This window comes from Gigantopelta aegis, chromosome 9, assembly GCF_016097555.1.
Source record: "Gigantopelta aegis isolate Gae_Host chromosome 9, Gae_host_genome, whole genome shotgun sequence".
Taxonomy (NCBI): domain Eukaryota; kingdom Metazoa; phylum Mollusca; class Gastropoda; order Neomphalida; family Peltospiridae; genus Gigantopelta; species Gigantopelta aegis.
In genome coordinates, this window is record NC_054707.1 from 69968892 (window position 1) to 70040980 (window position 72089).

General features: G+C 37.9%; 3 protein-coding genes across 4 annotated transcripts in view; all 3 read left to right on the top strand.

Annotated features, from left to right (window-relative positions):
* Window positions 1-10177, top strand: part of LOC121380412 — a 26177-nt gene extending 16000 nt beyond the window's left edge. For both annotated transcript variants that reach the window (XM_041509214.1, XM_041509215.1), the window contains exons 10-15: window positions 1813-1884; window positions 2122-2220; window positions 3180-3338; window positions 4637-4732; window positions 8420-8582; window positions 9051-10177. In XM_041509214.1, the coding sequence (XP_041365148.1) occupies window positions 1813-1884; window positions 2122-2220; window positions 3180-3338; window positions 4637-4732; window positions 8420-8582; window positions 9051-9061 (600 nt within the window). In that variant the 3' untranslated portion in view covers window positions 9062-10177. The remainder of the gene's footprint in view (window positions 1-1812; window positions 1885-2121; window positions 2221-3179; window positions 3339-4636; window positions 4733-8419; window positions 8583-9050) is intronic.
* Window positions 10178-25725: 15548 nt separating this feature from the next.
* Window positions 25726-40998, top strand: LOC121381260. Its single transcript, XM_041510502.1, has 6 exons — window positions 25726-26983; window positions 34700-34843; window positions 35755-35808; window positions 36346-36407; window positions 37377-37569; window positions 39117-40998. Exons 1-6 carry the CDS (start codon window positions 26090-26092, stop codon window positions 39300-39302), a joined length of 1533 nt encoding a protein of 510 aa, XP_041366436.1. The 5' UTR covers window positions 25726-26089; the 3' UTR covers window positions 39303-40998.
* A 16617-nt stretch (window positions 40999-57615) lies between these two features.
* Window positions 57616-72089, top strand: part of LOC121381726 — a 23963-nt gene continuing 9489 nt past the window's right edge. The window contains exons 1-10 of the mRNA XM_041511072.1: window positions 57616-57879; window positions 60539-60686; window positions 61123-61259; window positions 63789-63924; window positions 65297-65392; window positions 67781-67911; window positions 68637-68734; window positions 69663-69747; window positions 70077-70148; window positions 70390-70488. Of these exons, the coding sequence (XP_041367006.1) occupies window positions 57616-57879; window positions 60539-60686; window positions 61123-61259; window positions 63789-63924; window positions 65297-65392; window positions 67781-67911; window positions 68637-68734; window positions 69663-69747; window positions 70077-70148; window positions 70390-70488 (1266 nt within the window). The remainder of the gene's footprint in view (window positions 57880-60538; window positions 60687-61122; window positions 61260-63788; window positions 63925-65296; window positions 65393-67780; window positions 67912-68636; window positions 68735-69662; window positions 69748-70076; window positions 70149-70389; window positions 70489-72089) is intronic.

Consider the following 72089-nt stretch of genomic DNA (forward strand, 5'->3'; position numbering starts at 1 on the left):
ACCTTGCTAGCCCACCGTTGGAGGAAACTGGTGTCACAGTTCAACGCCAAGCACTTCATCTCGTCCCCGTAGTCGCCAACCGTTCCAAGGGCTTAGTTGGACTTTAATGTTTTATTTTTTTATTACTTTTTTTTTTGGTAAACAGTCCGACGCACTTTATTTTGGCAGCCCGTCTAAATTGCTCAAATCACTTTAAAACCCTTTCGGTCGAGCAGTCTAATTTTGTTCTTTGGACAAAATTCCGCCCACCTTAATTTCGAATTTTGACCTTCTTTGGACCAAATTCCGCCCACCTTAAACTCGCACGCCTCCCCCCCCCCCCCCCCCCCCCGGACCGGACCATTTAGATCGGACTTTAAACTTTTAGACCTCCGTTCAAAATTATATGTCGAAATTATTCTCTTTTTTTAAATATTATTAAATAGTCCGATCGTCTTTTCTTTCTCTTATTTATTTTTGGACTGTCCATCTAAAATGCTCCAAATTATATAAATATTCGGCCGAGCAGTCAATTCTTTTTATTTTTGGCTTGTAACTTTTTATTTATTTTTATTTTTTTAATTCTATTAACTTTTTTACTAATAGTTATTTTCAAAATTCTGCCCATTTTCAACTCTATCCTCCCCTCATCCCGAGTCAGGCCACCGATATTATCGGAGGTCGGACTCTGGATGGGCGTGTTCGAAACCCTAGTGGTATATGGACACGTTAAATTGTTATCTATCTACATTGTATCTATCAGATAGTGTTAACTCCAATATATACTAAATATACACACAAATATAACATATAATGTCATTCTCCATGAATTACAAATTCTCTTTCTATGGATATATATTGCTACTTTATTTATTTATATATTATTTTTCTTTTAACTGTACATAAACGTAGATATTGTTTCTGGTTTATAAAACACGCTTCCTTTTTTTTTTTAAAGGCGCAGACCCTAGTTTCAACTCGTAAAAATGGACAATAAGTTTAGTTAATGCACAAACCTGCAACACATTTGAATAAAGTTACAACTGAGTGAAGCAAGTGTCTGTGACGTTAAAACCGGAAAATATCGTAAAAAAAACAATAGACTAGAACCCGAATCAATAATCGCTACATCTCAGACGCACGTGCGTTTTTAAAAATATGATAAATGCATTTTGTGATATTACAAACATGATGACCAGAAGCACTTCGGTCTTACAGAAATGAATAATTTAAACAAAATCTAAGTAATGTTTGATTTCAGTGATAATAAACGGCTCTAATAGTGAAAAATATGCTGTAGTGTTTAACAACTAGGGTATGTCCCTTTAAGTCAAATCAACTTAAAATTACTGACAAAAACTCTGTGGATACGAAGTCATTTAAATGCTATTAGTAAGACACCAAACAGATGTACAATAGTTAATATTTCTGATGTGATGATAAACAAATATTAAAGGCGCAGACCCTAGTTTTAACCCGTAAAGTAATGGAAACTAAGTTTAGTTAATTTACAAACCTGTTACTCTTTTGAATAAAGTTACACTACGGTGAAAGGAGAGTCTGTGACGTTAACACAAGAAATATCCTTAATATAGACTAGAACTCGAATCAATAAACCGCTACTTCTCAGACGCACGTGCGTTTTTACGAATATAAAAATTGCAATTGTTCGTACTACTAACACCAGGATGGCCAGAAACACTTCGGTTCTACGAAAATATAAGTAATATTTGATTTCAGTGATCATAAACGGCTCTAATACTGAAAAATATGCTGTAGTGTTTAAAAACTAGGGTATGTCCCTTTAATCTATTTTATTTTCTGTTGCTGCAGGTACTGTTGAAGCATAACCTCGACAGGAATAACGTCATTGACCGCAGCGAGCTGGAAAACGCTTTCAAAGACGTATGTGTGACATTGGTTTTAATTCTTCAGTATTTCGTTAATATTGTGTCTGCGTGCAGGAGTGTACACCTATATGGTGCTTGCACTTTTAATGTAGCGATAAAATATTAGTACTAGCTAGACTATGCTATTGCACGTTTGATGTCAGTTTACTGTTACAATACGAGACTAATGACTAAGAACTAAAATCATGTATCCGCCCGTAGTTATTAAATTGAATTGTTCTTTATTCTCCAGGAAACGGAGTTTTCGAGGGAGCAGGCGGAGCTGCTGTTTGGGAAGGACGTCACGGTGGACAAAGCGTTTGCGATCCTCGATCAGGATGGAAACGGAAAGGTAATTGTTGGTTTAACACTGGACTCGACAACCATGACATAATTCCACATCACTGATAATGGCAGTTCTACAAACAAAGTTTGTTTTGTTTAAAGACACCACTCGAGCACATTGATTTGTTAATCATCGGCTATTGGATGCCAAACATTTGGTAATTTTGACATATATAGTCTTAGAGAGGGAACCCGCTATATTTGTCCATTAGTAGCAAGGGACCTTTTATATGCACCATCCTACATACAGAATATCACATACCACGGCCTTTGATATACCAATCGTGGTGCACTGGCTGGAACGAGAAGGCAGTTGTACATTAATAGTATTATATATAGCATATATAAGTAGCTAATTCATTTGTTTTAAACTTAATCCCCGAAAATCTGTTTCTAGCTAGGGATTTTCGGAGCTAGTATCTTAGCGCTACGAAATCGTATAACCATTTTAGGCTATGACTTCACCATAGCACACGCCATAGTGACATCATAACGTACGATGGTTTTACGATTTCGTAGCGTTAAGGTAGCTTCGAAAATATATTAAACACGTTATGAATTCTAGTACCAAAAAGGTACCTTTTCTGAACAGACCTATTCCTATATATATGTATATACGACTGCTAGCATTCTTTCATTTCTCTGTACGTCACGTTCTCTACAGTGTTCCACAACTGGTATATCAATGGCGTATTCAGCCCTTTCTTTTGTCTAATGCATACACGGCAACTACCATTAATCTATAGAAATAGTCCATCACGTAATGTAGGCGCACCATCTTACCTAACAATATAATATAATAAATGTTTAGACACAATTCTGAGTGTAATAAAAATGCCAATGATTAAAATCTTAGATAAGAAATGACGTCTTTAACATGATCTGAAAGACCCCAGATTGAACTTTGCAGTTGATCTGGAAAAATAATAAATTGAAAGATAAAAAAAAATCCATTCCTTTCCACAGATTATTCACAACGAGTTGGTGCGTTTCGTGGAAGAAACAGGAATCTGTCTGCAGTCTCGGTTTCTTGGTTACCAGAGAAAAGAAGTGAACAGTTTATTCACGTTTCTCAAATCCTTGCGGAATTCACTCTTAACTAACGTAAAGAAAATCTTCGTCGAGGTACGTAAAAACACCTGTGTGTGTAATAGGATTCAATAAACAGAATGCACTTCAGCGGTAACGAGTAAAGCGAAAACACAGATCTTGGCCAATAACCTCTGGCGTAGTGTAATATATCTCATAATATACTGCTTAAAACACAGACACTGATATATAACGTCTGGCGCAGTATAAAATCTCTCGCATATACTGCTTAAAACAATTTAATGATGCATTAGCATAATGGCAAGAGACATATATTTTTTTGAAATGCGTTTCGAAAGTATCCGCTACCCATCTCTCCAAGCGAATTGTCTTTATATTTTTTTGGAGATCATCCCGAACCCACAAGAAACGTCACTCACCAGTCTAGACCTATCCCCCTGCACACTTTTCTGCTCTCGCGCCCTGTCAATTTGTACATTTATTTTAAATAACTATAAATGAATCTATCCCATATGGGCGTCCGCAGTGGGGGATGGGGGTGGGGATGGGGGCAAGGGGGTACCTACCCCCTCCTAGATCTAGACCTGACATTTATTGACGTGTATTCGCTAGAAAGTATACATGTTAACTTTTCATATTTGAAATATTGGCATTTATCGACATTTGCCTTAAAGAATTTTATTTGTAGAAAGCAGAACATTGTATTTTAGAACATCAAGTGTTCAAACTGTTCCGCAGGAGTATGGTCCCGAACCACTCGGAAATGAATATCGTAAATACGCTTCCAAAGGAGTCAAACCAGAGTTCAGTTAAACGTTTAATACAAAGTCACTCATAGTAATTGTATTGTTGGTTATTTATGATACAATATTTTACTGTTTGTTGTAATTGTACGTGTACATACACGTGTATACAAATGTTATTCATCTTCAAAAATGCATTTAAAAAGGGTTCCATTTGTCACCATTTGTAATGATGAATTTTACTTGTAGAATACACACACAAATGCATTTCAGAACATCTAGTTTTCCGGGAGAGCATGCGCCCTCGATCTCAATCAGTTGGGCATCTACACAAATATTCACTTAGTTTTCCCAGACTTGCATGTGAATGACCATCCTTATACTTTAATATTATACGCCAACATGTTTTGCCTCCATCTATAACAGTTTTGCGGTCGCCTATGCATACTCAACTTAAGAATATCAAAAGTGTAACGTAAATAGAAAGCCGTAGATACAGAATTTTGAAAACAATTAGATACACTATTAGAGTAGTTCATTTATATTAATTACTTTAAGTTAGCTTCAAGACTGCCGGTTCAATTGAAGAAACATTACAGTTTTAAAGTGTTATCTTTGTTTCGTTTTCAGACCAGTGATCTGCAGAGAACTGTGGGTATTAACACAGGTCACGTGGGTACGATAGACCTCAAGCTGGAAGACGCTGATCGAGAGTTTGTTGTCGAGGTACAGAACGACGGACGGATTGTCGTATTTAATGACGGAACGGGACGTAGCCCAGTGGTAAAGCGCTCGCTTGATGCGCGGTCGGTAGGCCCACTGGGCTATTTTTACTTCCAGTCAGTGAACCACGAATGGTAATACAAAGGCCGTGGTATGTGCTATCATGTCTGTGGGATGGTGCATATATAAGATCCCTTGTTACTAATGGAAACATGTAGCACGTTTTCTCTCTAAGACTATATGTAAAAATTACCAAATGTTTGACATCCAATAGTCGATTATTAATATGTCAATCTGCTCTAGTGGTGTCATCCTCAGCACATGGTTATGGTTTAGGATCACATAGACAATGAGAGAGAAAACCCGCTACAACCATTCCAAGTGTTACAATATTTGATTAGCAGCAAGGAATATTTTATATGCACCATCGACCCACAAACAGGATAGTACATATAACAGCCTTTATTACATCAGTTGTGGAGCACTGGCTGGAACGAGAAATAATCCAATGGGTCCACCAATGGGGATTGATCCTAGAAGGATTGCCAATCAGGCGAGTGGTGTACCACTGGACTACGTCCCGTACGTGCCCCCACCCCACCCCCCCCCGCAATCCTAGCAAAATTAGGGGTGATCAGTGGCATACTCAATATCATTGTTTCCTTGGCTGCCAGGGTGCCCCCTCCCTCCCCAATACAAAATCCTACCTACGCCACTGTATATAGAAACGATGCCCTTTTGCCTGAGTTGTTTTTAGCACGACCGGCTTCGGTGGCGTCGTGGTTAGGCCATCGGTCTACAGGCTGGTAGGTTATGGGTTCAGATCCCAGTTGAGGCATGGGATTTTTAATCCAGATACCGACTCCAAACCCTGAGTGAGTGCTCCGCAAGGCCCAATGGGTAGGTGTAAAACCACTTGCACCGACCAGTGATCCATAACTGGTTCAACAAAGTCCATGGTTTGTGCTATCCTGCCTGTGGGAAGCGCAAACAAAAGATCCCTTGCTGCCTGTCGTAAAAAGAGTAGCCTACGTGGCGACAGAGGGTTTCCTCTAAAAAAAACCCAGTGTCAGAATGACCATATGTTTGACGTCCAATAGCCGATGATAAGATAAAAAAAATCTTATATAAAACAAACTTTACTTTTTAGCACGACTGTATAATTAGATCCACCCCTTTACCATGTTCGTGGCGAATGAACAACAAAGCGCCTGAGATATATAGAGGATAATAAACAAGATACCAGTTATTATCAAAATTATGTCCCAAAATCAAATCATTTTTAGTTGTCGTGCGCTTTAGCGAGTGACAATTGAACAGTATTTCACTCGGGACATACATTGATAATAACTGGTACTGAGTTTGCTATTCTATTTATTACCCCAGCTATGTTTTCTCTAAACGTCTTTATTTTAGGCGCACATGTACGTACATGTAGGCTATAGAAACAATGTAAACCACTTTACACACTGTTCTGGGTGTTGCTATAACTTTGCATTTTAATCACGTTCACAGATCATTTTCAAAAACAAAAGTTATCGTTATTCTGCTAAAAATATAAATAATGATTTGCGTTAAAATTACATTTTGTTATAAATTTAATATGAAAAATGTCGTGAACGCATACTCATTAAAATACATGACGTCATTTTGTGTGTTTGCCAAATCGCGATGATGTTATATTTAGTACCGACAAAGTCATTGGCTTGTAAGCGTCAAATTATCCAGTAATATTGTATGTCACAACACTGCATAATATTTCTCATTGAGAAAATACGAAAAATATTTTCCCTGTTATGAGTGGTCACTGGGGGTAATAAATATAGTTATTTATTAAATTAGTAAAAATTAAATTTTCTTCATGGTGTATGAACTGCACGAAAACAGGAAGTACTAGTGTTTGTCTTGTCTTAATAAAAGGGGAACAAGGCGGTACAGGCCCACAGTTTTGAAAATTTGATCATACATTATATCGGTGCCCTCAGGCGTACGCGTCCCATCTTTTGTTGTTTTATTATTATGTTAGAATTAAAGGGAAATGCCAATAACAAAACGTTTATTCATATTTGCATTATTACCAAAAGCTATGTAGGGTTCCGTAAGCATTTGACATGGATTGTAACTAATATTGTGAGTAAAATGATGAAAATACATGGTGAAATGTTTTCAGGCCAGCTCATTTTCCCAAATATGTCCATCATTTTTGACAGAATGTGAAGGTTTGCTCCACATTTGGGGGGGGGGGGGGGGGGGGGGGGGGGGGGGGGGGGGGGGGAGGAAGTAGCTAATCCTCCATCTCGAACGCGAATGCTAATAATACACCGGTAACGAGTTTCAACTACAAAGTGATGAAGTGTAAGCTATTCCTCACTTATGTCCCTTTCCAAATCTGCAGGTAACCCATGTAAAAAGCGTGGTTTTGTAAACACGGGTAAAACACACACATGTGAAATACACCACGGGTGTATGTCTTGGTCAGGTTTTTCAGCGTTTTACGTAAACCATTGTTAAACCTAGGTTTTGATATAACCCGGTGTTTCGAAACCCAGACATATGAAATCGGCCCTAAAAGTTTTATAAGCACGAGCCCTGGAGACTTCAGCGCAAGAATTGTATTTGTTGGTAATCCGCATTCCGGTTTATGTGTACGTATATGCATACGCATTACGCTTAAATATAATTTACGATTTCGGACGCCTTCCTCTAATCATTTAAAAATTTAAAACATGCAACATAAATGTACGTCGTAGGTAAACATATAATTGTTTTCACTTCATAAACCTGTTTCCATATTAAATGCGCAGACCCTAATTTTAACCCGTAAAAAAATAGGCACTAAGTTTAGTTAATTTACAATAACAGAGTGAAAGAAGAGTATGTGACGTTAAAATAGAAAATATCCTTAAAAATAGACTAGAATTCGAATCAATAAATCGTTACTTCTCAGACGCACGTGCGTTTTTAAAAATATGACAAATGCAGTTTGTGGTACTACAAACACCAGGATGACCAGAAACACTTCGGTGGAACGGAAATGAATAATCTAAAGAATAAAATATAAGTAATGTTTGATTTCAGTGATCATAAACGGCTCTAATAGTGAAAAATATGTTGTAGTGTTTAAAAACTAGGGTCTATCCCTTGAAAGGGGCTATCATGAGTTTGCTGCATTGTACGATGTTTTCGACTAATTAAATGTAACGACCTATCACATATTAAATCTATTTCTTATTTAGAATATCAATGTCTGTACATTCAATGTGTTTCTGATCGTCCTAATATTTGTGAGTAGCCCAAACTGGATTTGGTATTCCAATAATTTTGTACGTACGGAAGACTATATATTAAGAATTAAAATGAAGTTTGACCTAGTGAAAATAAAAAAGAAGAACAGAAATACGTTAAATATATAACCACAAACATTTTATTTAGAAAAAATATATTTAAAGTCTTATTACAGTCGTCAAAACATCTATTGGTCGTCATCATCTTAATAGTTGCCGAGAAATGAATGTAAATTATACCAAAGTAAATGTGTTTCACAAGGACCCGTTTTACGAAGCGATTTTAGCGCTAAGATCACCGTAATGTATACAGTAGCTACCGTACTGTAATAAGCAATTCAAGCGATCTTAGCGTTAGGATCACTTCGTAAAACGGGTTACTAGACGTTAATATTTTATCTTTCAGCGGGGATACAACAGTACACGAGCGTTTCTTCAGTATTACGTTGTCGAGAATTGTTTGCAGAAACGCCAGACGGAACCACACGAGAGCGAGGTAGCACCGAACACTGACATAAGTCAAGAAACAGATTTAGCAGACAGTGAGGCAACGGAAAAAAGTCCACTCGGTAAAAAACCCACTAACATTAAAAAAAACCCCGAAAATTATTGGTAAATACTAAGAAAGTTAACAGTATCAAGAATGTATGTAGTGCTGTATGATTATCTCTATATATTGGTATGTATGTCGGGTTTGACTATGTATGTACTGATGTACGAATATCTATATATCGTATGTATGTCGAGGTTGACTGTTACATACATATATATTAACGCACAGGCGCATGGAATAATTAAATCCTTTCTGGCCTCACAAATTGTCCCATGCCATTGCTGGGGCGCGAACCTATGGCACCGAATCGCCTGCAAATTACAGATTTGCCATAATACCTTCTGAGCTATTGAGGCATCCATGTATGTATGTATGTATGTGTGTGTGTGTGTGTGTGTGTGTGTGACATTCGTGTGTGCGTGGTTGTGTGCATTCATATATACATGTACGTGCGTTCATTTATTTATTTGTTCTTTTCTTGTAGTGGAGTCGTAGCAAGAATCTCAATGTAAAGCCAATGCTTGAAGACATTTTGGACATATTATGACAAGTACACTGAAGTATCGACACGGTTACTCGTCAAACCAGTGTTCAGGCGTTTATGGTGTTCATTATTGCGCTTTCATGGACTCCTGGACTTTTGCCCCAAAAGATGTACCTTGTGAAGCAGATATCATTTCTTCAAGTTGTCTAATTCTCATCCTGACTGACAGCGATTTCCTCTATGGTTTTACTCATGTTATTCTCTGTTGGACGTAAACACATCGTAATAATTATAGTGAATGCCATCTTCGCACGCCAAGGTACCATTTTGTAACGTAGTATACTAGCCGGAATATATCTTGGTTTGTGAACATGAGTGAATGAAAAACAAAACCCATATAAACTAGAATTTGACTCTTAAAATAAAATTATTTGGAAAATTAATAAAGCTTAACAACAAAATAGAACTCAAGCTATTGGTTTCAATGGGTATTAAAGAGTCATCGTATTTTGAATTAAGGTTGTATTAGAGGCTCTTGTATGAAATTTCATCATAAATATATCTGGTTAGTTATTTTGTCTTACATATATATGCTTCTAGCGTTCTTTCTTTTTTGAAAATGCCTTTTATGCATGTAGTGTTGGGCCTAATGCAATAATGTTTCTTTGCCGCCTCCTATGGACTCCCTGTTACTATGCTAGGTCCAGCCTTGGGAGACCACATATTATTTACTAAACTTATATATTTTCATCACTAATTGGTTCATTCGATCACACACTCACTCTGAACCCACCAAAAAGCACCCAAGCCAACTCACACAGAACCCACCGGAAAACAAACCAACTCACTCACTCACTCAGAACCCACCAAAAAAACACCCAAGCCAACTCATTCAGAATCTACCAAAAAACAAGCCAACTCACTCATTCAGAACCCACCGAAAACAAACCAACTCACTCAAATCACACCGAAAACCAAAACCAACTCACTCAATCTGAACCCACCTAAAAACAAGCCAACTCACTTTATATTGTTTGATCCACGTTTGCTGCTCTTGTTTATGTCTGTATAACTAGTGCTACATCATTGTGTTTATTACCATAATAAAAAAACCCATCTTCAATTAATTTGTCTTTGACTGTATTATCATGTTTTTATTTTGTTCCTGTGCTCTTTTAAAGATGCACTTTCGGGTTTTAAAACGTCGGATATAAGGATCATACAAATAATGAGAGAGGAAACCAGCTACTGCCACTCAATGGGCTATTCTTCGATTAGCAGCGACAAATCTTTATAAGCACCACCCCATTGACAGGATACAGGATAGTATGTGCCATGACCTTTGTTACACGATGATGAGAAATAGCCCAATGGGCTCGCAGACAGGGATCTCTAGACCGTATTAGCCGAGCGCTTTACCACTTAGTGGGCATGCCCTACGTACTCCCCTTTCCTCTCCCAGTACAACTTGATTCATTAATGTATACTTTACCACTTAGTGGGCATGCGCTACGTACTCCGCTCTCCTCTCCCAGTACAACTTAATTCATTAATGTATACTTTACCACTTAGTGGACATGCTCTACGTACTCCCCTCTCCTCTCCCAGTACAACTTGATTCATTAATGTATACTTTACCACTTACTGGGCATGCGCTACGTACTCCCCTCTCCTCTCCCAGTACAACTTGATTCATTACTGTATATGTCACGGGGATCCTATAATACCCGTAACTGAATAAAACACGATTATCCAAATATCTCTCCTAACTGTATATCTATTAGATCTCTCTGTATCGGGCAGTCCAATACCCGAGTGGCTCGGCTCTAGGTATTTCAGAGATAAGATCTTATATAAAGTATATATATATATAGCACGTTTAGTTCACTAGAAAACACAACACTTTGGAATCTGTATTAACCTTACGCTGAGACATATACTTGCCGCAGTAGTTAATTAACAACAACAAATATAACAAACCAGAACTAATCACTTAATTAGTTAATCACTAGGTGTCTAGTTTACACAATATTCTAATCACTTCACCGTGATACAACACCCACACACACGTGTGATAATTGAGAAACGCTGCCAGGGGAACTTAATTAATAAAGGAATTACAACTCTATTCCTAACTGGTTAATTTTTAATTAACCCTTGACTACTCATTCAGTAACCTTGTAATACAGAATTAATACTGGTACCTATCACAATAAAGACAATAACCTACAGTTTACCTAGGTCCTCTAGGATGACCGGCTAAGCTTTAATATTTTGGACAGTGAAGCCTACAATTTACTTCGTCAGATTACCGGAAACACTGTCTAAATAATATTGGTATAATACAGTATTAAAATATTTAAAGTCACATCAATCACATCAAGGTTATTACAACAGAGCAGAAAAATATATTTACCACGTCCGGACTGAACTTACATATTTCGTTCAGTGGACAACGTCCTTTCACCAGCAGCCTTCCAAAGTTTTCCCCCGATATATCTAAAATCCTAGCTATTTATTACAAAACCGAATATCGCCTGGGGGCACATCGCGGTACTCCCCCTATCATGTGATATTTCCACAGCGACCAAGACGGAATATTTTCTAGATGGTCAGACTAGCTGTCGCCATTCCGATAGGAATACAAGGTCGTAAAACAGAACTCGCGGAGGTATTACGTAACTACTGGCCACATGGCCTCCACACCTGATCTGGGTGTGTATTACGACGCAGCTCTACCACTGTCGCGCGGGGGTATTACGTAACCACTCTCCACATGGCCTCCACATCTGGTCTCGGTGTGTATTAGGGGGTACGGTCGCGCGGAGGTATTACGTAACCAAGCTGCACACAGCCCTCTAAAACAATTAACATCGCCACAGGCGAAAAGATAAGAGCATGTTCCGTCACACACCCCCACCCCAAAAAGGATATTTCCTCTACCCTAGGATTAGGGAAATATACTACATTAAAACAAAATGTGCGTTAACCGACGCATCCGGGCATTCATAACACATAGTAATAAGGTGACTACCAGTAATCACACTGAGTCTCTGAGTCCCTGGTATACAATAAAATATATAAAAACAAAACAGAAAACAAGAACGTCAACAAATTATCATAAAGTTCAACTTCGGGACAGGGCATCAGCGATTACATTGGATGTGCCCTTGATATGTTCAATGGTAATTGGGAATTCCTGCAGAAGAAGACTCCATCTCAAAACTCTGGTTGGTGGCTTTCATTCTGTGAATGAAAGTAAGCGGATTATAGTCCGTAAAGACAACCACTTGATGCAATGCCGATTACACGAATATCTGAAAATGCTTCAGAGCTTGTACCATGGCCAAAGCTTCCTTCTCTATAGTGGAATAGTTCACCTGGTGTTTGTCAAACGTTTTGGAGAAGAAACTTACAGGATGGTCCAGTCCATTTTCGTCTTCCTGGAACAGCACAGCTCCAGCTCCCACGTCACTGGCATCCACAGCCAGCTTGAAAGGCATTCGGTAGTCTGGTGCTGCCATCACGGGAGACGAGGCGAGCATCTTCTTAGGACGGTTGAATGACTTCTCGCATTCATCTGACCACTGGAACTTCGTTTCCTTCTTTTTCAGTGTCGCACGTTTTCCAGGTTTTCTCCGATAGACATGCTGTCGAATCGGTGTAGCGTTGGGTTCCAAGCGCACATCCTGGATTAGGGTGTTGGTAACCGTTGGAAGGTCCTGACAAATGGAAACATTGTCTTGTATCAATGTAGCCAGCTCTGCGCGCTGGGGGCTCAACTCTGCTAGAATCTGGCTGTTGGTTAATTTGATCTCTGCAGTCTTCACGTCATCACATGAAATTGAGTGACTCTCAATTTGGACAGGTAACACTGGAACTATCTGGCAGTCTGTCAAAATAACCTTTTAGCAAATTGATGTGACAATACCTTCTTTTCCTAAGCCTTGCAGGAGTGTTTATCACATACCCTGTCTCATTAACTCGTTTGTGCACAACATAGGGACCGAAATACCGGTTCTGTAATGAACCCCGTTTAATGGCAAGGTACAGCAGCACCTTATCACCTGGTTTAAATTCCCGACTCCTAGCCTTCCTATCAAACACTGATTTTATTTTGCTCTGAGCATGGCTCAGCTGCTTCCTAGCTGGTTCGGTCGCCTGCCACCTCCTATCTCTAACTTTCTTATTCATTAATACTCCCTTGTCCATATAATAACCTGACATCTGATCCTCCATCTCACCCTCAGTTAACAAAGTAGTGCGAGCTGCCAACAAATTTGGATCAGCCCCCTGCTCTAGAATTAACTCTTGTCTATTACAAGGTAAGGCCCCTCTATCAAACACCACTGGTTCATTTCCACTCTGCGGGAGATCAACAGGTTCCACCACATTTAGTTCCTCAGTTGACTTATCTACCATTTTACTGATAACCTCATCCACTTCAATTTCATGGCTCACAAACGTATCAGACAAATCACAATTTTCCTCTGGGTCTCGTGCTACCCTTCTGGCCATAGCCCTAATCATTACACCCGCAGGATATTTAATCTCATCAACCTCACACTCTTCTATGGGTAAAGGGCTGTCTTCAATTAACACTGGGTCACGTTGCGGCTGGCAACACTGACTAGTCAAATCGTTACCCAACAAAACTCCAATGTTTTCAACAGGCAAGTCCTTCACAACACCCATAATGACTGGTCCCGTCACAAACTTCGAACACAAGAAAACGTTATGTAACCGGACAACCATATTTTCTCCAGTAACCGAGGTTAAGGCCAAACTACGTCCTGTATCTGAATTCTCTATACCAGCTAAACAATCTGACGTGATAAGTGACTGGCTACACCCTGTATCTCGATAGACTGATATTGCCTTAGGACACAACTCTTGTTTGACATCACAAATCATACCAGTGGACACATACGGGTTTACTTTCTCTGCCATGGGACTAACCATTAACTCGCTCGCTAACGGAGCTGACTTCACTAAACCGACCACTTGCGCATTATCGCGTTTCCTTTTAAAACAGTCCCCGACAAGATGGTTATCCTTTTCACAATAACTGCAATGTGGACGAAAAGTTCGTGCATTGGCTGATAATGCAGGCTTATCCTTACTTTGCCCACCAGGTGCATTCCTTGCCTGACTAGCTGACCAACTAGATGACTCTCCCCGATAGTTACTTTCCCGGGAAAAACCTGGCTGAAATTTCTTGTTATCACCCTGTTGTATAGAGTTACCCTGTACTGCCTGAGCTTTGTGTATTAACACGTAATCATCTGCCACTATGCCTGCCTCCTCTATTTTTTTTATATCACGATCCTCTAAATGAATACGTAAGCTAACTGGTAATCCATTTTTAATGTCCTGTAAGATCAACAACTCCCGTAACTCGGTATATGACTCTACCTGATGAGAAACCACCCATTTATCAAACATCCCTGCCTTCTTAGCCACGAACTCACTATAAGACTGACCCTGCGTTTTCCTCAACTCGCTATACCGTAAACGATAATCCTCAGGTCGTAACTCATAAGCCCTCAACACTGCAGCCTTAACTAGGTCGTACTGACTTGCTCGCTCATCACTCATTGAATTATAAGCTACGCTAGCCTTCCCCTTAAACTTAGACATGGCTAACAATGTCCACTTAGACTGAGGCCAATTTAGCTGCTTGGTGGCCCGTTCAAAAAGTTGGAAGAACAAATCTACCTCCTGGTCGTCAAATACAGGCACTGATCTATAAACCTCCGACATGTTAAACCCATTTCCTGCTTCTCGTCTAACTTCTTCAGTATTCAATTTTAACTCATGTTCCACTTTTAATTTTGCTAACTGGAATTCTCTATCCCTCTCTTCTCTTTCTCTCTCTCTCTCTCTCTATCCCTCTCTTCTCTTTCTCTATCTCTATCTTCTCATTCTCTATCTTCTTTCTCTCTATCCCTCTCTTCTCTCTCTCTCTCTCTCTCTCTGTCTCTCTCTCTCTCTCTATCTTCTTTCTCTCTATCCCTCTCTTCTCTCTCTCTCTCTCTCTCTCTCTCTCTCTCTTCTCTCTCTCTTCTCTTTCTTTCTCTCTCTCTCTATCTAATGCACGTTCTTCTCTTTCGTACTCAAGTTTTTTAAAAGCTAATTGTTGTTCCACACTTAACTCATTTATCTCTATCTCTGGAACAATCTCACTGTCTTCCATAACAGGCCTATCACCAAAAACCTCCTGGATAATAATTGTCTTTATATCACCTAATGTTTTACCTGATGTTAAATCAATTTCTCGCTCACCCGCGATTTCAACTAATTCGGCCTTACGTGCTCGCTTAATCTACACTACACTGAGCGTAGGCCTATCCAGCAAATTCTTATCCATGTTTAGATATGACGTACTTATTATTAATTAATTTTCTAGTGAACAACGTTGCTACTTCTGGTAAATGGTAAAAATAATTGATAAAGCCCCCATTTACAAACAATACCTTTTAAATATGCATGTCCCCTTTCAGATCCCGGACGAGCTCCCAATTTTTACTCCTGTCACGGGGATCCTATAATACTCGTAACTGAATAAAACACGATTTTCCAAATATCTCTCCTAACTGTATATCTATTAGATCTCTCTGTATCGGGCAATCCAATACCCGAGTGGCTCGGCTCTAGGTATATCAGAGATAAGATCTTATATAAAGTATATATATATATATATATATATATATATATATATATATATATATATATACTCTTCAAAAGAAGAAACGCAAAAACCACATTGTCGTAACATTTGGAGAATTGATTTAATTATTGAATGGTGAGTCCGATAATTACCAAATGTTGCAGGATTGTTCACAATTCACTCTAGTCCATTGTGAGTAAGTGATAGGACACACCACCAAGGTCAAGGTCATCTGGAGTCAATACCGGGTGTGGCCTCCGCGTGTGTTGACAACTGCCTGGCACCGCCTGCCCATTGAAGCAACCAGAGTACGGATGACGTCCGGGGGATGGTTACTCGGCCTGCAAGGCTGCTGCCAGCTCGGGCAGGGTCTGGGGCTGTGGTTGTCGCTGTCGGAGGCGTCGGTCCAACTCGTCCCATAGATGCTCAATTGGGTTCAAATCCGGTGATATCGATGGCCAAGGAAGGACATTAATGTTGTTGTTCTGTAGGAAAGCCGTTGTGAGACGTGCTGTGTGAGGCCTGGCGTTGTCATGTTGGAACACTGCGTTGGCGTTGGCCATAACTGGAACGATGTGTGGCCGGAGGATCTGGTCAATGTAGCCCTGTGCATTCAGGTTGCCCTGCACGTGGACCAGGTCAGTTCTGCCAGTGTGTGAGATGGCTGCCCACACCATGACACTACCCCCGCCGAATCTGTCCACTTCCTGCATGCAGTTTGCCGCATAACGTTCACCACGACGCCTATACACGCGACATCTTCCATCATGACGTCGGAGCAGAAATCGGGACTCGTCACTGAACCACACCTGTCTCCATCGCAGTTGAGGCCATTGTCGATGAATCTGGCACCACTGCAGTCGGAGTCGACGGTGTTTTGGTGTTAAGATGACACCTCGAACTGGACGTAAACGAATTCCTACCTCCGTAGGCGGTTCCGTACGGTCTGGTCGGATATCCTGCGCAAACCTGGTATTGCTGCGGCTGTGGAGGTGGCAGTAGTCAATCGTTTCCCGAAGGTGGCGTACCCGGATGTAGCGGTCCTGCCCGGGGGTAGTGACCCGTGGTCGACCGGATCTAGGGAGGTCACGTGTTGATCCATGTTGCTGGTAACGGTCCCACAGTCTGGAGATGGTGCTTGGGGACACATGGAATGCCCTGGCAACGGCCGTTCTGGATTCGCCTGCGTATAGTCGGCCGATGGCATTGTTTCTCTGCGGTTCACTGAGACGTGGCATGTTCTGGATTGTCAACTGTCGGCCAGATACAGAGGCCAGGCAAGCGAACACCCTGCACTTTTATACTGTCGGTGTTCATGTTGCACGTGCAGACAACGCACGTGCAGTGGTATGGTTTGCACGTGGCTGCGTTTTTGCGAATATTCACATTTTTGGAACTTTATTGTACAGTAGCTGCGTTTTATCGAATGTAACCGTGGGAATGTGTTTGGGACATGCAATGACCTTATATTCACAAAGCATGAACCGGTAGGAAACATAAAATCGGAGTTATAACCCATTTGTGTACCCTTTTGCGTTTCTTTTTTTGAAGAGTATATATATATATATATATATATATATATATATATATATATATATATATATATATATATATATATAGCACGTTTAGTTCACTAGAAAACACAACAAAACACAATACACTTTGGAATCTGTATTAACCTTACGCTGAAAAATATACTTGCCGCAGTAGTTAATTAACAACAACAAATATAACAAACCAGAACTAATCACTTAATTAGTTAATCACTAGGTGTCTAGTTTACACAATATTCTAATCACTTCACCGTGATACAACACACACACACACGTGTGATGATTGAGAAACGCTGCCAGGGGAACTTAATTAATAAAGGAATTACAACTCTATTCCTAACTGGTTAATTGTTAATTAATCCTTAACTACTCATTCAGTAACCTTGTAATACAGAATTAATACTGGTACCTATCACAATAAAGACAATAACCTACAGTTTACCTAGGTCCTCTAGGATGACCGGCTAAGCTTTAATATTTTGGACAGTGAAGCCTACAATTTACTTCGTCAGATTACCGGAAACACTGTCTAAATAATATTGGTATAATACAGTATTAAAATATTTAAAGTCACATCAATCACATCAAGGTTATTACAACAGAGCAGAAAAATATATTTACCACGTCCGGACTGAACTTACATATTTCGTTCAATGGACGACGTCCTTTCACCAGCAGCCTTCCAAAGTTTTCCCCCGATATATCTAAAACCTAGCTATTTATTACAAAACCGAATATCGCCTGGGGGCACATCGCGGTACTCCCCCTATCATGTAATATTTCCACAGCGACCAAGACGGAATATTTTCTAGATGGTCAGACTAGCTGTCGCCATTCCGCTAGGAATACAAGGTCGTAAAACAGAACTCGCGGAGGTATTACGTAACTACTGGCCACATGGCCTCCACACCTGATCTGGGTGTGTATTACGACGCAGCTCTACCACCGTCGCGCGGGGGATATTACGTTACCACTCTCCACATGGCCTCCACACCTGGTCTCGGTGTGTATTAGGGGGTACGGTCGCGCGGAGGTATTACGTAACCAAGCTACACACAGCCCTCTAAAACAATTAACATCGCCACAGGCGAACAGATAAGAGCATTTTCCGTCACAGTATACTTTACCACTTATTGGGCATGCGCTACGTACTCCCCTCTCCTCTCCCAGTACAACTTGATTCATTAATGTATACTTTACCACATAGTGGGCATGCGCTACGTACGTACTCCGCTCTCCTCTCCCAGTACAACTTAATTCATTAATGTATACTTTACCACTTAGTGGACATGCGCTACGTACTCCCCTCTCCTCTCCCAGTACAACTTGATTCATTAATGTATACTTTACCACTTACTGGGCATGCGCTACGTACTCCCCTCTCCTCTCCCAGTACAACTTAATTCATTAATGTATACTTTACCACTTAGTGGACATGCGCTACGTACTCCCCTCTCCTCTCCCAGTACAACTTGATTCATTAATGTATACTTTACCACTTACTGGGCATGCGCTACGTACTCCCCTCTCCTCTCCCAGTACAACTTGATTCATTAATGTATACTTTCGTGCATATATCAAATTAAGGTTCAACCTCGCTGTCCTGGGAACACACCTCAACTTTCTGGGCTTTCTGTTCAGGACAGAGGGCTAGTGGTTAGTTGTTAGTTAGATAGAAATTAGTGTAGTGGCCTTACACCTACTCAACGAGTCGTTAAAACTCGCTCTGAGTGGGAGCCGGTACCAGGCTGCGAAACCAGTACCTACCGGCCTTAAGTCCGATGGCTTAACCACCTGGTCCCCGATTTTTGAAGCCATCTTAACATTACCACAATCGTACAACGGTCGTAGGCTATAAAATGCGTTGTAATGACATAGCTTAAGACAGTTTTGTTACGAACAGCCGTATGTGAAGGTTTTGATCTAGGGCAGTCGGTAAAGCGCTCACATGAAGTGTTTGGTCGAGGGATCGAATCACTTCAGTGGACGTCTTCTTCAGTTTGGCTAAGTTTCAAGGAAGCAGATTTTGTGTAAAACTGAACAGCTAAACCTTTATTCAAATGAGTATTTTTGTAAGGTTTGATGAGCAAAGTAATCCATAAATATATGCGTCATATCCGCCAACTCCCGCTTGGGTGTGGTTTGTATGGGTATGAACATTGTCAAATATGCACCCAAAATAATTCATTTTGGGGGCACATTTTGGAATGCAACATAACAAGTTAACTAAAAATATTTACAATAAGTCCTCTTTGAGACTACAAATATCCGTATATCTCTTTATTTTTAAACCATAAGTGGTAATTTAGGATGCCAAGAAGGAAGGGATAAAATGTTTTATTTAACGACGCACTCATATTTTATATACGGTTAATTGGCGTCGGACATACGGTTAAGGACCACACAGATATGAGAGAGGAAACGCGCTATCGCCACTTCATGGGCTACTCTTTTCGATTAGCAGCCAGGGATCTTTTATATGCAACATCCCACAGACAGGATAGTATATACCACGGCCTTTGTTACACCAGTTGGGGAGCACTGGCTGGAACCAGACATAGCGCAGTGGGCCCACCGACGGGAATCGATCTTAGATCGATCGCGCATCAAGCGAGCGATGTACCACTGAACTACGTCCCGCCCCCTTTAGGATGCCAGAGGCTGGCATGCATAAATATCAGTGGAAGATTTACAAATAAGTGTTCTAATGAAAAATGTAGCGGACTTCTTTGAAGACTATGTGTCAGAATTACCAAAATGTGCGACATCCAATAGACGATGCAGGGTGTGTGTTGGTGGGTGGGGGAGCTGAAACACATTTTCTTATTTTGTTCAATATATTGAAGCATGACTCTACCCCTTATAAACTTTGCTTGTTATAATATAGATGTCCCCACCCCTCGCCCCCGGCATACATTCCTGCACACGCGCATGCGATGATTAATTAATCAATGTTTTCGTTAACCAAAACAAACTTTAATATGTGTGATATATGTTCCGGGCACACACTATTCCGTATGTCATAGTAAACCGAGTCCTAGCGCTTACTTACTGTTTACTAGTATCAACAAGGACTCGTCAGGCGGCATATTATGCAATGCACGTTCTCACAGGATAGGTCAAATGGTTAAAGTCTGAGGCATATGCAGTGTACGTTCCCACAAGATTGCATATATACTACGACCACTCAGGCGTGGAACATCTAGCACAAGTACAAAATAGAATATGCCAGCAGCGAGTTTCTTTTCTTAAGCTCTCGAGATCATAACACTGGTAATGAGGCCAGAAACACCGATTCACTGAGTACAGCTTCTGGTTTGTACGTGAGATAAAAAAAACAAAATGCACCAGAATGTCTTTTAAATGTGTTTTGATAAAGTTGCAATAATTGGGTTACCGGCAAATATATATATTTATTTTTGCTTTGAAACATAAAGTTTATACCTTTAGCTATATGCCTATAAAATGTATAACTAAATAATTCCATTCACACACATTAAGTAGTTACGTCACTTTTATGCGTACACATTCAACCCACTACGTTTACCCAAAATTCTTTGCGGACAATCGACAAAACAAACAAATTATTCGGGAAACCCTTCATGTCGGCCAGTGCAAGATTAATATATATATATACTAAGGAAACAAAAGATACGCGAGGTGCGACATTATCATCAAACATGCCCAATTTTAAACGGATATTTCTCATTATCACAGAAAAAACCCCCAATGTGAATACGAATTGTTTCAATTAACAAACGTCGTTATCCGGCCAGGATTAATTAAAAGTCGCTTATGAATGGGTCCGAAAAGTTAGCAATGGGTATGTATGTATGTATGTATGTATGTATTGATGTATGAATATCTATATATTGTATATATGTCGAGGTTGACTGTTACATACATAGATATTAACGCACTGGCGCAGGGGATAATTAACTCCTTTCTGGCCTCACAAATTGTCCCATGCCGTTGCTGGGACTCGAACCTGTGGCACCGAATCGCCCGCAAATTGCAAGATGCGCTCTGAGCTACTGAGGCATCCATAAAAAGTATGCTCTTTAACTCAACCACATGCATGGGGCCTACAATCTAAGCGGTCGACCCCGCTTACGTGCATGAAACAGTGGGCAGATCTGGCACTGGCTAGTATGTATTGATGTATGAATATCTATATATTGTATATATGTCGAGGTTGACTGTTACATACATAGATATTAACGCACTGGCGCAGGGGATAATTAAATCCTTTCTGGCCTCACAAATTGTCCCATGCCGTTGCTGGGACTCGAACCTGTGGCACCGAATCGCCCGCAAATTGCAAGACTAACCACGATGCGCTCTGAGCTATTGAGGCATCCATAAAAAGGATGCTCTTTAACTCAACCACATGCATGGGGCCTACAATCTACGCGGTCGACCCCGCTTACGTGCATGAAACAGTGGGCAGATGTATGTATGTATGTATATATGTATATATGTATATATATATATATATATATATATATATATATCTATATATATATATCTATATCTATATCTATCTATCTATCTATCTATCTATCTATATATATATATATATATATTTATATATATATATATATATATTCTAATGTTAATTATGGATATATTTTGCGTGCGATTGATTAATTTGTAGTTATTTATTAGAAATAAATGTGAAAATAACTAAATATTGTAATTTCGTCTCAGACATAGGACATTTAAGGCTCCAGAATTACACAGCTAATAGTTCGAGACTAACAGTGTACTTACCCTATATTTCCACACGTTTATGCATAAGGCGTAAATTCCCATTGTTCGTAACCCGTATGCAATCACTTTCTGTACAAATAGGTTGAGTCGATTCCCTTTATGCCTCTCCGAACATGTGAGCGTATCTATGCATATAGATTACACACAAATGGAATTTGCACCTAAGAGTCGCTGAATATGTACAAACAACACAGTCAAATACCAAACTGATGGATCAAAAAAAAAAATAGTTACAATGAACAGCGATACGTTCCAATCAAATAATTACAGTTGCAAATATCATGGATATGAGTAACAGAAATAAATTATTTTAGTATTCATTATTTACAAGTGACAATGCAGGACTATGTATTTTCAAATTTGGCTGACCTGGCTTAACTCCCTCAGTAACGCGTGTACGTAAATTCTAAAGGCTTTCTGTAGCATGATTCCGTAAGACATTTCAAAACTAGATGTCCTAAAACGGAAGTGTCTGCATTCTACAAGTGACATTTTTCATGTTTCATGCAGGTATAAGCTCCTTATACACACTCACTCACACACACACACACACACACACACACACACACACACACACACAGAAACAGACACACATACACATACACACACACAAACACAGACACACACACATACACACACACACAGACACACACATACACACACACACATACACACACATACACACACATACATACACACATACATACAAACACAGACACACACACACAGAGACACACATACACTCTTTCACACACACACACACACACACACACACACACACACACATACACACAGACACACACACACACAAATACACACACACACACACACACATAAACACACACACACACACACAGATACACACACACACACATACACATACAGACACACACACACACACACACACACACACAGACAGACAGACACACAGACATAGACACACACAACATCGTGCACTGTTATTTGTAAATACTTCTAAACCGAATAATAATAATGAACCTGCCTATAACACTTATGAGCATGATATACAGGATGCAAATTATTTAATTGTGTAAGGTTTCTAACTTTACACTTACCATGATTTAGAAAACCTTTCAAGGTGCAGCCCAAAGTCTCACTCAGTGAACATGAAACCTAACTTTGGTTAATCTACAAACCTGTAACACAGTCCGTACAAAGTTAAGCTAGAGTAAAACAAGAGTCTGAAACGTTAAAACGGAGAAATTCTCTGAAAAATTACCAGAACTCGTCTCCACAAACGTTACTCCTCAGAGGTACATACGTTTTTATAACTATGAAAAATGCATGCGGTATTACAAACATCAGGATGACCAGAAACACTTCGAGTGGGGCGAGACGTAGCGCTCACTTGATGCGCGGTCAGTTTGGGATCAATCCCTGTCAGTGAGCCCATTGGGCTATTTCTCGCTCCAGCCAGTGCTCCACGACTGGTACATCAAAGGCCGTGGTATGCGCTATCCTGTCTCTGAGATGGTGCATATAGTCTGTTTGCCAGGGCAGTTAACCTTGCATCTCGGTAACCACAATTGTTCTTTGCGATTTTCACATCTTGAAAAGGTGCTGATTGAGGATTCGAGGTGAGCAAAGTTTGCACCCTTCAGCATTTTGAAATATTCAAGATGGCTGCAAAAACATTGAACTGGCAGTATCTCGGATACTACATCACCTAGAATATAATTTTTGAGATCTGTGACTGGGATTTAGGGATCAAGGAATTTAGTTATAACTATCACTTGGTAATCAAGGCATTACATCATCATTTAAGTCCAAGATGGCCACCACTATAGCTGCCAAAACATGAAAATGGTAATTTCTCACGTAAGCCAAAACTTTGGATGTCTCTCATTGGGCTTTAGTGGTAATAACATTAATTGATAACAACCTATTCTTAACTAGGACATTCCCTAAAAAAAAACTATGTTACGGTTGATTTAGAAAGTAATATATGGTTATTTTTTGTCACGGTTACAATTTTGGTGGCCATCTTGGATTTAAATGATTGTGTAATGTCCTATTTAGCACAATGTTGTTATAAATTAATATTATGACACATATTGTCCAATCATTGACATTATTGTTTTGGCTATTTCCAATATTTCCAAGGAAGTACATGTAACTATTTTCATGTTTAACAGTCATATTGGTGGCCATCTGGATTTAGATAATGATGCAATGCTTTGATTAGCAAAGGGCATTTAAAAAACTGAATTCCTTGGCCCCTAAAATCCAGTCATAGGCCTCAAAATATTTATTCTAGGTGATGTAGTATTCGAGATATTGCAATTTATATGTTTTGGTAGCCATCTCGGACGCCACCTCGGATATTTTAAAATGCTCAAGGGTGCAAAGTTTACACCCCCTGGATTCTCAATCAGTACCCATCAAAGGTGCAAAAACCACAAAGAACAATTGTGGGTACCGAACTGCAAGGTTCAGCTAAAAATGAGGGTTTGGCAAACAGACTAATATAAAAAAATCCTTTGATGCTAATCGAAAAGAGTAGACCATGAAGTGGCCACAGCGGGTTTTCTCCCTTAAATATCTGTGTGGTCCTTAACCAAATGTCCGACGCCATATAACCGCATATAAAATGTGTTGAGTGCGTCGTTAAATAAAACATTTCCTTCTTCTTCTTCACTTCGGGTGTTCGGAAATGGATATTCTAAACAATAAATGTGAGTAATGCCTGATTTCAAACGGCTCTAATAGTGAAAAATACGTCGTAGCGTTTAAAAACTAGGGTCTGTGACTTTAATATTAACAATTATCTAATTCTTGTTTAACAAATGTTACCAGTTGTTATTACACACCAGTGTAAGATATATATATATATATATATATACTATATATATATATATATTATATATATAATACTAAACGGGCTTGCCTGTCATACCAATTTTATGAAACTCGTGAACAGTGTTGGTATCTGACTCGCTTTCGCTCGTTAGATTACAAAACTGTCCACTCCATTCATAAAAATTGTATGACAGGCAAGCCCGTTTAGTATTATATATATATATATATATATATATATATTATATATATATATATATATTATATATATATATATATATATATATATAGTTTAGAGAGAGAGAGAGAGAGAGAGAGAGAGAGAGAGAGAGAGAGAGAGAGAGAGACTGTGTTAGTCAAATGTTAATTACATATAGTATTATCAAATGGCAGCCACAAATAATAAATATTGCATAATGTCCACTTTTTTTCAAAATTAAGGAAACCATTTTGATAAATAATAACAGTATTGACTTACATGACGAAACTCCTAGCAAGTCGACCTCATCTAAATTATAGTGCAATTGACATATGCTTGTTATTCAATAGTTGCTAATTACTCAATGTACCGTAGAATCGCTAAACATCTAACATACACATCAATAATTTAAAATTCTACTCCATTTAACATGGATGTCTAACATCCCTTTCGTCGAACCAGGTCATCTCTCACTGAAAACGACAACCATATAAATAAATATAATGGAATCCAATGTTTTATTTAATAACATCTAATACGTATCTTTACCAAAACGAAACATCTGTTGAAGTCAATAGCTTTAAATTCTACTTCATTTAACGTCTATGTATTCACGTCGGTGAAAATCAATCTTGACCATATGTTGCACGGAGTTTCTAGACATCGGTAGAAAGCATGATGATGTGTGTTAGACATTGCTTAATCGCTGCACCCGAGTAAATACCACTTCACCGAAGCTAACGGCACCTGTGTAAATACTACTTCAGTGAACTTTACATTTTTGAAACTTTTTATGCATATATTTATTCCCAGTTTACGTTACAAGGTTTAACTCTACCCACAACTTGTCTTCTGTCGTTATGAATCATACATGACTGCTATGGATTTATTGTATGCTTGAGTCAACGATGTGATACACCTAGAACCATATACGGATCAAAGGTTCTACCAACCAGCCTAGAAAAATAATCGGAAATATATACCAAGTATTTGTTTGTTACATTAATACAATACAAACATCCTGACCATGAGGACTACCTGTTTGTCTATTGTTATCTTGACTATCATGCTAATTGGTGTAACGGTAGCAGACACCAGAATTCAGCGAAGAGGTGATAGCACGGCCAAGACTAAGAGTTGGCTGAAGGGTCTCCTGTCAAGTATTTTTGGCAGTAGTGAGAAAAAGGGGCCACCTCCTGCTGAGAATAATTCGACGTCTAACACAGACCAGTCGACAGTATCTGGGAACCAGACGCAACAAAATAACAACGAAACCCTGAACGGAGATCAAAACTCCGCGAATAATAGTGCAGGAAATACCACGACTCCTTCTACAAATCTAACTATCACAACAGCCCCTTCTCAATCATCGGGCAACTCTACGACGACGCCTCAGTCTGGCAATTTGACCACGACGCCCCATTCTGGCAATGTGACCACGACGCCCCAGTCTGGCAATGTGACCACGACGCTTCAGTCTGCCCAGGTGACTTCAACACCATCGCCAGCTAACACCACGGCAAATGCAGTCACTGGAGGACAAAACCCACCTACGTCATCTTCCGGATCAGCTGCAACAACCGCAAACGCTAACCCTAGCTCTGACAATAGGAACAAAACGAAGCAAAACTGTTTCACGAGCATATCGTTAGACAAGTTTTGTATTCTTCCGGAAGCATTTCAAGTCTATCTGAACGGCAACAAGTCGGTGGAGATGGTGTATTCTAAAATGTTCTCAAATGGCGTCATCACTCGACTCGCCGATCAATGTCCCGTGGCAGAATGGTGTTTACCGGAAGATCCGCCATCTTTGTTTTCTAAAAAAATGACCGATTTTTACAACAGTCCTTTTTGCGATGATGGATTCGTGCAGTGTCTGACTCTAATAGCAGAACAATACAAGGAATGTCCTGTTAGAAAGGTATGTTCACATATTTATTTTTGTTTTATTGTATTGCACATCCTGTAGCTTACAATAGGGGATAGGGAGAAAGAGGAATTGTATTGCACCTCCTGTAGCTTACAATAGGGGATGGGGAGAAGGAGGAATTGTATTGCACCTCCTGTAGCTTACAATAGGGGATGGGGAGAAAGAGGAATTGTATTGCACATCCTGTAGCTTACAATAGGGGATGGGGAGAAGGAGGAATTGTATTACACATCCTGTAGCTTACAATAGGGGATAGGGAGAAGGAGGAATTGTATTGCACATCCTGTAGCTTACAATAGGGGATGGGGAGAAGGAGGAATTGTATTACACATCCTGTAGCTTACAATAGGGGATGGGGAGAAGGAAGAATTGTACTGCACATCCTGTAGCTTACAATAGGGGGTGGGGAGGAGGAATCATATCCCTTGTCACAACCCTTTTCCATTAACAAATCTTATCTTTCCTTGCAAAAAAATGTATCCGTTATACTTGATTAGGCCATAAATACTCACTTTCTCGTTCGTTTCCAGACACGTTAACTGGGTAACAGTATGACTAAAGTGATGTGCTTAATGATAAGTATATGTCCGTTAACAGACATTAAATGTAAATACTGACATGTCATGATGATACATACCCTTTTAAATTATATTAATTAAAACAAGTATATATAGATCCACTAATTAAAGTTGTTTTATTTTATTTTCTGTCATTAAAAATATAAAATGTAGACACAGTTTAGACACAGTGATTGTGTGTGATTACAGATAACGATTTACTCTCTCCATCCACCCCGCCAACCCCCGCCACCCCCCAAATCACCCCCACCCACACACAAAGAAGATATTAATAACATTAAAATACATGTAAATAAATACAAATAACATTATATATATATATATATATATATATATATATATATATATATATATATATATATATATGCGTAACTTACAAAAACTGACAGTGATTTATTGGAGCAGTTATGTTATTATTAAGACATCCTTTTGACTCTTGCTTGTGCAGAAATACGGTTCTGAAAATATTAATGGTTTTACAGTTCAGATTATGTTTTACTATTTTCTGTTATTTATTATGTGGTTGGTGGGTCTGTTTGTTGTTGTTGCTGTTTTTGTTTTGTTTTTTGGGGGGTTAGCTTATTTAAACTGTGAATAGTAATTGGTAAGCCCCAATGAATCAGTCGACACAACGTACTTTGCATTTAAACTGTGAATAGTAATTGGTAAGCCCCAATGAATCAGTCGACACAACGTACTTTGCATTTAAACTGTGAATAGTAATTGGTAAGCCCCAATGAATCACTCGACACAGCGTACTTTGCATTTAAACTGTGAATAGTAATTGGTAAGCCCCAATGAATCACTCGACACAACGTACTTTGCATTTAAACTGTGAAATGATGTACGGTCGGTCTGGGATCGATCCCCGTCGGTGGGCCCATTGGTCTATTTCTCGCTGTAGCCAGTGCACCACGACTGGTATGTCAAAGACCGTGGTTTATGTTATCCTGTCTGTGGGATGATGCATATAAAATATCCCTTGCTGCTAACCAAAAAGAGTAGCTCATGAAGTGGCGACAGCAGGTTTCCTCTCTCAACATCTGTGTGGTCATCATCCATAGATCCGACGCCATATAACCGTGAATAAAATGTGTTGAGTGCGTCGTTAAATAAAACATTTCCTTCCTTCCTTAAACTGTGAAACTTACTTGTGCGTATCCGTTAATTCATACGGGATAATTTCACATAATAAGATTAACAAATGACACTGACTGGAAACTATCAAACGGAATTTGGCCAAAGTTGAAAAGAAGAATCACCCCCTTTTAAAAACTTTAACGAACAAAACCACAGAAACATACATTATCTTGCGTATTATTCAGTCATCCACAAATGATTAATAACTATCTGTGCGTATTTGTTTTCTGATATATATATAATGTAATCCGCCCAGTCAACCCACATTTAAAAGCAAACCAAAACCAAGAATATTTGTATGGCCTTAATGTTGTGTTTGTTGTTTGGTCTTTTTTCTTCGTTTTCTTTATTTATTTTTGTTTTATTTTAGGAACTCTTTTTACTTAAATCTTAGATGCAACTTCCCAATATAAAAATAATACATTAATAGTAGTAATAATAATAATAATAATAATAATAATAATAATAATAATAAATAAATAAATAAATTATGATAACAATATTAATAATGAAGAAAGAAAGAAATAAAGAAATAAAGAAATAACTACGCATTTATTTTAAAACCCAACAAATCTAATGTCGTAGGTCATGCACTGGCATTTTCATATGCATAAACATTACGGCTGTGTGTTCACATAATCGATTTTCTAAGACGCCTATCTTGTAGCAGTGACAGCTTGTGTACACACAATGGCATTATTGATGTCAGTCTTATATTAGCTTCACATGGCTCAGCCTCAATGGGTGGTTTTCCTATATATACATATCGTTATGTGGAGTTGAACTATCAATATAATACTGGCCAGTGACCATGCTTGTTATTTGTTCACATTATTTTTAATACTACTAGTATATAAATAACACGATCAGTTATAAAAGAACAATTTGTCAAAATGCGGAATTTAATAATTCGAAATACCATACGAGTATGAGTGTCAGTAACATTAAAAGTAGCTAACAATACATTTAAATGTTTTTTGGTTTTTTAAATTATTTATATGCATTTGTTTATTTATTTTTTATTTCACCACACGATATACATTATACAAAATAAAACTAATACATATCGATAAAATAAACATATAAGAAAGTTTGTTTTGTTTAACGACACCAGTAGAGCACATTGATTTATTAATCATCGGCTATTGGATGTCAAATTTGTGGTAATTTTGAATACAATAGATGATGTATTATAAAAAGGTCTCATACGTATTAATATTATAAATATTAACATAATACATTTGTAAATCAATTCTATATATTCTGCAATATAATGTACCGATAAATAATTCTGAAACATAAACTAGTTTTGTCCAATAATTCCACTTTTCTTCAACTTTCAAAGTGTCAAATTGTTGTTTACGATATTAACCATCTAACTGACCAAGTTCATACTTCAAAGTTCTAACTTAAAAGAACGCCAATACTAACATGTCTTGAAACTGTACAGGTATAACTTATAGTAATGACCCTCCATCGATCTATCTATACACATCTGCTTAATATATTTTACTTGCAAGTTGCCTGCACTTAGCTTGCCCCCTACAAACACATAGCCAGTGTCTGCTTCCTACTCGCCTGCCTGTGTATTTCCTAATTAGTTGTGATGAAAAAAGAAAAGAAAACAGAGAATGGATCTTGTGACGGGGTTCGATCCTACGCCCACCGTACACAAGGCGAACCTTCTACAGACAAACCTAGATCACACACCTTCCTTCGTTTTAACGTTTTTGATATGTATTTTAAATGCAAATATAAGACAAAAATATAATTTGAATGCAAATATATAAATAAATTAAACTGGACACGCTCAGGACCAATTAATATGTCCGGTTTTAAGAGGTATCCAGTTTAGAGAGGTTAAATTATGTACTTTTTTGTAAAAAGGGACTGTAAAAATGTCCGGTTTTGAGGAAACTCCAGTATACAGAGGGTTCGGTTTTGAGGGAAATCCAGTATACAGAGGGGCCGGTTTTGGGGGAACTCCAGTATACAGAGGGTCCGGTTTTGAGAGATTTCAGTGTAATAGCTAAAGTCAATGGGCCGAATTTACGAAGCCTATTTGTTTCTTTTACACGCGTGCAACTACACCTGCGTTTAAGAAAAACAGGCTTTGTAAATTCGGCACAATGTTTTGATACTGATGTAGAAGCTGGAATTTCTGGCCAACTCTCAGAGTATGTTATGCGGGATGAAAAATAAAGTAAAGTTTATTTTATTTAACGACGCCACTAGAGTACATTGATTTTTAATCTTATCATCGGCTATTGGACGTCAAACATATGGTCATTCTGACACTGTTTTTTTTAGAGGAAACCCGCTGTCGCCACAGGCAGCAAGGGATCTTTTATTTGCGCTTCCCACAGGCAGGACAGCACAAACCATGGCCTTTGTTGAACCAGTTATGGATCACTGGCCGGTGCAAGTGGTTTACACCTACCCATTGAGCCTTGCGGAGCACTCCCTCAGGGTTTGGAGTCGATATCTGGTTTAAAAATTCCATGCCTCGACTGGGATCCGAACCGATGGCCTAACCACGACGTCACCGAGGCCGGTAGTTATTATGCGGGATGAAGATAACAATAACTAGAGTCAATATGTTTTGATACTGTTGTAGAAGCTGGTGTTTCTGGCCAACTCTCTGAGTATGTTATGAGATGAAGATAACAATAACTAGAGTCAATATGTTTTGATGCTGTTATAGAAGCTGGTGTTTCTGGGCAACTCTCTGGGTATGTTATGCGGGATGAAGATAACAATAACTAGAGTCAATATGTTTTGATACTGTTATAGAAGCTGTTTTTTTATCAACTCTCTGGGTATGTTATGCGGGATGAAAATAACAATAACTAGAGTCAATATGTTTTGATGCTGTTATAGAAGCTGGTGTTTCTGGCAAACTCTCTGAGTATGTTATGAGATGAAGATAACAATAACTAGAGTCAATATGTTTTGATACTGTTGTAGAAGCTGGTGTTTCTGGCCAACTCTCTGAGTATGTTATGCGGGATGAAGATGACAATAACTAGAGTCAATGTGTTTTGATACTGTTGTAGAAGCTGATAACAATAACTAGAGTCAATATGTTTTGATACTGTTGTAGAAGCTGGTGTTTCTAACTCTCTGAGTATGTTATGAGATGAAGATAACAATAACTAGAGTCAATATGTTTTGATACTGTTGTAGAAGCTGGTGTTTCTGGCCAACTCTCTGAGTATGTTATGCGGGATGAAGATGACAATAACTAGAGTCAATGTGTTTTGATACTGTTGTAGAAGCTGGTGTTTCTAACTCTCTGAGTATGTTATGCGGGATGAAGATAACAATAACTAGAGTCAATATGTTTTGATACTGTTATAGAAGCTGGTGTTTGTAACTCTCTGAGTATGTTATGCGGGATGAAGATGACAATAACTAGAGTCAATGTGTTTTGATACTGTTGTAGAAGCTGGTGTTTCTAACTCTCTGAGTATATTATGAGATGAAGATAACAATAACTAGAGTCAATATGTTTTGATACTGTTGTAGAAGCTGGTGTTTCTGGCCAACTCTCTGAGTATGTTATGAGATGAAGATAACAATAACTAGAGTCAATATGTTTTGATGCTGTTATAGAAGCTGGTGTTTCTGGGCAACTCTCTGGGTATGTTATGCGGGATGAAGATAACAATAACTAGAGTCAATATGTTTTGATACTGTTATAGAAGCTGTTTTTTATCAACTCTCTGGGTATGTTATGCGGGATGAAAATAACAATAACTAGAGTCAATATGATTTGATGCTGTTATAGAAGCTGGTGTTTCTGGCAAACTCTCTGAGTATGTTATGAGATGAAGATAACAATAACTAGAGTCAATATGTTTTGATACTGTTATAAAAGCTGGTGTTTCTGGCCAACTCTCAGAGTATGTTATGCGAGATGAAGATAACAATAACTAGAGTCAATATGTTTTGATACTGTTGTAGAAGCTGGCGTTTCTGGCCAACACTCTGAGTATGTTATGCGGGATGAAGATGACAATAACTAGAGTCAATGTGTTTTGATGCTGTTATAGAAGCTGGTGTTTCTGGTTGTAGCTGGCGTTTCTGGCCAACTCTCTGCAACTCTCTGGGTATGTTATGCGGGATGAAGATAACAATAACTAGAGTCAATATGTTTTGATACTGTTATAGAAGCTGTTTTTTATCAACTCTCTGGGTATGTTATGCGGGATGAAAATAACAATAACTAGAGTCAATATGTTTTGATGCTGTTATAGAAGCTGGTGTTTCTGGCAAACTCTCTGAGTATGTTATGAGATGAAGATAACAATAACTAGAGTCAATATGTTTTGATACTGTTATAAAAGCTGGTGTTTCTGGCCAACTCTCAGAGTATGTTATGCGAGATGAAGATAACAATAACTAGAGTCAATATGTTTTGATACTGTTGTAGAAGCTGGCGTTTCTGGCCAACACTCTGAGTATGTTATGCGGGATGAAGATGACAATAACTAGAGTCAATGTGTTTTGATACTGTTGTAGAAGCTGGTGTTTCTAACTCTCTGAGTATGTTATGCGGGATGAAGATAACAATAACTAGAGTCAATATGTTTTGATACTGTTGTAGAAGCTGGCGTTTCTGGCCAACACTCTGAGTATGTTATGCGGGATGAAGATGACAATAACTAGAGTCAATGTGTTTTGATACTGTTGTAGAAGCTGGTGTTTGTAACTCTCTGAGTATGTTATGAGATGAAGATAACAATAACTAGAGTTAATATGTTTTGATACTGTTGTAGAAGCTGGTGTTTCTGGCCAACTCTCTGAGTATGTTATGCGGGATGAAGATGACAATAACTAGAGTCAATGTGTTTTGATACTGTTGTAGAAGCTGGTGTTTCTAACTCTCTGAGTATGTTATGAGATGAAGATGACAATAACTAGAGTCAATATGTTTTGATACTGTTGTAGAAGCTGGTGTTTCTGGCCAACTCTCTGAGTATGTTATGCGGGATGAAGATAACAATAACTAGAGTCAATATGTTTTGATACTGTTATAGAAGCTGGTGTTTCTAACTCTCTGAGTATGTTATGCGGGATGAAGATGACAATAACTAGAGTCAATGTGTTTTGATACTGTTGTAGAAGCTGGTGTTTCTAACTCTCTGAGTATATTATGAGATGAAGATAACAATAACTAGAGTCAATATGTTTTGATACTGTTGTAAAAGCTGGTGTTTCTGGCCAACTCTCTGAGTATGTTATGCGGGATGAAGATGACAATAACTAGAGTCAATGTGTTTTGATACTGTTGTAGAAGCTGGTGTTTCTAACTCTCTGAATATGTTATGAGATGAAGATAACAATAACTAGAGTCAATATGTTTTGATACTGTTGTAGAAGCTGGTGTTTCTGGCCAACTCTCAGAGTATGTTATGCGAGATGAAGATAACAATAACTAGAGTCAATATGTTTTGATACTGTTGTAGAAGCTGGTGTTTCTGGCCAACACTCTGAGTATGTTATGCGGGATGAAGATGACAATAACTAGAGTCAATGTGTTTTGATACTGTTGTAGAAGCTGGTGTTTCTAACTCTCTGAGTATGTTATGAGATGAAGATAACAATAACTAGAGTCAATATGTTTTGATACTGTTGTAGAAGCTGGTGTTTCTGGCCAACTCTCTGAGTATGTTATGCGGGATGAAGATGACAATAACTAGAGTCAATGTGTTTTGATACTGTTGTAGAAGCTGGTGTTTCTAACTCTCTGAGTATGTTATGCGGGATGAAGATAACAATAACTAGAGTCAATATGTTTTGATACTGTTATAGAAGCTGGTGTTTCTAACTCTCTGAGTATGTTATGCGGGATGAAGATGACAATAACTGGAGTCAATGTGTTTTGATACTGTTATAGAAGCTGGTGTTTCGAGCCAACTCTCTGAGTATGTTATGAGATGAAGATAACACTAACTAGAGTCAATATGTTTTGATACTGTTGTAGAAGCTGGTGTTTCTGGCCAACTCACTGAGTATGCTATGCGGGATGAAGGTTATGAAATCACAGATTAGTGCCCTGTGCTTCGGTCAGACGTTGGCAACATTGCACCTCACCATCGCGACTGAAATCCACATAGAACGCAACCCGGTAAGTAACGATTATAAAATAGCTCCAACGGCACAATAACACACAAAATGTTACAGGTGCCAAATATACTAATGTGAACTACATAATGGTATTGTAATTATTGAAAAATGGACTATGTTTAAAAAAAATAAAAACCTAGAAACACCCCACAGATGGTAGATCATGACCATAGTCGACATCACCGCACAAATGATGGATGGATGGGCGGATGAATGGATGGATGGGTGAATAAATGGATAGGTAGATGAATGGATGAATAGATGAATGGATGGATAGATGAATGGACAGATAAATGAATATATGAATAGATGGACGGATGGATGTTTGGGTACATGGGTGCATGGATATAAATTAATTATGGATGGATGGATGGACGGACGGTGGGAATGTTAGATTCATGAATGATTGGTTAACATCAATTAATTATGGATATATTGGATATCAATGCATTATGGATGGAAGGATGGATGGATGGATAGATGGACAGATGGAATAATAGATGCATGAATGATTCGTGAACATCAATGAATTATGGATGGATAAATAAATAGATCGATGGATGGATGAATGTTTGGGGGTGGGAGGGGTGAAGGAAGAGACAGAAAGATAAATGAATGGAAGCCTAAAAGTATACATATTTATCCGCATTGATCAGTCAAATCTCATAAACACTGGGTGTAATTCTTAACGTTATGTTTAAGACAATTGCGTTTATACTTACTTTAGATTCAGCGTGGTTATTATTTAACATACTAAACGTTAAAACTCTTTCTTTGCACAAACTAGATTCAGATTCAGCATGATTATTATTTAACATATGTAATGTTGAAACTCTTTCTTTGCAGAAACTAGATTCAGATTCAGCATGATTATTATTTATCATATCAAACGTTGAAACTCTTTCTTTGCAGAAACTAGACACGGATTTCAGCATAACGGATTTCTGCAACTCTCCCAAATCGAAGGTAAGTACCAGTAGTAGCTCTTTGCTGGCAGACATTTAAAACAGTTTACACTAATGCCATGTAGCAACATTACGCCAGTTGAATGAAACATTAAACAAAACGTTTTTAAGTTAGCACAATAAAACACGCTAAAATCGCTGAAATAACTAAATGTCTGGATTAGTGTTCAACAGCAAGTTATATTTGACGTTTTAGAAAACCCTCACGGAAAAACAAACAAAACAAAACAAAACAAAACAAAACAAAACAAAAAACATACACCAAAACACCAAACAAATCAGAAACAAAACACCAAACAAACAAAACAAAAGAGTAAACAACAAACACCATTTTGAAGGAAGTGCGGGAAAAAGTAGCTTAGTTAAAACGAAAATTACACTGGTACGTACCTTAAAAAAGGTGGATACTCAGATGGTTTTACAGATAGTAAATGTAGGGAACGGTAAGAATCACTTATCCGAAAGTATTTAACTGTCGGCTTTGGCGAGTCGAACTCTTTTTAAAAAATACACTTGTATATTTACTACTCTTTTTCAGATGTCCAAATACTATCTGTGTAACTTAGAGCGGTGTCCAGATCTTCATCTAATGCTAAACAGGTGAAGTCATTTTGTTTATAAATGTTTTTAAATTTAATAAAAACAAAGATTCCTAGAATCCATAGACATATAGGGTTTATTTTAGGGTGTGGGTGTGGGGTGGGGTGGAGGCTAATATTTGCCCGAATTAAAAATTCATTAACATAGCATTACTGCCAAACGGATATATATATATATATATATATATATATATATATATATATATATATATATATATATATATACATCGATTTTGATGTAACGTATAACGTTGTCACCGTTGTAACAGCTGCTTGTTTATGAAGACGCCGTATATAACGTAATATGGAGTTTAATTTTAATTTAATCCACACATGTCAAATATAACAGAAATGGTTATGAATTAACTTAACAGCGATCACACATACGTTTTCCATAGCTTGCCATGTGAAAACTGTTTGTGTTTTTTTGTCTGCCGGTCTCTTTGCATGAACTTTTTCTAAACGTTTTTGACTTTTGTTTATCTATTGATAAATCGAGCCGGTAGTTTTCTAATTTTACAAAATGGCCTTTATGGAAAGCATAAAGTGATTATATATAGAAATATATTAATCATAATATTGTCATTACAATTTCCTGTCAATATATGGCGTGGAAATGGGAGTAGTTCAACGATTTTATTTATTTTTCCTCTAAATTAAAAGCAATTAGAGAAACAGATGAAAAAACTAAATAATTATGAATAAAGAAACGAAAAAAGATCCCCAACCAACAACAAAAAAATTTAAAAAAGAAATAAAGAAAGAAAGAGAGGAAAGAAACAACAGCAAACATAACAAACTGCAAGCAGAAAACAACAACAAGTTAAAAAAATACCCTACCCCCCACACACATACCTCCACTAAACAACAACAACAAAACAAAGAACAACAACAATAAAAACAACAACAAAGTAAAAACATCTCGTTTGCTTTCTATAATATTTATATTATGGCTTACTATTTCATACAGTTTTTATCCATGGGCGTGGTTTCTACACACTCGGCCCTCCCCGTTTGATCTCTGTAACTACCCACAGCCCTGCGGTGCTGGCAAGACAAATACGACTACCGGGACGTCGCCACCAGTGACTAAGTCTGTAACTACAATCACGATGTCCACATCAGCACCAGGAGAGGCGTCGACACCGAATAATGACGGACACGTAAGCCTAATGCTAGTATCAGACTGTCAACTGTCACAACGAAGTTGGCCAACACCGACAATTTTGCGTTGTAATTTCTCGACGGATTTTCTCAGACCATACGTTGGGTGTTCTCAGATTTACAACTAATTGGACAGTCGTAAAGTCGTGAGAGTAGAAAGTTGGCCAACTTTGTGCTGTCAGTTGGTAGTCTGAGCCTAGCATAATGCTTATGTCACGTTTTAAATTCATATCCGAATTTTGTATTATGTGTTTTTGTTTTCTTTTAGTTTATTTGTTCATTTCTACAGTTTACCAAATGTTTGACATCCAATAGATGATGATTAATGTGCTCAAGTGGCGTCGTTAAAAAACAAAAACAACTTTTTAAAACTCAAACTGCTTACCACTTACTCGCCACTAAATATCAAATAGATTGCTGCAGTTGTTAAGTTGTTGTCCGACTAACAGACTTTTTAACGACTGCAATTACATTTTATTTTTCTGCACAACATATTAGTGGCTGTATAGAAAATGTGTGTCTGATCGTCATAGAGTTCGTATTAGGTCAAACCTCATTTTATTTACTGATATATGTTTTTCTGTACGTGTATGTACGAAATTATTTGGAGACCAAATCCAGTTTGGGCTACTTATAATTATAAATATGAAGACGATCAGAAACGCATTGAATATACAGACACTGACAAGATAATATATTTACTATGTAATTTTAGTTTTTAAACGATTTTATTCGTCGGAAATATTTTACAATGCAGCGATAGTCCTTTAAAACCAGCATACAAAATTGTATATTAACGATATGTGTGTAAACATATGTATAATCATACATTATTACCCATATGGTTAAAAATATCCTGGTTCATATCAAAATGATGGTGCATATAAAAAAAAAAACTTGTTGCTAATCGAAAAGATTAGCCCATGAAGTGATGACAGCGGGTTTCCTCTCTCAATATCTGTGTGGTCCTTAACCATATATCCGACGCCATATAACCTTAAATAAAATGTGTTGAGTGCGTCGTTAAATAAAACATTTCCTTCCTTCATATCAATATGTTGCGCTCCACTAGAACATTATGTGGGACATAACACCTCGACGTCACACGAGTGGCGCACTACGACCTTACTGGAACGTCGGTCAGTTGGAATCAATTATGGGTAATAAATGGGATAATAAATTCGCTACCATTACGTATCTTGTTTATATCCCGAGTGAAATAATGTTCAATTCTCAGAAGCTTTAGCGAGTGACAATAAAGATTATTTCATGAGGGACAAAAAACATAATACGAAATGAAAGCTTGTTTAATAGCCTATAATTATGTCTTCAAGGGCCATTGGGCCTAACGCAATAAAATAGGTATTCATTTCAATTATTTTCGTGGTTATATCCAATTAAGGTTCAAGCACGCTGTCCTGGGCACACACCTCAGCTATCAGGGCTGTATGTCCAGAACAGTGGGTTAGCCTTATGTCCAAGGGCTTAACCACGACGCCACCGAGGCCGGTTAATAATTAATTATTATAATTGATCTATTTTGCAGACCTTCTTTTACGTCGTGACTGGAGACGATTCCACAAGCCTGCTGGTTGGCGTTGCGACTGGTACCGCTGTGGCCCTCGTTGGAATGACAATTCTTATCTGCGCATGTCACAAACGTGCCCGTAGAGTCAATGGCGCCATTTATCGGAGTGGATACAAAAAGCTTCCAAATGACGACGACCCATAATGGATATCACATCATGAACAGGGGGTTATGGGAAGGGGCGATTGTGGGATGGGGTGTGGGGGGTCTACGTGAACGAAATATGATTCATGTCAGTGGATACAAGTTGCAGGTGTAAAAAGGTAATTTACTGCTTAGTTTGAATACGAACAGCTGAGTAGTGTCTCCAGAAAATTAATGCAAAGCGAAGTTCATAAACCAAATCGTAACTTATTTTAAGTGCAACAAGGTGCGTTTATATAACTATGGATAACAAAATAACAAAAATAAAGATGCTTTGTCAAACAGGAAATGAAATTAATGGAAGCAAAGGTATTGTCATATGACTAACAACTTTGTAAATTTTATTTTAATGTTGCATTAACAAATTTTAAATAGAATAATCTCTTTCAAAACTTCAGCTAAGAAAGATAAAATAAATACTATACCCCATCAATATTCAAATTGTACTTGTTATGTGAATTGTACTTAACAATAACATTAAATCTAAAACACAATTGCTTGCTTTTCAAAGCAGTTTTATACAAAGGACCTAACTCTACACCCACTATATTAATTGCCTTTAAATGCAACAGAGGCCCGTAGCAACCGAATCGGAGGAGGTCACAGCCCCCACTTGAAGATAAAAATGTATGTGTTTTTTCCCTACTCTATTTAATAAAGATAAAACTATTGCTTGTATTGCGCCTTCCCTAGAGGCTGTCCCCACTTCTGATAGCTTACCTACAGCCCTGCAACAGGTTTGGTTTCCTTTATACTATTTAATAAAGATAAAACTATTGCTTGTATTGCGCCTTCCCTAGAGACTGTCCCCACTTCTGATAGCTTACCTACAGCCCTGCAACAGGTTTGGTTTCCTTTATACTATTTAATAAAGATAAAACTATTGCTTGTATTGCGCCTTCCCTAGAGACTGTTCCCACTTCTGATAGCTTACCTACAGCCCTGCAACAGGTTTGGTTTCCTTTATACTATTTAATAAAGATAAAACTATTGCTTGTATTGCGCCTTCCCTAGAGACTGTCCCCACTTCTGATAGCTTACCTACAGCCCTGCAACAGGTTTGGTTTCCTTTATACTATTTTTATTTCGTGAACTCAGATCATATACATAGTTGAATTACACACATATTCATTTCAATCTGTACACGAATAAAATAAAATAAAACAAAAAATAAAATAAAAACAAAACAAAACAAATAAAATAAAATAAAATAAAATAATAAATAAATAAATAATAAAATAAAACAAAACATGTACTTCAGTATTTCTATATCACTTGAACAAAAACACACTTTTGCTGCAATACCATATTAAGTTACTTCAAGGCGGAAGGATATGGTAGTACGAAGGTCTTAGAGTGTCACAGTACTGAATATTGATGATGAACTGTGCACGAAACATTTACTACTTACATTACCTACTGGTGGGAAATAATTACGTGACATCACAATACCGTTATCAAGTTTGACACCCTTATAAAATATTTTATTGGTTTCTGATAATTTCTTTCTCTATTTTATTAATATATTTTTTAATTTATTGATTACACATGTTAGGCAGTAACTTGAGTGTCCTCTAGCCCTGCCCTGTTTATACACAAGACAGACCAGAGCTACAGAACACTCGAGCTAACCAGACAGAAGAAAAATGTTTTTCGGAATAATATTATGATACAGCAATAAAAATGAAAAGAAAAACATTGTCTTTGTTACTTACGTTACAGTCTGCATATATATATATATATATATATATATATATATTAAAAAAGGCCATAGATACAGCACAATTTACGAACTACGGAAATTACTGTAAAGTATGTTGCTATACGCATCACGTGGGTGCGTTTATGACGTCAGTACACTGTGACGTTCAACCGTTCTTAACAATCATTTATAAATTAGAAGACAACAGTTATTTGTGAATCTTCAGCTGAGATTTACGTATTTACTTCATATTCCAAATAATTACCCCCCATTTATGGATCTAGGCATAAACAACAAGCGAACTCTTCTTTTTTTTGCGACAGGATGCACAAGGGAGGTAACCCCCAAACATGGATCTGGCCACAGACCACAATTAATTAAGCTATATGTTTCTATATAGCCTTAGTGGCTATATCATTTTTATTAATATCTATAGGCCCATGGATTTTGGTATGTATCTTTGACACATACCCTGAAAAAGGACAACCCCTGTTGTCCAGCACTTTCTCCCAGGATATTGGTTTAAACAAACACACCCACTAAACCTGGCCGGAGTACATCCATTTTACACAAAAAGCACTACTTTTGCATGGGCCAGAATTACCACAAACACGTCTTCAATGTCAACAAGTTACACTGTCACAGGGATCCTATAATACCCGTAACTGAATAAAACACGATTATCCAAATATCTCTCCTAACTGTATATCTATTAGATCTCTCTGTATCGGGCAGTCTAATACCCGAGTGGCTCGGCTCTAGGTATAATCAGAGATGAGATCTTATATAAATATATATATATATATATATATATATATATATATATACTCTTCAAAAGAAGAAACGCAAAACCACATTGTCGTAACATTTGGAGAATTGATTTAATTATTGAATGGTGAGTCCGATAATTACCAAATGTTGCAGGATTGTTCACAATTCACTCTAGTCCATTGTGAGTAAGTGATAGGACACACCACCAAGGTCAAGGTCATCCGGAGTCAATACCGGGTGTGGCCTCCGCGTGTGTTGACAACTGCCTGGCACCGCCTGCCCATTGAAGCAACCAGAGTACGGATGACGTCCCGGGGGATGGTGGCCCACTCGGCCTGCAAGGCTGCTGCCAGCTCGGGCAGGGTCTGGGGCTGTGGTTGTCGCTGTCGGAGGCGTCGGTCCAACTCGTCCCATAGATGCTCAATTGGGTTCAAATCCGGCCAAGGAAGGACATTAATGTTGTTGTTCTGTAGGAAAGCCGTTGTGAGACGTGCTGTGTGAGGCCTGGCGTTGTCATGTTGGAACACTGCGTTGGCGTTGGCCATAACTGGAACGATGTGTGGCCGGAGGATCTGGTCAATGTAGCCCTGTGCATTCAGGTTGCCCTGCACGTGGACCAGGTCAGTTCTGCCAGTGTGTGAGATGGCTGCCCACACCATGACACTACCCCCGCCGAATCTGTCCACTTCCTGCACGCAGTTTGCCGCATAACGTTCACCACGACGCCTATACACGCGACATCTTCCATCATGACGTCGGAGCAGAAATCGGGACTCGTCACTGAACCACACCTGTCTCCATCGCAGTTGAGGCCATTGTCGATGAATCTGGCACCACTGCAGTCGGAGTCGACGGTGTTGTGGTGTTAAAATGACACCTCGAACTGGACGTCTGGCACGAATTCCTACCTCACGTAGGCGGTTCCGTACGGTCTGGTCGGATATCCTGCGCAAACCTGGTATTGCTGCGGCTGTGGAGGTGGCAGTAGTCAATCGTTCCCGAAGGTGGCGTACCCGGATGTAGCGGTCCTGCCCGGGGGTAGTGACCCGTGGTCGACCGGATCTAGGGAGGTCACGTGTTGATCCATGTTGCTGGTAACGGTCCCACAGTCTGGAGATGGTGCTTGGGGACACATGGAATGCCCTGGCAACGGCCGTTCTGGATTCGCCTGCGTCTAGTCGGCCGATGGCATTGTTTCTCTGCGGTTCACTGAGACGTGGCATGTCCTGGATTGTCAACTGTCGGCCAGATACAGAGGCCAGGCAAGCGAACACCCTGCACTTTTATACTGTCGGTGTTCATGTTGCACGTGCAGACAACGCACGTGCAGTGGTGACATGGTTTGCACGTGGCTGCGTTTTTGCGAATATTCACATTTTGGAACTTTATTGTACAGTAGCTGCGTTTTATCGAATGTAACCGTGGGAACGTGTTTGGGACATGCAATGACCTTATATTCACAAAGCATGAACCGGTAGGAAACATAAAATCGGAGTTATAACCCAGTTGTACCCTTTTGCGTTTCTTTTTTTGAAGAGTATATATATATATATATATATATATATATATATATAGCACGTTTAGTTCACTAGAAAACACAACAAAACACAACACACTTTGGAATCTGTATTAACACTACGCTGACAAATGTACTTGCTGCAGTAGTTAATTAACAACAACAAATAAAACAACCCAGAACTAATCACTTAATTAGTTAATCACTAGGTGTCTAGTTTACACAATATTCTAATCACTTCACCGTGATACAACACGCACACGTGTGATAATTGAGAAACGCTGCCAGGGGAACTTAATTAATAAAGGAATTACAACTCTATTCCTAACTGGTTAATTTTTAATTAACCCTTAACTACTCATACATTAACCTTGTAATACAGAATTAATACTGGTACCTATCACAATAAAGACAATAACCTACTGTTTACCTAGGTCCTCTAGGATGACCGGCTAAGCTTTATATTACCACATACTCGTATACAAATATTAGAACAGTGAAGCCTACAATTTACTTCGTCAGTTTACCGGAAACACTGTCTAAAGAATATTGGTATAATACAGTATTAAAATATTTAAAGTCACATCAATCACATCAAGGTTATACAACAGAGCAGAAAAATATATTTACCACGTCCGGACTGAACTTATATAGATCGTTCAGTGGACGACGTCCGTTCCCCTGGATACTTCCAATGTTTCTCCTCGATATATCTAAAATCCTGTCTATTTATTCAAAAAGCTCAGAGACAGCGAATATCGCCTAGGGGCACAACGCGGTACCTCACCTATCATGTGATATTTCCACAACTCCCACATACGGTATATTTTCTTAGAAGCCTAGACTGGTCGTCGCCTAGTTCGCTAGAGATACCATGGTCGCGCGGAGGTATTACGTAACCACTCTCCACATCTGGTCTGGGTGTGTATTAGGGGGTACGGTCGCGCGGAGGTATTACGTAACCAAGCTGCACACGGCCCTCTAAAACAATTAACATCGCCACAGGCGAGAAGATAAGAGCATGTTCCGTCACATACACATGTTTACAAACTACATGATCTCCCCTGTCAACTTCAGTCAAATAGTTGCCACTTCATAGCTGTCTGCCATGACATAATCACAGTCAAACAGCAGACTACTTACGCGGACAAATTTCCGGACAACCAAATGGGAAGATAACTGTAATCTGAGGCCATACATACTAAAATGACAAGCGAACGTTTTTTGCGACAAGGTGCACAAGGTAGTACTAAACCAAATAACTTCCGGCTGGGTCAAAGTTCGAGGTACATCCAACTTTTGATAGAGAAGTGAACACCACAAGTCCTGTGATTGGTTATAAATGTGAGTGTGTTGGTTGTAAAAAATAAGTTTCATCTGGGTAAAACAAATATGAAATTTTATTTCATCTAGTACCAATGTGTCAAGTAGCCTTGTGCTTGAAACACGTATGGGGTACCTGTAAAAAAACAGTACTTGAATTTTGTGCGGAACTAGGGTAGTCATAGACGCTACCCGTTATCTCAGAAACGAGCAGCTTGACCCCCGATCAGAATTCAACATAGCAACAGAAAATTCCGTATAGCAACAGAAAAAATCAGAATTTTTTCTGATTCACTTTTAGTGTGAGGGGTGGTAGTATTTATATCCGTGGCGTTTATGTCGATTGATACGCTGTAGGTAGGAGTTTTAGCCACATATGTTACTATTGTCGTCTATGGTATTTGATTTGGTAGTATACACCCACCACACTCGAATGCCACTCGGAATTCATCGACAGATTCTATGAATCACGGCTAAGGAATGCGATGTACCCACCACTCCACATTCAGTTATAATGTATTTAATCAACATTTTGTTTTTGTAGTCCTTCTAATTAAAATGTTGATGCTAATTCACTCTGCATTTAACCCGATTGGTTGGCTAATCAAATCTATTTGCGGCAGTAAAACGTGCATGAACCTATCGGAAGATTTCCCCAAGAACCTATTTACATATTCATACGTTACTTCTGGTTGTTTAGTTGGACGTACTTTCAAAAATACCAACGACCGACCTGGGTGGTGTCTTGGTTGAGCCATCAGATATAAGGCTGGTAGGTATCGGGTTCGCAACTCGGTACCGGCTCCCACCCAGAGCGAGTTTTAACGACACAGTGGGTAGGTGTAAGACCAATACACCCTCTTCTCTCTCACTAACTACTGACAACTTACCCACTGTCCTGGACAGACAGCCCAGATAGTCGAGGTGTGTGCCATTGACTGCGTGCATGAACATTATTTGGATATAAACACGAAAATAAGTTGAAATGAATGAATACCCACGTTGAATCTTTTTCTCAAGCAAAATGCATGCTCCTCTAAATTTTATAAGGTAAATGCCGTTTATAAACGTTTGTCTTACGTCACATGTGTGACTCTGACAGGAATTCCAAAGTAAGTAACGACAACTTTGCCGAATTATGAATCTTCGTTATCGAGCACCAGTTATTCAACTTTTCTACTCTAAATAGTAAATTTACAATTTATATTTATTATATCATGCAATAATTTGACATTAAAATTCTTAATCATGTATTAACATTTATTGACACCTGTATTTATAAACGTAACCTTCTTGTCGCAATAATTTAATTAAATTATTTTCAAGAACTTTGACCATTTCTTTTTTATAATATAGTGATTTTATTGGTATAAATAGGAATAACAATTATGCGTCTCTGTCTGGCCTGTAAATAATGATTCATATTGTTATTATTATTAATTGTTGTTGTTGTTGTTGATCCATGAGCTTATTACGTAAAACATATAATAAAGGTAGCACTCAATCATAAACATATTCCCATCACAGAAAAGTAATCGTACGTAATATCATATGACATCACATTTAAGGAGAAGGCTGGCAAGAAGTCACTTTTATCCTCCTGTTTTGCTGGCAGCTCCTATATATTGCAAAGAGTAATGAAGAGACGCATTTTATTAAAAGGGACAGACCTTAGTTTTTAAACACTAAAACATATTTTTCACCTAGACCCTACTTTCAACCCGTAAAAATGGACACGGAGTTTGGTTAATTTACAAACCTTTAACAATGAATTAATGAATGTTTAACGACACCCCAGCACGAAAAATACATCGGCTATTGGGTGTCAAACTATGGCAATGCAAACAAATAAAGTGATAATCAACATCAGTATAAAAATTCAAGATTTAAATAAAAACAGTGTAAAGAACTGTGCAAAAATACAAATATCACAAAATTTAAAATTGTGCTGTATTGGCCATTCTCAGAGAATATTACACCCCTGCACCACGGAAACCTATAACAAATGTAGATACAATAGAGTGAAACAAGTCTGTGACGATGAAATACCCTTAAAAATAGAATAAAACACAACTCCATAACCGTTACTTCTCAGACGCACGTGCGTTTTCAAAAAAAAAAAAAAAAAAAAGCATTTTGTGGTATTAGAAACACCAGAATGACCAGAAACGGAAATGGATTATCTAAACAAAACATAAGTAATATTTGTTTTCAGTGATCATAAACGGCTCTAGTAGTGAAAAATATGCCTTAGTGTTTAAAAACTTGGGTCTTGCCCTTTAATTTGTCGGAATAGTATTTTTGTCGGACTAATATTTCTGTAACTGTTGTAAAAAGAATTTAAGTCCAGTAGGCATACAAGTTGTATATATGTAAAAAACCCAACCCAAAAACAACAACCCCAAAACAAACAAGGAAAAAACCCCACCAACCACCCTCTATAAAAATAAACCATGTATGAAAGTCCGGGAAGTGCCATACAAGCACGACAGAGGCAAGTAGACATGGTGTTGGGGTGGGTGGGTGGGAGGCTGACTGAGAACGAGTTTCTAGGGCGTTTACTACTACCAATAACAAGATTACTAGCAATAATATTTTTGATTGAGAATTATCCATCGTGCCTGCTGTAGTTCCTACATAACAATGGAGAAGACTGCTTTTGTAGGGACCGACTTCTTAAACGAGATCCCTTGCTGCTAATCGAAAAGAGTAGGCCATGGAGTGGCGACAGGGGGTTTCCTCTCCCTATATATCTGTGTGGTCCTTAACCATATGTCTGACGCCATATAATCGTAAATAAAATGTGTTGAGTGCGTCGTTAAATAAAACATTTCCTTCCTTCCTTTACGCCGGCTACAGTGTCGTATAGACGGACCCTGAGATGCGCTACTCAAAGATGACGTCGAATTATTCTTAAGTAACGCGCCCCGTAATGCTTAATTACTAATTAGTAAAAGATCAGCGAGCGCCAAAATACTGGAATCGACCTAAAGCATGCTTATATACCACGAATGTTTCAAGAATGTCCATCACCGGCTTAGCCTCTGACATCGCCAGTGACTAAGTCTGGGACAGGGGTTTAATACGAGATGTTGCGACTGGACAATCATATTATTATATCTTCTGACAACCAGACGCGAATCTGACTCTTTACTGTTTTATGGATGATTAATTTAAACACAAATTTAATCATAGGCGTACGGGCTCTAATGTTTGCAGGGGACAGGCTGGCTTTTGCCTGAATTAAAACGCATTTTTACATGGATTACAACACAAATGTTTAGGAATGATGGAAATACTTGGTAAAAAGGTCCAGGTTAGCACATTTTGCCCGAATATCTGTATAATTTTTGCTTGAATATCTGTATAATTTTTGCCCAATTTTGAGGTTTTGCTCCAGCACTGGGGGGTGGGGTGGGCAGTTACCCCTCCCCGCCCCGTCTCGTACGCTTATGAATGTAATTAAAAGGACACTTTAAAGGAGCGGGGGTGGGTGGTGGAGGTTGGATCGAGGGACCCATGTGACCCCCCCCCCCCCCCCCCCCGCCTACTCTGTATCCTCCAATGCCTCTAATACAGAACCATGGTTATCCCGGTTATGGTTATACGAATACAAACTGTTACATTAGTTTCGAACCAAGTGTCTTCCAGCACGCTTTCTTAACTACAGTTAATTGGGCTTCCATTTTAATGGAAGAATTGGTTGGTCGAGTGGTTAAGGTTGCGGAGTGTCAAATACCATTGCGAATCGGTGCAGTAGGTTAGACAGAATCCTGCCAAATGACCTTTGTGTTTTAAAAAATAGATAGAGGCGATGTTTATGTCAACGTGTGAAAACCACATTTTCACGAATTGCGAGGCAATGGGGCAAACTATTGCTTTCACACATCACGAGTTAACATAAATATCGTATTTTAAAAAAACCCACATCATGGATGGTATATTTATTATATACATCTTTCCTAAAAAAAAAATATTTTTCGCTTTTTGTTAATATCTTTCGCTTATCCTATCGAAAACTTGTAATGCCATGATATGTTTGTTCCGTTGGAATTTTCCCGATCATTTACTTTACCATGGCCTTTTAAAAATAATGATTTAATAATACTCCTGTGCAAACATACCTGACAAAGCGATCGTCACCCCCCCCCCACCCCACACCCCCCAAAAAAAAAAGAAAAAAAGAAAAAAAAAAAGAGTTGAAATTTAATTTATAGAACATTGTGTCACCATTACTTAGCTTCGTACTCAATCAGTTTTAGATATTTTATCGTAATTGCACTTCATATTCATAGTTTATAAGTACAACTGTCTAAATTACATAGGTTATTTCTTTTTTCAAATACGATCAGATGCTTTGGTAATCATGATGCGACACTGACCTCAATAATTCTTAAAACGTAATAATTTAAAAGGGAGATAATTGAATCATGAATTTGTTCACAAAATATAAATATGATGTCTATATGACATTTGACCGAATATCAGTTTTATGGTTTCTGTATATCTATACATTGCATAGCTATGTATATAAAAATATCTGGTATTTGTTGACAAGCAGCACATTGTAAAGTTTGTTCTTCACTGTCACAAGTAAGTGTTTATCTATCATTTCATTTCATTTCATTTCAACTTATTTTCGTGCTTATATCCGATACGGTTCAAGCACGCTGTCCTGGGCACACACATCAGCTATCTGGGCTGTCTGTCCAGGTCAGTGTGTTAGTTGTTAATTGTTAGTGGTTAGTGAGAGAGAAGAGGGTGTAGTGATCTTACACCTACCCATTGAGTTGTTAAAACTCGCTCTGGGTTGGAGCCGGTACCGAGCTGCGAACCCAGTACCTACCAGCTTTATGTCCGATGGCTTAACCACAGCTCCACCGATGCCGGTTTATATATCAATTGACACGGTGGTCTGTTTGCCGGTGCCTTTCCGTCGCAAATGATCGGTTAGCCACGATCCCATAAACAATTAATTAAACAAATATAATTATTATATGGAATTACTGAAAGCTCATTGCTAACGAAGGGGCAGGTCGTAGCCCAGTGGTAAACCGTTCGCTGGGATCGATCTCCGTCGGTTGGCCTATCGGGCTATTTCTCGTTCGAGCCAGTGCACCACGACTTGTATATCAAAGGCCGTGGTATGTGCTATCCTGTCTGTCCTTTGCTACTAGTCGTTTCTCGAGGCATTAATGATAGTCTCAAACTGTTAAATTTCGCAGATTCTGAATCGAGGACTGAAACCCCCCTCGTACATACGATTTTGAAAGTGTGGTTCAAAGTGTAAAAGATAAGTACATGTCTATTCTGTTCTACCCGTAGGTGTATTCGTACACCGGATCAACCGGTTTATCGGCAGGTGTACGGAACTATGACTTAACAGTTTTAACGTCTGACTATGATTCTCCCTATATATTATTATTATGAGTAGAAAGTTTAACTCTTGTGACCTAATAGGAATGGCACTACTATTCTTGATGGGAGAAAAACATCTTTTGAGACCACAGTTAGAGTATTGAAATAGGTCTCGATATATGTGAACTAAATATTAACAATGGCAATCTGAAAATCATCGACACATAACGAACAATGCACACCAAGTGTTAAACACTGGGTGATGCTCTTAATTTTAATAGAAAATAATGAATGAATGAATGTTTAACGACATCCCAGCACAAAAATACATATCGGCTATTGGGTGTCACAAATGGTAAGTATATGAAAATATTTAATAGAAAATAAAGTTACAGACACGATACTACCTTGAGGTACACCCATTTCCTGTGGGTGAATGTCGGACAAAGTCGACTCCACCCGGACTTTAAAAGAGCTATCTTTTAAAAATTGAGAAATAAAAAGCAGGAAGTCGACCTCTAAGACCCATGCCATGGATGTCATTTAAAAACCTATACTTCCACGTGGTATCATAATTCTTCTCCAAATAAAAAAACACTGAAACAAAGTCCTGATTATGGATGAAAGCTTCCCTACAAAACGTTTCAAATCTAACAAGATGATCAACCGTTCTTCGTCTAGATCTGAACATACATTGCACGTTAGTAAACAATTTGTGAGATTCAAGATACCAAACAAGTCTGCGATTGATCATTCGTTCAATGGTTTTACAAATGCAACTTGTCAAAGCGATAGAGCGATAACCAGTAGGATTTGTTGGATCCTTACCAGGCTTGGGAATAGGAATAATAACTGCTTTCCTACAATCAGAAGGAAAGTCACCAGAAAAGATATTCAAAAGAACCATCAAAGATGATTCTGATTCAAGTAAATGCTTTAATAACTGAAAATGAATTTCATCTAGTCCAACTTAAGTAAGTATCATGGGCTCTATGAAGAGCATTCTGCAATTTCTCCATATAGAAGGGCTTGTTGTATACCTCAGTATTTTCAGATGAAAAATCAATGGTCTGCTTTATTTCTGACAGATGTAAATGCATCTGTACTGAAAGTTGAAGATGAATGAATTAATGTTTAACGACACCCCAGCACGAAAAATACATCGGCTATTAGGTGTCGAATGTAGAAGATGAGTTATGAGGAAAGTTGTTTGCCAATGTATTGGCAATGTCACGGTGAGATGTGACAGCAGTATCATCGACAGACAAATGATGCAGTGTATTAATGGATTCTTTTCCTTTGATTTTCACAGATTTCACAGATGTTTGTGAATTCAGCTTGGAGACATAATATGATTTCTTACTCTGTCTGATCTCTCTGCGAGCCTTGGCCCTAGCAAGACAATATAAGTCCAGGTTAACCCTAATAGGTTCACGTTGAACCTCTCCAGGGTCCTGTTTCGCTCTTTGAGCAAATCTTTTTCTCTTTTTTTTTATTTTTTATCCCACTGCTCCCTTTTCTTTCTCTCTTATGAATTACATCTCATTTCTTCCCGATCTGGCAGCTCCTCCTATCTTTCAACTTCTTTCACAATCCACCTCCACATCCCAGTCCTTGTCTCTCCAACCGCGACAGGTACTTGTCTCTTGTGGCTATCTGTGCCACACACCTGCTATTCCCCATCAGCTTTTAGCTGTGGGCTTAGTCTGACCACTTCGGGGAATGTTCATTAGTTACTTCTGGCATTGTTAAGAGGCACCTGTAACGACCAACTATACACCCCATCTACTGGCGGTCGTTAGTTTGTGCCGTGGGTCAGACCAGCATTATTAGCGGCAGAGGGCGAGGATGCCAGGTGGGTGCAGGGAAATACACAGAGACTGCACCCGTGGAGGCAGTTGAGACAGGTAGGCGATGGTGTGGACAGACTGAAATCGTGGGAGAAATTGGAAAGTTGTTTTTATATTAAGATAATGAGAATGATAGGCAGAGGGTGATAGATGAGAAAGATGAATGAATGTGTGAGCCAGCTTTGACGGGATTTGAACCACTGTCGTCAGCTTGATTGTCCAGCAGCTTATCCACTAGATCACGGAGCTCACGGAGTCTTTGGAATACTTTCATCTGCAATATCCTTTAAAATGGAAGTGAACAAAGACATGGGATCATCAGCATCGGTAATGTCAGATTGCTGCAGTCGAGTACACACCCTTTTTCATTAATTTAATTTAATTAACTTATTTTATTTTATTCATTTATTTTGTCCTGATTTATTCACTCATTCATTCATTCATTCATTCATTCATTCATTCATCCATCCATTCATTCATTTATTCATTTGTTAATTCATTCACTCATACCATTTATTCCCCCACCCCCAACATACTCAACCCCTTTTTGCATCACCATTATATGACTTTGTTATCTTTACAAGACCTTTAATCTTCGACCAGTAGTTTACTCTGCAGTTTTTACTTGAGTTTTACTCACTCGTACATTCTCAGCTTTACGGTTTCTTTTTAGTGTGGTTGTTTACCTCGCAGTATATTCATTTCATTTATTCCATACAAGCTTTCATGCACGGAGAACTAGGACGAAAACCCCTAAAATGTATCATCCAACAAAGAATTATAAGTTTTTATATTTCCTTTCAGCGTTCAAATTGTTTTTTGTTTGACACTTGTGAAACACATTAATTAATTAATCATCGGTATTGAATGTCAAACAAGTGGTAATTCTAGCACGTAATCTTGAGAGGAAACCTGTCACATTTTTGCATTGGTAGAAAAGGGTCTTTTATATGCACTTTCCCACAGAAAGGACAGCACATACAAAATCCTTTGATATACCAGTCCTGGGTCTCTGTTCACACCATTTAAAGGTATGTGGACATTTTGAAACTGTGCGTGCCCAAACCAGTGACATTGTTGCTTGTTTGCAATCCGTTCGTTTGAATATGTATTGTATGTGTGTATGTATGTATGTATGTGTATGTATGTATTGATGTATGAATATCTATATGTTGTATGTATGTCGAGGTTGACTATTACATACATAGATATTAACGCACTGGCGCAGGGGATAATTAAATCCTTTCTGGCCTCAAAAATTGTCCCATGCCGTTGCTGGGACTCGAACCTGTGGTACCGATTCGCCCGCAAATTGCAAAACTAACCACGATACGCTCTGAGCTATCGAAGCTTCCATAAAAAGGAAGTTTCTTTAACTCAACCATCTGCATGGGGCCTACAATCTACGCGGTCGATCCCGCTTATGTGCATGAAACAGTGGGTATGTATGTATGTATATACTCAGCGTCACTATTGAAAGGTAACTCATATTGTTAGTACTACACATGTTAACGATGTTATGCAAACACATGTACCTACTATCACCACAACAAATGGGTTGTCTCAACGCGCCTATGTCTGAAATTATGTATGGTGTGCCCGTGCAATGCGTTCTCACCATTGGTATAAAAGTGTGCATGATTGCCATCCACATATTCACGCACACGTATATATACTGTAAAGCAACGCGCTTTTTGATTTCTTGTAACTAGGTTTTTTTTTTTTTAACGACAACACTAGAGCACATTGTCGTATTAATCATCGACTATTGGATGTGAAACATTTAGTAATTTTGACACATGGTCTTAGAGAGGAACTCCGCTAAAACATGTATTAATAGGGATCTTTTATATGCACCATTCCACAGACAGGAAATCACATACTACGGCTTTTCATATACCAGTCGTGGTGCACTGGCTGGAACGAAAAATAGCCCACCTGGCCAACCGACGGGGATCGATCCTAAACCGATCGCGCATCAAGCGAGCACTTTACCACTGGGCTATGGCCCACCCCCTTCTTTTAAATAACATCATTTTATTAATACAACGTACCAGCTTACGTGTGATGACTAGTTTAGTACGATACTTAGGATTTATGTATACTTAAGTTAGAACTTATTATGAATACCAACTTACGTGTGATGACTAGTTTAGTACAATATTTGGGAGTTTTGTATACTTAAGGTAGTCAGTTTTATGAACACTGAGCCTGATCTGCATGACTTGTTGCTAGTAGATAACAGGCTACAGCTGTCACAGGTTTAAATGCATGCCACATACAAAGTTATCATAATAAATTTGAAATCAAAAGGCAGCTAATTAAAGAGAAGAATAAATGTTCTTCTCTTTTATATACTGACGGAAAAAACAAACGCAAATTCAGTTTTACTAAAATATATATTTTTTTTATCCGTGTACCAAATGTAGTGACATTTGACACATAGCTCATTATACTGTCGAAGAATATTTGATTAAAATTGGGTCAACCATGAGCACGTGCGAAGCTGCATGGTTTTTACCGATTTGTCAAGCAAGCGTGCATCTGGGCCACTGCCACCTGCTATGGACTTGAACACCATACCAAATCAAAGTTTTCAACAGTACACATCGAGTGCAAAATGCCGCTAATGTTACAAGTTGATAGGGGTAGGGCTATTGCTTTAATTATGCAGGGTCAATCGCGATATCGCGTGGCCCAGCAATTTGGAGTACATGAGTGAACGACAACTCGATTAGTTAGGCGTCTCAGAGCCACAGGAAGATTAGCTGACCGTTCCAGGAGCGGACGCCCGCGCGTTACGTTGCTCAAGATAGAGGCATACGTCTCACACACACCCGTAAACGATTTCAGACGGCTACGGAGATGGCGAGTTAGTTTGTCACTCGGTTGTGGGAGTTCAACTTAAGGCCGCCATGTCCCTACGTTGGTCCGCAACTTACACCCAGGCGACGTCAACGTCGATTGCAATGGCTGTGTGCACATGCACCAACTCGGTTTCACTTGGCCCATTGGAACGTGTGTTATTTACTGACGAGTCTGGGTTCTCACTTTACAAGTCAGATGGACGACAACATGTCTATCGACGTCGAGGTGAGCGATATTCAGACGCGTGCGTTCAGGAAAACGACAGATTTGGGGAAGGGTCTGTTATGTGGGGTTTTTTTTTTTTTTTTTTTTGTTGTTGTTGTTTTTTTGTTGTTGTGTTGTTGTTGTTGTTTTGTTGTCGTTTTTTTTTGTTTTTTTTGGGGGGGGGGATTTCTCATGACGTGAAAAAAACTCTCGTAGTCATCCAGGCAATCTTACAGCCGTAAGATATCGGACTCAGGTCATCAGGCGTTACGTCCTTCCACTTATCCATGTGCGTAACCTTATGCTGCAGCAGTATAATGCGATGTCGCACGTTGCGAGGGTATGTCTTAACTTCCGCAACCACAACAATATTCCAGTGATCGCTTGGCCACCCTAGTCCAGATTTGAACCCGATCGAGCATTTGTGGGACGAGGTGAACAGGTGGTTTCAGGAAGCGCGTCATCGTCCTAAATAACGTCGCTCAGCTCACGCATGCCCTTCTTCATCCCACAAAGAACTTATCTGTGTCAATGGTAAGGAGTTAGAGCAGCGACTGCAGCCCGGGTTGGGCACACACGCTATTAATTTGGATTAGGATATGGCGTAGTGTACCCACATTTCAACGTTGTCTATACAAACGCCGTCTGTGATAACACAATAAAACTTATCAAAATCTATTCAATAATGACGACATAACCTAAAAATCGAAACAATGAAATAATCATCAATAAAACATTTGAAATATTTACCAACGAATAAAACCTTGCGTGTGTTGTGTCCGTCAGTATAATATATAACTGTAAATATACACATCAGACCTTGATGAGGCCGGTCTGGTGTAGTGCTCTGTAAATACAGGTGAGTGAAGTGTGTACCTGGATTAACTTTTATTTTTTAAAAATATAATTTTGTTGCCGATTGTATACCAGACTTTGTTTGATGCAAGACCGAATCCTATCCTTATATTTGATATTCACAGTAAGCGTTTCTTTTTGTTAGGTTCCAACATTGATTTAACAGACATTTGATATTTTGTTTTACCACCTTGGTGTATCAAACCACCTTAACTTTTGTGTGATCTTGCGCATCTGAAAAAGGATCGTACAGATGCTATTGTGTACAATTTTGCATGGTAATTCAAGACAGGTACCTGAATTACATTCTTGTTTATACAGATGGATTACGGGATAGAAATTAATTCTGTGGCATGTGCTACAAGTTTTCAATCAGACACAATAATGTCCACGAGACTGCCAGATCTTATGTGATTAAGTATGGGCAGTCATTAAAGCCTTGGAAGAAATAACTATTCTATTGCATCCAAAATTATTATTTTCACAGATTCACTTTCGTGTCTCCAAGCTTTATAAAATATGAAGCTGGAACATAACTTAATTGGGATGGTGATACGAAAATGTGTCTTTTTATCCATTGCGAATAAAGACATTTTATTTTGTTGGGTGCCGAGCAATGTTGGCATCATGGGTAATGAAACGGAAGATTGAACGTCCAAGTCTGCTTTGGATTTGCTTCATGCCAGGGTTGGTGTGCCTTATACTGATTTTAAGCATAGTATAAACCACTTTATCTTTTCAACTTGGTTCTGGGAGAGTGGTAGTCTTATAGGCGGTGCAGGAAGCATGCAATAGTCTTTGTGTCGTGCTCGCATCTGCCACACATTCTTGATCCATTCATTTATCTTGAAGACGTAGCCCAGTGGTAAAGCGTTCGCTTGATGCGCGTACGGTCTAGGAGAGATCCACGTCGGTCGACCCATTGGGCTATTTCTCTTTCCAGCCAGTGCTCCACAACTTGTGTAACAAAGGCCGTGGTATATACTATCCTGTCTTTGGGATGTTGCATATAAAAGATCCCTTGCTGCTAATCAAAAATAGTAGCCCATGAAATAGCGACGGCGGGTTTCCTCTCTCAATATATATGTGGTCCATAACTATATGTCTGACCATATAACTATAAATAAAATGAGTTGAGTGCGTCGTTAAATAAAACATTTCCTTCTTTATCTGGAAGAAGGATCTTCCACCTCAGTGTGAGCACTGGCAATGCACTCCGACGATAAACCACATTTTTGTTGCAATTTGTTCGTGATACTGAATTTGATTATAAATTTGAATTTTATTTATCTGCGATATATGTCTTTTTTGCAGTGTTTTAGTTTACTTCTTCAATTGTTCTGTTGATGTTGTTCATAACATAATTGTTGCATTAACCATAATTTTTATATATATCACACACACACACACACACACACACACACACACACACACACAGAATAACTAACAAAATATCCGTATGTAGAGATGTATACCAAGTATAGTTCAACTTATGAATAAAAGAAAATAAACGCCATATGCTGAACAAAAGCGGAATTAAAGGCCATCGAACATAGGAAAATATAAATAGAATAACTTTTGGTACATAGCTAAATGCGCTTTTCTTTCGAACAAAATAATTTTCAAATCTGAAATAAGTTCACTTATTAATGCGAAACATTTTTGTTTACTTTTTGTTTATACTCACGTAGCTCAAGTGTAATAGGTAACATTGTAAATTCAAAATATTTTCTATAAATCTTTAAACAATTACTATGTAGTAACTAAATATTCACGGACGATACACACTTTATAGTCAGCCATGTTGTTTTTTATTTTTCTAATAACCACTTCCGATAGCTTCAGTAAAAGGATAGTAAACTCGAAATGGGAAATTCGAAATCGAGACAGCTGACGGAGAAAGAAAAGATGCGACAGAGTCGACTGCAGCACGTCGATTACCTGCTGGAATGTTCGCCTGATCTTGCAGACGACATAAACTCTTCATCCAGTGAACACGGTGGTGCCTACCATTGTGAAGTAGACTGTCTGGCAACTGCCGAGGACCTCAAGGATTATGAATTTCCCTTTGAAAATCTCATCTTCGAAGGTGGAGGCACTAAAGGCCTTGCCTACTGTGGAGCTGTTCAGGTAGGTCAAGTTAGGTAGAAGTTTAACGACACCCCACTACAGAAATAGTTTTCTCACTATCAACGTTTATGAATGAATGACTGACTGACGGGTTTGTTTTACAATAAAGGGACCAAATCATGATTCATTATGTTATGCTTCCATACAATTAAATATTGTGGCCCAACACATCACTGTTTGGTTGGTGTTGTTGCATATGGGTCACACCTAACTCTGTGGAGTATTTCAGACATGTCATTTCAGTAAACATTGAGTCAATTAGTGAGTCAAATTAGGGTACTTTTTGTCGTTATAGATTTCCATTTTAATTTTCACCGAAATCATCCTTTTCTTGTAAAAATGTATTGAACATGTTTTATATGAAAATGACTGGTTGACAGACAATTCAATTAGCTTTAAAATGTGAGTTATTTTATAAAAATTAGTCATAAGATTCAAAACATATTGCAATTTATGTAAATGTAGTAGTTCGTTATGCTTTTTTCAAAGGCAGTCTATACCCCATTCTATATGGACATTAAGTCTTTAATCATTAAGTGAAATTAAATCATGTTGCACTGGATTTTCTCACAAATAATTAGTATTTATGATTTAGGAATAAAAAGTATATTTTTTAATGTTACAAACATTTAACAAAATTAAGGCAACTTATAGGTTTGTCACAAAATATACGTAGTGTCCGTAACCATCTAATAATGTTTGACTTGATCAAAATAATTCTACATCCAATTGAGGTTTACAAGCTAGATGTACGGAGAAAGTCTGCAAAGTAATCGAAATGTGAAGTAAATGAAGGATTCGAAAATAACACAGTGGACGTATATTTGTAGTGTCTGTAACTGTAGTGTCCGTAATCGTTAAAAAAACATCATTATAAATTTAGATATTTTATAATAAAATACCAAAATATGTACAATGTACTTAAATTTTCTTGTATATTATTTTGTAAGATACAACATTTTAAAATAAGAACAAACATAATATAGCTGAATTGGTAATTGTTATTTTATCCAGCATTCGCCCATAAAATTAACAGAATTATGACTAGCAGGACATTCGTCATGCTACAAATATTTCTTAATTGTGTTGCGTGTTTAGCACATTTTTAACTTGCATAATCAATTAAGTTCACAGTGAGACATAACACTGAACATAGAATCCTACCAATAAGGTACATTCAGTAAGGAGTTTCTGTAGTGTCCGTAACCAAACAAATACTATAGACACTTTGTGGTAAAATTGAACTTGCTCACAACTAAGTGATTAAATACCAATAAGATAAAGATTTCATATGAATATATATATATATATATTTTGCAAATTACCATTTTATTGCATTTTTTAAAAAGAGTTTAAAGGTGAAATTTGAAAAAAGCTAATTTTAGTCAAAGAATTACTAAAATTTACTTTTACATACAAATCTTATATAGTAAACAAATTAAGTTACATAGAGACTATGATACGAGCTTGTGTGTCGTACTGATTTTACGAAACGAGTGTCAGGATTTTTGTATTACCCAAGCGATTGCGAGGGTAATACATGAATCCTGACATTAGTTTTGTAAAAATCAGTACGATTCACATGCAAGTGTAATAATTTCTTTATTATCCACATTATCCAAAACACTATTTTCACGAATAACAAACTAGGACCATGTCAAAACGTTTCAAACATTACTAAAACATATTTATGACGTCATTTTGATAAGCGTTTACACTGCCGATGTATTTTTCGTGTTGGGGTGTCGTTAAACATTCATTAATTCATTCGTTGTGCACGTGAAATCATTATGACACACGTGGGTCATACTGGTTATATTTCCCTGAATACCTTGAACTATGTGGATAATATCCTGAAATATAATAGAAGTAGCAAGCTGGATACTCACATCTGCAATGTTAATATTCAGAAAATAAATATGTTCAATTGATTGGTTATGGACTCAACCAGATCTGGTTATGAACAGTAGATTTGAAACCATTAATAATTATCTCAGACATTTTAAGACTGTAGTTTTTTAAATATGGGGAATGTTATTTGTTTTGTTTCAAACCTTTTATAGTTAAATGAAAGGCACTGCATTTGTGGTAAAATTTGACGGGGAAAGAAAGCGACTAGATATGTCAAATCAACCATTCTCTTACCCCATTAGCTGTACATCAAGTACATAAACTTGTATGAAACAACATCACAAAATATGTAGCGCAAGTAAGACGATTCTAAAAGATTGTAAACCACAGATTGCCACAATATGAATCAATTCTCCGAGTACATTTTAAAACCAACATTGATCTGGGCCCGTGCTTATAAAACTTAAAGTCTAGACTTTAATAAAGTCCAGACTTTAACGTAATGCTATTTGAATGACGTTGTCATGACGTTAAAGTCTGGACTTTATTAAAGTCTAGACTTTAAGGTTTATAAGCACGGGGCCTGTTCGTGGGATTTCGTATGCATCACAGGTGAATGTCTTCTCTCAATGAGCGATATCTGCGTGTGCTTTTAAGCTCGGTCACGTCATAACGTGGAATAATTAATTGATAAGTTAATTGTCCAAGTCTGCAATGAATTGCTGGTATTGCCAAATGTCGTGCAAGTATGTTGTTATCTGTTGGTTAAATGGTATGTGATTTTTAAAACATTTATATTTGATGACAGTTCTTGGAAGAAATTGGACAGATGACGAAAATTTGCCGATTTGCCGGTGCTAGTGTGGGTGCCCTAACGGCAACGTTGTCTGCTGTTGGCTACACTTCTGCTGAACTGGAAGATTTTTTCAGTCAAGATAACAGCAATTTATTTTTGGGTAAATATATACAACAATGACGCTTCAATGATTAAGAATAATCAAACATTGATGTTTGACTTTTGCGTTGTGATAATCGATGGTAAAGTCAACAGATATGATAGCCGACGGATGATGCTGTGGTTGTAATGTTACCATCATCTAACATATTCCGAAAATGTGCCTAATTTCTATATCAATAAGTATTTGCCAATGTTTAAAAACAAAAAAATGAAAAACACCCCCAAACAAAACAAACAACAACAAAAAACATAAAACCCCAAAACAAACAACAACAAAAACAAAACAACAAAAACAAACAAACACACACTACAAACCCACCTATCCTCCAAACCCCCCACATAAAAACAACAAAACCCTACACTTGTTTTTAGACAGTCAACCTGCATACTAGGTTTTGTTTGGTGGCTTGAGAGTACTTGGTGTCTAATTACAGATCATCAATGTGGATACTTCAGCCTGCTGCCAAATCTTCTGAGAAGTTTCGGGTGGAATCCAGGAAACAGGATATATCAGTGGTTGGGTTACAAGCTGGAGGCTAAAACTGGGAGTCCTGACGTCACATTTGAACAGGTGTGTCTGATTTTCTGTCCACAAGGTCGTATTATACGTTAGGTATACACTGGGTTAAGGGCCTACAGATATTTATAGAGACAGAAATACAAGTTAATGAAATTGTTATATGCCAAAACATAAAGAGATAAAGATAATTATGGCAAAATAACGAACCAAAATGGGTGAATAAATGAATTTTTAACGGCACCCCAACGCACAAAACTACACCTGCTATTGGGTGTCAAACAAAGGTAAATATACGAAGTTATGAATAAATTACATCAGTATGACAAACAACTCAACACACAATCACACACAAAAGACTGTGTATTAAAAAGATTGTTTATATTAGTTATTACCGGCCTCGGTGGTGTCGTGGTTAAACCATCGGACATAAGGCTGGTAGGTACTGGGTTCACAGCTCAGTACTGGCTCCCACCTAAAGCGAGTTGTAACGACTCAGTGGGTAGGTGTAAGACCACTACACCCTCTTCTGTCTTACTAACGAGTAAGAACTAATCCACCGTCCTTGACAGACAGGCCAGATAGCTGAGGTGTGTGCCCAGGACATTGTGCTTGAACCTTAATTGGATATAAGCACGAAAATAAGTTGAAAGAAGAAGAAAAGTAGTTATTAGAAAACAAATGGCTTATATAGTATATAAAAATAATATATCAAAAAGAAAATCTTCAAAAAGAAAAACCTACACCATATGTTATGGCAATGGTATATGGAGCTGCGGTAAACGAAAAACACCACCACCACACCAAGTCATCAATACAATATATCACAAGATATTTCAGTGCGAGAAAAATTAGATTTGTTGTGGCAATTCACATACAGAGTTCAGATCATAAATCGTGGTCAAGAACACATCTCGATGAAAACAGCGCACAAATGGAACTGATAAACAATAAGAAAGGTGGATTAAAGGGACATTTCTGAGTTAGCTGCATTGTAAGATGTTCCGACTAATAAAATATTTCTACGATTAAACTTACTTATTAAATATAGTTTATTGTTTAGAATGTCAGTGTCTGTATATTCAATGTATTTCTGGTCGTCTTAATATGTGTAAGAAGCCCAAATTGGATTTTGTCTTCAAATAATTTCGAACATACGAAACAAATATATTTTAGAAAATGAAATGAAATTTAACCTAGTAAAAATATTAGAACAATCAGAAACACGTTTACTATACAGCCACTAATATTTTATGCAGAAAAATATATTTAAAGGGACATTCCTGAGTTTGCTGCAATGTTTAAGATGGTATCGACTAACAGACTTTTTAACGAATGTAATTACATATCAACTATATTTTTGATTTTTATTATGTTTCATTTGATTTTTGTGATTATTGCATTTATTTTTATTGATTATTTTGTAAACATGTGATTTATCAATTAACTTGCAGTACAAAAAATGAGGTGTTATTTAAAATCAATTGTTACTTACGCTAGATAATTATTTTTTACATATATTTATAATTGAATTGCAATTAGATTTCAACACCATGTAGTCTAACAAGTCATACTGATCAGTGAAAATTCCCCCAAATCTATGGTTGGGATGATCCTGGGAGATCAACACAATAGAAGGTGTCAAGTGTAGCCACTCTGTTTCAATGTGGTAAATTGGACGAATGTGGGGATGCTCTAGAGTCAGATCTCACAGATGTGACTTGAAGTCACTGACTTCATGTGTCAAATCACCTTATATAGTCATCCTGGCTAAACACCAAGTACTTAAACATTAACTCAATAATCCCCAAAATGCATAGAAAAGATGTGGCTTCACGTGTCAGATAATCTGACACGTGAAGTCACATCTTGCATTCAGGGGATTATTGAGTTACTTTTTAAGTACTGTGTACACGGTTTTGGACATTGGCAAGTAAACACGTAAGGACATACCGTTTGCGACACTGAGAACACATTGTTTTTGTTCAATAAAAGTATTAAAATACTATTTTGTTGCCTCATTTCTAGATGTTCGAGGTATTTCCTTTCAGAATGCGGTGAAGCTTCCAAATCGTGTATTTAATAGGGAGCAAGTATTCAATTCAGAAGCTCCAAATGAAAGTTAAAAAAAAAAAAAATCAAATAAATCTGATTTCAATCAAAAACAAATCCGATTTAAAAAAAGGACCCGCTGTTATTATTGCTACAGGCCCCGCGGATCCTTAAACCGACTCTGATGTATATTCTAAGGCGGTCTTTTTATTGTTTAGAATATCACTTTTCGTACATCAGGTGTTTCTGGACATCTTGGTTTTTGTAATACCCTGAAATACATTTTTCAAAATTCTAAAACAACAACAACACCAAAGTACCTGTGATAAATAAACGGTCATTGAGCCAAGCTCTAGTCTATTGTTAGACTGTATTTCCCCATTTTAACACCACAGACTTTAGTTTAACTATTACTACAGTATCCAGATGTCTTACATATTCGGACATCAACCAAACTTAGTTTCCGTTTTCACCGGTTGAAACTAGGGTCTGCCACTTTAAGTTTTATTGTTTTCGTGTTTATAATTTTAGCTTCTACGCATAACAGGAAAAGAGTTGTGCATCGTTGTAACGAATCTGAACCAAATGAACACCGAATATTGCCATCCGAAAACAACACCGGAAATGCCCGTGAGACTGGCACTGCGCATGTCAATGGCAATTCCAGGTAAATGTCTATGTTGCTATACACTACTTTATATTATATTAATTCCCCAAACTGATAATTTAATTTAATTAGATATACTATTTTTGTCGGACATGATAGATATCAGAGTTGCATATATAGAGGATTCGTCACGAGTGGGTTTTTTTTTAATATAAAAAATAGATCAAGTGAGTGTGTTAATCGGTATGTGTCGAGGCTCTGTCGAGACAAGGAAGTAAAGGAAGACAAAGTTTTATTCAACAACGCACTCAACACATTTTATTTACGGTTATATGGCGTCGGACATATGGTCAAGGACCACACAGATATTACTGAGAGAGAAAATCCGCTGTCGCCACTACATGGGCTACTCGTTTTTCGATTAGCAGCAAAGGATCTTTTATATGCACCATCCTACATACAGTATAGCACATACCACGGCCTTTGATATACCAGTCGTGGTGCACTGGCTGGAGCGAGAAATAGCCTAATGGGCACACCGACGGGGATCAATCCTAGACTGACTGCGCATCAAGCGAACGCGTTACTGCTGGGCTACGCCTGTTGAGGCCAATACCAATTAACTAGACGAGGTTGATATTTTACATGTTAAAAAACACGAGTAGCGAATTATATATATCCTATAACACCTATAACACTTCTAAAGTAACATTTCATTCGATATTTAGTAAAAGTATAGTACGAAAGTCGCCTCCATCGGTAATATGACGTCATCACGGTTAAAGGGACATTCCTGAGTTTGCTGCAGTTTTTAAGATGTTATCGACTAACAGAGACTTTTTAACGATTGTAATTACATATCAAATATATGTTTCTGCATAAAATATTAGTGGTTGTGTATTAAATGTGTTTTTGATCGTTCTAATATTTGTACTAGGTTAAATTTCATTTTATTTCCTAAAATATACAGACACTGATATTCTAAACAAGAAAATATATTTAATATGTAAGTTTAATCGTAGAAATATTTTATTAGTCGAAAACACCTTACAATGCAGCAAACTCAGGAAGGTCCCTTGAACAGAAATTACTTTGACGTCAAATACTGTAACTAAGTCGTATGAAAACGTTACGCTCATCTATACAAGTTTTGATGGCTTGTAAATAAATGACCCATTCACCGCAACACATTATTACTAAAATACCTTGAAATTGTGCATGTATCTTTAAATTTGCATACCATTATTAACCGGGTTAATACACTAAATTATCACATGGGTTTATGGCATGGGTATCATTTGTAGGTTATAGGATAAATATGTGTGTACACGAGGAGTGATTGCATTCACCAATCCAGTTTTTAATATAGGAATACAAATTAAACTAAAAATGTCTTCGTGTATTTTATTACTCGGTCTTTCTCAACATCCAGGTGTATTCATGGCGATCAAGTACACTATGCACAATCACAAAGACACGTTCGTTGATGGTGGATGGCTATGCAACTACCCTATACATTGTTTTGATGGTAAGTACATGTGCAATTTAAAGTAAGTCATTTGGATTTTGGTGGTAAATAATTTGATGTCAGATTATATGATCATATATTAATTGGGAAAGTTATCTTATGTTAAATTATATGATCGCAAATTATTTGCAAAGGTAGTAAGTTAGCTGATGTTAAATTATATCTTTGCAAATTATTCGGGAAAGTTATAAGTAATTTGATGTAAAATTATATGACTGTAACTTATTTGGGAGGTGGTGAGTTCACTGATGTGAAATTATATGATCGTAAATTATTTGGAAAGGTGGCAAGGTATCTAATGTCAAATAGTATTATCATAAATTATTCAGAAATATGGTAAATCTGAACGACAAACGCGTAATACGTAATCAAGGCAGTATCTCTGCATGCTGCAGTCGAATGGCATTTGGCAAACTAGTGTCTAATTTCTTGAATCTCTATCTAGTGCCTCGTCTGTAAGAGGGCAGCCACTTCCGAAGGGATCCTTTACTGGTTATTTTGTCGTTCTTCGTGCACTGCCACCGATGTGTGCAACTACCAGATTAGTTTACTAAATCACAATTAGCACAGGACGGCGCTTATTGGAATAAGTACAGCTGTGATGACACACACTCATGAATCACAGTCAAAACAGTGGCGAAATCAGGTGTTCGCAAACGTTGAGCATATACTCACACCACCGGGAGCACCCGTAAATGAATACTGCCACCACCGCTGTCAAGTCCGGCACGGTTTTGATACTGTGATTCATTAGTGCATGTCATCACAGCACTGATCAGTCCTCTTCTGAGAAGCGACAAAAGAATGTAGTGTGCAGTAAAGGATCTCCTCGATAGTGACTGTTCTCCTACAGATAGAAATTCATGGGTAGATAGAAAGAATAGATGTTTAATGACACCCCGGTACGAAAAAATACATCGGCCATTTGGTGTCAAACTATGGTAAATGCAAATGAGAAAGAAAGAAATGTTTTATTTAACGACGCACTCAACACATTTTATTTACGGTTATATGGCGTCAGACATATGGTTAAGGACCACACAGATTTTGAGAGGAAACCCGCTGTCGCCACTACATGGGCTACTCTTCCGATTAGCAGCAAGGGATATTTTATTTGCGCTTCCCACAGGCAGGATAGCACAAACCATGGCCTTTGTTGAGGCACCTACCCATTGAGCCTTGCGGAGCACTCACTCAGGGTTCGGAGTCGGTCTCTGCATTAAAAATCCCATGCCTCGACTGGGATCCGAACCCAGTACCTACCAGCTTGTAGACCGATGGCCTGCCACGACGCCGGTTAAATAATGTAGACAGTCATGGAGTGAATGACCATTTTGCCAAATACCCATTCGACTCTGTATTGTGCAGAGATATGGTCAGGATCACGGGTAATTGTATAGTCGTTGAAACTAATTAAATACAACGCAGTAGTAACACATATAACCCGATGTGCGACAGGATCACGGGTAACTGTATAGTCGTTGAACCGAATTAAATACAACGCAGTAGTAACACATATAACCCAATGTGCGACAGGATCACGGGTAACTGTATAGTCGTTGAACCGAATTAAATATAACGCAGTAGTAAGACATATAACCCGATGTGCGACAGGATCACGGGTAACTGTAACACATATAACCCGATGTGCGACAGGATCACGGGTAACTGTATAGTCGTTGAAACGAATTAAATATAACGCAGTAGTAAGACATATAACCCGATGTGCGACAGCAAAAGCGACTGGTTCTAAAAGGGATACTCCCCACCTCATATAGTTCTTTGGGTACCACTATATCAAGATCGAAGAACACCTAACGTTTGGTAGCGCACCTAATACTACCAGTCATACCATCTGTGATATATATGACATTGTTGTGAAAATAATGTTTTGCTTGGCCAACATATGTATGCTATTTCATTTAATTTAGTACCACTGCTTGAAAAATATGGGATTATGAAATCTGTAAAATTAAGTACTACAATTATGTTCGAAATTATGGATGTTGCAAACACATCGTGATATATCGAAAATATTAAAGCCATAAAACGTTCTACACATCCAAAGACTGTTTCTGCTAGTACTTCATAACTGTTGTATTAAAAGCAGAGGCATGGGATGTCCAGTCCGTATGAAAATGGATATAATAAAAGTTGCTTTGCTGCCAATCGGAAGGTATACCATAATAGTATTTGACTGTAACTGCTTTGTTTTTACCAGGTGACAGAATTAACATATTTGCAAGCTAAACAAAACGCACATACTAGGAGGCGTTGTTAAATATATACTCCTTCTGTTTTCTTTCGTATAATATGTATCACGTTCATCATTCGATTATGTTCCTATTTCCAGTTTATGCATTACACATCGCGTGTTTCTCCTTACAGGTTGGTATCTGTCCATGGCTCCAGAAGATAGTTTCATTCGCAGGCTGCAGCCGCTGAAGGACTTGTCAAAACTATTTGATAAGACGCAGAGATTTGGCAGTGTTAATAAAAACACGCTAGGGTTTCTGCTGGTAGGCATGACATTGTGATGTTTCATATATAGAGGATTCGTCACAAGTATTTTTTAATATGGAAAATATCAACCGAGTCTATGTTAACTAAACGAGGTTGATATTTTACATATTAAAAACCACGAGTAGCGAATTGTATTTATCTTATAACACTTCTAAAATAACATTTTAATTCAATTTTTAGTAAATCACAGTACTAAAGTCGCAGCCATCGGTAATATGACGTCATCACGATTAGCACAAATTAGTTTGACGTCAGGCATTTTAAACAAATCTTTCAAAACGTTACGCCCATGTACACGGGTCTTGTTGGCTTGTACGCAAATGACCCATCCACAGCAATACATTACCTAGAGATCTTGCAAATTTGCATACCATTATTAACCGGGTTAATAAAGTAGATTATCACATGGGTTTATGACATGGATATCATGGGTAAGTTATAGGATAAATATATATATATATATATATATATATATATATATATATGTGTGTGTGTGTGTGTGTGTGTGTGTATGTGTATATGTGGATGTGTGTGTGTGTGTGTGCGTGCGCGTGTGTGCATGCATGTATGTGTGTGTGTCATCAGCATCATCATTTAGAAAAAGTGACCCAAAATAGCAGTTTGTACACTAATTACATTTATTATTTGATGTTTCGAGAATGCAGACGATTCAGTATATATACACACCAGATATTGATGCGATTTTCTTTGATGTTTCTAGCATGCAGACGATGATCGTGATCTTCTGAAATTTGAACTGGATAAGAGAGTAGGTGTGCAATGTCCAAAAGTACCAAAGGAAAAGACGAAACTCTACGAGTAAGATTTAATGTTAAATCTCAAGTGACAGTTATCCATAGATTCCATACTAGAGCATCCTCAGGAAATGTGATACGTTTTAAAGACCTTTCAGGAAGCATCTTGGTTCCTCCCTAAACCACGCTATACTCGACAGCGTATTATTTATTTATGTATTTATGTATATATTTGTTTATTTGTTTGTTTGTTTTTGTTTTTGGTGCTTTTTTCATATTACTCAAAAGCAAATACATTTACCAATCTGATAGTCATTATTATACCCTATTAGGGAAAGGGATGTTTGGTTAATGACACCTCACCACATTTTAAACGACAGCTATTTTGTGTCTAGCATATGATTATTACGACACTGGGTATGGATTGTAAGAGAAGAATGAATGAATGTATGAATGTTTAACGACACCCCAGCACGAACATGTGAGAGAAGAAGCCGCTAATACTAAATGATCACAATGATTCTCTTCTGAATGCAATAACCAGACATCACATACAGTATATTTGGATATACAAGTGATTGGACACTGGTAAAAATATAAACGAACCAATATGCCGACCTGGATGGATCAATCATACGACCCACAGCACCTCACGTGAGTGGACTAACACTGAACACATCGCACACCTGTTTATACGTCATCACCATCACATTCAGAATCGGTATCGAAAACAAACCCAGGTTTACATGAGAAACATTAATGTCCTAAAATGTACATTCGTTTAATAAATAATGGAACACTCAGAACAGGAGGGACACTTTGCGCATCGATTTACACTTTTTGCACTACAGATATTAGTCATATAATATATACTTTTGTGACTAAACAATTAATGTAAAATTTACGCTTTTGAGGTTATAAATATTAATGACGTAATATGTACCCTTTTGTGACTAGAAATATTAATGTCGTAAAATGATTTTTTTAAAAAGACAATGCTTGAAGCAGAAGACGTACATGGATAAGGCAGAACATGAGAATAAAAGGGTAGCCAAAGCCGTGGATGCCTTTTTCAAGGTAAGGCTGTGAAATCAGACCGTAACCCAGATTAGTGCCATTGTAATGTGTTTTCGACTAACCAGACAAGACAAGACCAGATTTATTCAGTTATTGAGGCAACATCTTTACGACTAACAGATCCTTTTCGATGACAGTTAAAATGTTGAGCACAAGACACAGTTTAGTGAGAGATCACGTGCTAAGTTCTAGAGTATAGTCAATACTGCATAAATCCGATAATTTTGTTTGTTGTTTGAATTTTCCTAGACCATCATAAATGTTTCAAATTCGATTTAGCGGTGTTAAATCCATGCTAATTAATTAATATGCTTCTTCTTGTGTTACAGGTACTGTTGAAGCATAATCTCGACCAGAATGACGTCATTGACCGCACCGAGCTGGAAAACGCCTTCAAAGACGTATGTGTGATATTGACTTCGAGTTCACAGTAGTTCGCTTAATATTGTTAGTGTGCGTGCATATGTTTAAACATATATTATACCTGTATAAAATAATGGTGTGCTAGACAATCGTTTTGCAGTTCTGTAGTGAATTTACCTTCACTATAAGAGACTAATGATGTATTGTGAGAGAAAGACTAATGAATACAAATCTGTGTCCGCCCTTGGTTATTGTACTGAATCCATCTTCATTCTCCAGGAAACAGAGTTTTCGAGGGAGCAGGCGGAGCTGTTATTTGGGAAGGACGTCACAGTGGACAAAGCGTTTGCGATCCTCGATCAGGATGGAAACGGACAGGTACATACATACATACATACATCATACATACATAGATACATCATACATACATACACACATACATTGTTGTAGATACATCATACATACATATATACCTACATACCTACATACATGGAAGCTTCGATAGCTCAGAGCGTATCGTAGTTAGTCTTGCAATTTGCGGGCGAATCGGTGCCACAGGTTCGAGTCCCAGCAACGGCATGGGACAATTTGTGAGGCCAGAAAGGATTTAATTATCTCCTGCGCCAGTGCGTTAATATCTATGTATGTAACAGTCAACCTCGACATACATACAATATATAGATATTCATACATCAATACATACATACATACATACATCTGTAACCGGTTCGGGGTGGTGTGGGTTACGTGGTAGCGTTGCCGTGACCAGATATATTTCTACGTGCAACTACTAGTTGATCAAAGGCTCCACACACCGATCGGCCAGATATTTATACAATAGATAAGCTTTGCATTTCAACAAACAATTATCTTTGTTGACATAAATAACGCAATACTAAAAAGAGCAAGATCAGCAAATGATATAAATAACACTAGATTTATTCACATAAATACATTTGTATTCTTCTCTGTGCGACGTAAATGTGCCCGAGACGAATTTATAATTAAACTAGACGGGAGATAATTCCTGAGGCGAAATCAAAAAGGGACGAATAGAAAGACGTGGTAAATCAGTAACACAAGTCTATCTCGCAATTAACACGGCGTCCAAATATATATTTTGATGACATTACGTCTATTTCTGTTATAGCCAGAAATAGGTTAAACAAAATATATTTTATTGAAATTAATGTTAACTGAAGTTAATTTCCACGCCACAGGAGTTCTAAGTACGAAACGGGATTTTGTAGTTTACTATGGCGCGAGCCGGTCAAGGCGGTTCCAAATAGTTTTCACATTAATTTATATAATAATTTTGAGTTAGATAATATTCTTATATGTCTTGTACAACTAATTTTCAACTTACAGACATATTTGTTTAGTTGTGATCTAAATTTAAATCAAGATTTGAAAACACTTACGTACCCGTCAATGCCGAAAACAGAACTCGTCTTGACGTCTGCTTCGACGGTTAGTTCATACATACAATATTATTTATAATTTCCAACAGGATACTTTTATTTTAAATATTTAACTTATAGGATAATACACACACATACATACACAACCGGAGTTTGCCAATTACATGCATGCCACAATAGCTCAAAAGGTATCGTGGCAAGTCTGCGGTAGATTCGGTGTTATAGGTTCGAATCCCAGCAACGGCACGGGACAATTTGTGAGGCCAGACTTCTATATGGCTGTAGTATTTGTTCGGGGTCCCGAAGTCATTGCTCTTTTAGTTTTAAAGTTTCTCTCCAAAATTTAGATCCTGGGTACGCCCTACATAATAATAACCAGGTCGACTAAGATGAAACACTGTTAAGACATAAAAAGTAAGCCTTTCTGGCCAGATTTATTTTGTTATAATTAAACACAAAATGTGTATACGACTGCAAGCATTCTTCAATTTCTATATTTTCCGGTTGGTTTAGGATCGATCCCCGTCGGTTGACCTATTGGACTATTTCTCATTCCAG

What these genes read in the sequence shown, in the direction of transcription:
- LOC121381260 (XM_041510502.1), top strand. Translation starts at nt 26,090, where the DNA reads ATGAGGACTACCTGTTTGTCTATTGTTATCTTGACTATCATGCTAATT. An exon ending in CTTCATCTAATGCTAAACAG is followed by an intron (nt 36,408 to 37,376) that starts GTGAAGTCATTT and finishes TATTTCATACAG; the next exon opens with TTTTTATCCATGGGCGTGGT. An exon ending in CACCGAATAATGACGGACAC is followed by an intron (nt 37,570 to 39,116) that starts GTAAGCCTAATG and finishes TCTATTTTGCAG; the next exon opens with ACCTTCTTTTACGTCGTGAC.